This window comes from Salvelinus fontinalis, unplaced genomic scaffold, assembly GCF_029448725.1.
Source record: "Salvelinus fontinalis isolate EN_2023a unplaced genomic scaffold, ASM2944872v1 scaffold_0109, whole genome shotgun sequence".
Lineage (NCBI taxonomy): Eukaryota > Metazoa > Chordata > Actinopteri > Salmoniformes > Salmonidae > Salvelinus > Salvelinus fontinalis.
In genome coordinates, this window is record NW_026600318.1 from 368728 (window position 1) to 430124 (window position 61397).

At 44.2% G+C, this 61397-nt stretch overlaps 1 protein-coding gene across 1 annotated transcript; it reads left to right on the forward strand.

Moving 5' to 3' along the window:
* Positions 1-27142: 27142 nt before the first annotated feature.
* Positions 27143-59851, forward strand: LOC129843308 (protein eyes shut homolog; the record flags this gene model as incomplete). Its single annotated transcript, XM_055911935.1, has 4 exons — positions 27143-28197; positions 29911-30027; positions 56958-57154; positions 59706-59851. Coding segments are annotated over exons 1-4 (1238 nt in total), but the record flags the coding sequence as incomplete, so codon positions are not given.
* Between the last annotated feature and the right edge of the window lie 1546 nt (positions 59852-61397).

A 61397-nucleotide genomic window follows, 5' to 3' on the forward strand; every position in this document is an offset into this window, starting at 1 on the left:
AGGAGGAGTACCTTTTCAACTACTTACATCTCTTGTTGGACATTAGTGAAATTATCATATTACCTTATCCACTAGATATAAATCTATACATGTACATTTGAGGTGTTATACATTTAGGAATAACTATAAGGACCATAATCAACTGATTCAAATATATCAGAAAGACAAATATAGCTCTTAATGTCAAGCTCTATTTCATCATACCTCCACATTAATGTGTATCCACCATATTAACCTTGTATCCATATTCACCTTGTATCCACAATACAACTTGAATGTTCATGAAGCGTGGAGAATGCAGAATGTCTGTGGTGGAGCATTGTGTGAGCCTGAACTCATAAGTCAGAGAATGAGATTTCATACAACAATCTAATTGTATCAGTATCCAGGAGGGATTAGAGCATTCCTCCCAGGGCCCCATGCTAGTTGATTGTGTGTGCATAACTAGAGGTTCCATTAGCAAGATGTAGAGTCAGCAAACACTCCTGTCGTCCTCCACAGACTCTCCCATCCAAAACACAGCAGTCACAGTCAGAGAGAGAAAAAGAGCAATACAAATGTACTGATCTGATTCTCTAATGCCTAATGTTATTCTGTAAATATGTTTGCTATTGTTAACATAATCTATTATTCACTTATTTGGTCATATGAAAAATAATATATCATTTTTGTTACTTTTTTTCAATGTTTATTTATGGTGAAATTTGAAATCAAGTCCTCTGTTAATGAGATCTGCAAGAATGTAGAAGTGTATGTGGGTTTAAACTAACCAGAATGGCAGAAACACACTATATTTGTTCTTAATTTACATGACACTTTTAACAATAGTCTCCTATAACATTCTGTTTTACATGTCTTTCCTTTAGGAATTCCCTGGGTTCTGTTGTAAGACTCCAAGTCACAGGCACTTCAGAAGGGAGGCAATCCAACGGTTTGAATTCAAATAAAGGGAATTGCAATGAATATCAATCAGACTATGAATAAGTTCACAGTACACCAAGATATTAAGGTTAAAGAACAGGGGAGGAAAAAAAAGGTGAGGATAATTTGCAAACTGATCCATTTTCTGCAGTCTAGATAAACAGGACCAGGAAAGGCCTATTACAGATTACATTGAGAAGATGAACCTTTCTTCCAGGAGCACCCTTGTAAAATAATCGTGTTTTCCAATACATGAAATTATTCTAGGAGCATCATTGCAGCAACCATACTCATTCCTGGTTCAGTGGGTTATATTTTTGTCTGGATGGGGCTTCCAGGGACTTCCTGGGGCCTAGGATGTACTTTACCCAGGTCTGGATAATGGTACGTACCACCCTGACAACAATAACACATAATTAGCAGTTAATATATATTTAAAATGTGATATTAAGTGCTATGATGAGGTTCATCAATGTAAGGATAAGCAACATTTAACTACCATCGTACATATTGCCCATTCACGTTATACTAAACATCTCTACATGGGCAAATCCCAATATGTTGGATGATGAAATTACCTCGTAAAATAATCTTATTAGCAATAATATAATGACTAAAGCTTTTCCCCTGCATGCCATCATGATTATACAGTATTTACCCTCTGGCTAATTGCAAATGAAGTGCTCTGACAACATTACAGTGAACTTTGCATTTTACTCAATGATGACTTAGAAATAAAATGGTCGACCTTGTGCTTGGGGAAAAACACACATTCGCCGCCTGGAGAGTAAAAACTTAAGATAAGAGTTTAGTTTATAATTGTTGTAGTACGTTGTCATAAAAGTCAGGGAAAACGGCAGATTTTAGAGTCCTTTGGCAGATTTAGCTTGCTTTTAAGAGATATTCATGTTTCTTTTATTCAATAACAAGACGGAAGAAATTGTGCAGCAACTGTACATGGGAAATATTGTATTACCAGTAGTTTCATTTGATTTGACCATTGATATTGTAGTAATATACTAGTTGGTGTCATATCATGGTGACTTTATACCTCATTCATTCAAGCTCAATGAGTCCCTCCTATGTCTGTTAAAAGCCAGGACCAAAACCAAGTCCTGCAGATTGAAAATGTCATATTTACTAAATCCCCCAGCATTACTGTCAATCCGGTAATTGATTTGAGATTGGTCTCCATTTCCTTTGTTATTGTCCTTGACACTGGGTATATGGTAGTGGGCATTAATTGTGATGCTTACTGGCTCCCAATTCTGTGCATCTGTCTGTTATGATAAGACGTCAACAAATCTTTCAACTGTTGTTACACATTGAGATTGAAGTGATTCATTATAATATTGTTGCTATCACTCTGGTCCCTTCAGTGATTCATTATAATATTGTTGCTATTCATGTGGGCCCTTCATTGATTCATTATAAAACATTGTTGCTATTCACTCTGGGCCCTTCATTGATTCATTATATCACATTGTTGCTATTCACTCTGGGCCCTTCATTGATTAATTATAATATTGTTGATTTTCACTCTGGGCCCTTCAGTGATTCATTATAATATTGTTGCTATTCACTCTGGACCCTTCAGGGATTCATTATAATATTGTTACTATCACTCTGGGCCCTTCAGTGATTCATTATATAATATTGTTGCTATTCCTCTCTGGGCCCTTCAGTGATTCATTATATAATATTGTTGCTATTCACTCTGGACCCTTCAGTGATTCATTATAATATTGTTGATTTTCACTCTGGGCCCTTCATTGATTCATTATAATATTGTTGCTATTCACTCTGGGCCCTTCATTGATTCATTATAATATTGTTGCTATTCACTCTGGGCCCTTCATTGATTCATTATAATATTGTTGCTATTCACTCTGGACCCTTCATTGATTTATTATAATATTGTTGATTTTCACTCTGGGCCCTTCAGTGATTCATTATAATATTGTTGATTTTCACTCTGGGCCCTTCAGTGATTCATTATAATATTGTTGCTATTCATCTGGGCCCTTCAGTGATTCATTATAATATTGTTGCTATTCACTCTGGGCCCTTCATTAACCTGGTACTTTGTCTGAAATGGCTCCATAATGGCTCCATAATAAAGGGTTACCTAACAAATCCCTTTGCCACGTGTAGAGGACATTTGATCCATCTTCTTGTATTACTCTATTGGAAACACATCTAACATTTGTATGAACTGCTGGACTGCAACAGAGCTATTGTACAAGGCATACACTATGATGGAACATGTTTTATGATATGGAAGGATGATGATAGTGGGAGGCATGTGGATAAATGTTTGTTTTACTCTGTTATATATTCTCATGAAGACACATGAAGGTCAATATCTCTCTTTCTAATGAAGATCCCCAATGCTATGGGAATTAGAAAGATGGCCTGTGTTAGAAGCAAAAGGGCAACTCGTTAATCTAGGACCTTACCGGGAGGGAAAACAGCGTTCAAAATGGCACCCTATTCCCTACATTGTATGAAAAGGCACCCTATTCCCTATGGGCCCTGGTCAAAAGTAGACCTCTATATAGGGAATAGGGTGCTATTTGGGACGGAGATAACTATATTGGAAAAATATAATGTCTTTCACAATGCCTCAAAATAGAATCCTATTTCCTGGCCTCTGGCAGGGCAGGGAAAGGAGGGGCAGGTGTGCTGCATATCATGTTTTTACAGTATTTATAGGTCATTTAAGAGGGAGACTTTTATCTCTTGTAATATTGTAGTGAAAACTATTTTATTGAAACATATGACATTACTCTTTCTGTGTGATAGCTCAAAAATATTGTGTCGTGTTGTGTTCAACTGTTTAGTGTAGCATCCATGGATTTGAACATCGATTGCATTTTCTGTTTAGTTTGCATGTTGTTGTCAGAATTTACTAGGTGACGAATGGAGGAAGACTGCCCTGGAGGGAACTGGAGGGGGACTGGATGGGGACTGGAGGGGGGACTGGATGGGGACTGGAGGGGTGGTGGAGGGGAACTGGATGGGGACTGGAGGGGTGGTGGAGGGGAACTGGATGGGGACTGGAGGGGTGGTGGAGGGGGACTGGATGGGGACTGGAGGGGTGGTGGAGGGGAACTGGATGGGGACTGGAGGGGAGGTGGAGGGGGACTGGATGGGGACTGGATGGGGACTGGATGGGGACTGGAGGGGTGGTGGAGGGGGACTGGATGGGGACTGGAGGGGTGGTGGAGGGGAACTGGATGGGGACTGGAGGGGTGGTGGGGGGGAACTGGATGGGGACTGGAGGGGTGGTGGAGGGGAACTGGATGGGGACTGGAGGGGTGGTGGAGGGGAACTGGATGGGGACTGGAGGGGAGGTGGAGGGGAACTGGATGGGGACTGGAGTGGGACTGGAAGGGTGGTGGAGGGGGACTGAATGGGGACTGAATGGGGACTGGAGGGGAGGTGGAGGTGAACTGGATGAGGACTGGAGTGGGACTGGAGTGGACTGTACAGCACACAAAAAAAGTCCTAAATGGCACCCTATTCCCTTTAAGGGCCCTACTGCCTATAGGGCTATGGTCAAAAGTAGTGCACTATGTAAGGAATAAGGTGCCATTTGGGATGCATCCCTTGAGACTAATAAACATGAACAAGGCCTAACCTTGAAACCCCCTTCACACACTGGCCCGGGCCCTCTTCTGCTGGATCTGGGGGTCATGGATCGGCCTCCAGCCATCGGACAACCCACAAACAGGATGTCATTACAACCACTTCTGGTTGTTAGCTGGTTGGATTGACGTCATATTAACCAGCTTTGCCAGCTGCTAACAATCATACTTAACCCTTGAGTGAACACGGATGATTCAGTTGATACATTTTCTTGGAACGGTACGTTGTTGGATTTCTCATTAAATATGAAAATGATTTTGCTTTGAAGAGACACACATAATGTCATGGCATTTTACTTCCGGAGAACTTTGTAGTACACTATTGTTAATTGCAAACCACAGAAATTGTGAACTTGGTCTTGCCCTTTTATAAGGCTACAGACAGACTATTAATTATCTATAATTTTATGATGTAATAATCATCCAGGATTTAAATACCATGAAGGTTAGATTCAAATGTGTAATTTTCTTGCCAAAGCGTGAAACCATGACTGCGTCTGAAATGGCACCCTATTCCCTTTAAAGTGCATTCACCAGAGCACTATGGGCCCTGGTCAAGTAAGTGCTCTACAGGGAAAGGGGTGTATCAGGGCGGTGGTGCCTCTATTAAGTGAAATACGGTAATCATGTGATTTGGAGCTGTGAGTTTATTGGTACCATTTGAATTAATTGTTTGTGTGCTCTGATAGCTGCATGTATGACTGGAGAATGCACCTCCGCCTGTTTCCTACAAAATGGTGGTGCATTTTCTCTTCTGATGAGAGAATGGAAAGATGGGGAGAATCTCAAATGGTTTTACTCAACGCCTCGTGTCCTCTCATCTCCTCCTTTTGAAAAAGGTCACAGGTAATCAATGATAGGAGTCTAGGAGTGTGCTTGAATGAAATGAGACTTTCCTTCTCAACTAGCTCGTCATCGGGCATATGACGTTTACAGAGAAGGAATCCCATAATACATGTGTAAAGTGGTCACAATAAATGTAGCTAGTTGTGCTAGACATGTCATAGACAACAGGATAAGTAGTGTATCATTTTTAAATGTGTGCATGCTTTTTTCCTCTGATTAAACAACAGCTGATTCAAAGAGGGTGTGGCAAATTTCCAAACCCTTCTGTGGAGGATATGAGGACAGTGCACTTCAGTATCCTTCACAGATGGAGGTAATGGAGGAGGGGAGCAAACTCCCCTGTTCGCCTACTAACGAATTTACACTCTTCTTGAACACTTGGCTACTTATCGGTTTCCAGGTCACGGAGGAGAGGAGGACAGACTTTTCCCCAATTGAGAATCTACCCTTGAATCCTCGCATCCTCACTCCTCGCCTCCTCCTCAAATCCCATTGGATGAAAAGGTCAGGGTTCCCTTCCCTATGACCTTCTCATCCAATGAGTTTTGAGAAGGAGGTGAGGAGACAGGATGTGAGGAAACCAAGAATTGAAATCGAGATTCTCCCAGAGACAGATGCTGTTTATTCAAATCAGCTGTTTCAGATGCTGTTTATTCAAATTAGGAGACAGCTTGCTTGGTGGCTGTGTGGACTAGGGTACGGCTTGTTTGGTGGCTGTGTGAACTAAGATAAGGCTTGTTTGGTGGCTGTGTGTACTAGGATATGGCTTGTTTGTTGGCTGTGTGGACTAGGAGACGGCTTGTTTGGTGGACTAGGAGATGGTTTGTTTGAAGGCTGTGTGGACTAGGAGATGGCTTGTTTGGTGGCTGTGTGAACTAAGATAAGGCTTGTTTGGTGGCTGTGTGAACTAAGATAAGGCTTGTTTGGTGGCTGTGTGAACTAAGATAAGGCTTGTTTGGTGGCTGTGTGGACTAGGATATGGCTTGTTTGGTGGCTGTGTGAACTAAGATAAGGCTTGTTTGGTGGCTGTGTGAACTAGGGTACGGCTTGTTTGGTGGCTGTATGAACTAAGATAAGGCTTGTTTGGTGGCTGTATGAACTAAGATAAGGCTTGTTTGGTGGCTGTGTGGACTAGGATATGGCTTGTTTGTTGGCTGTGTGGACTAGGAGACGGCTTGTTTGGTGGCTGTGTGGACTAGGAGACGGCTTGTTTGGTGGCTGTGTGGACTAGGATATGGCTTGTTTGTTGGCTGTGTGGACTAGGAGACGGCTTGTTTGGTGGCTGTGTGGACTAGGAGACGGCTTGCTTGGTGGACTAGGAGACGGCTTGTTTGAAGGCTGTGTGGACTAGGATATGGCTTGTTTGGTGGCTGTGTGAACTAAGATAAGGCTTGTTTGGTGGCTGTATGAACTAAGATAAGGCTTGTTTGGTGGCTGTGTGGACTAGGATATGGCTTGTTTGTTGGCTGTGTGGACTAGGAGACGGCTTGTTTGGTGGCTGTGTGGACTAGGATATGGCTTGTTTGGTGGCTGTGTGGACTAGGAGACGGCTTGTTTGGTGGCTGTGTGGACTAGGAGACGGCTTGTTTGGTGGCTGTGTGGACTAGGATATGGCTTGTTTGGTGTCTGTGTGGACTAGGAGACGGCTTGTTTGGTGGCTGTGTGGACTAGGATATGGCTTGTTTGGTGGCTGTGTGGACTAGGATATGGCTTGTTTGGTGGCTGTGTGGACTAGGAGACGGCTTGTTTGTTGGCTGTGTGAACTAGGAGACGGCTTGTTTGGTGGCTGTGTGGACTAGGAGACGGCTTGTTTGGTGGCTGTGTGGACTAGGATACGGCTTGTTTGGTGGCTGTGTGGACTAGGAGACGGCTTGTTTGGTGGCTGTGTGGACTAGGATATGGCTTGTTTGGTGGCTGTGTGGACTAGGAGACGGCTTGTTTGGTGGCTGTGTGGACTAGGATATGGCTTGTTTGGTGGCTGGGTGGACTAGGGTATGGTTTGCTTGGTGGCTGTGTGGACAAGGAGACGGCTGGTTTGGCGGCTGTGTGGAGCGGACTAGGAGACGGCTGGTTTGGCGGCTGTGTGGAGCGGACTAGGAGACGGCTGGTTTGGTGGCTGTGTGGAGCGGACTAGGAGACGGCTGGTTAGGTGGCTGTGTGGAGCGGACTAGGAGACGGCTGGTTTGGTGGCTGTGTGGCGCGGACTAGGAGACGGCTGGTTTGGTGGCTGTGTGGAGCGGACTAGGAGACGGCTGGTTTGGTGGCTGTGTGGAGCGGACTAGGAGACGGCTGCTTTGATGGCTGTGTGGAGCGGACTAGGAGACGGCTGGTTAGGTGGCTGTGTGGAGCGGACTAGGAGACGGCTGGTTTGGTGGCTGTGTGGAGCGGACTAGGAGACGGCTGGTTAGGTGGCTGTGTGGAGCGGACTAGGAGACGGCTGGTTTGATGGCTGTGTGGAGCGGACTAGGAGACGGCTGGTTAGGTGGCTGTGTGGAGCGGACTAGGAGACGGCTGGTTTGGTGGCTGTGTGGAGCGGACTAGGAGACGGCTGGTTTGGTGGCTGTGTTTAACGGACTGGGAGACGGCTGGTTTGGTGGCTGTGTGGAGCGGACTAGGAGACGGCTGGTTTGATGGCTGTGTGGAGCGGACTAGGAGACAGCCAGTAAATGTAATCCTTGTGTTTTTATTGTGGCCTGGTTATTTATTACTAGCCCATTCATACATACTAACTACCTTTTAGCGTCTATTCATGAGGGATTCTTTTGTTAAGAGCCCTGATGCTCGTTCTGAACACCGCTTGCCGTACAGTTTTGGAATCACAAGAAACGTATCTTTCATATCAGAGAGAAATAATAATCATAAAAAAATGCTGAATTACTGCACATCTTTATAGCGTTAGGGTTAGTGTTCCCACACGGCCATATCTCCATGTTACAGCACTTGTTTACGGAAGACAAACGGAAGATAGAGGCGGCCACCTGTGCTAATTAGCTATCTAGTGTGCTCAAACACCTGGGTGTAAGTGTAACTAGGGAGGAAGTGTAGTTTGTTGGCTGGAGACACAGCCGTATGGATCTGTGCAAACCTGCTACAGTAAGTGTACCTTGTTTATGTGAAAGCTTATTTCTCGCTCAAATGACATTTAAATTCCATATGTTTCGAAAGCAATGATTTGTTGATGTTTCTAAGCGTTTAAACAGAGTGTTGGGATTGTACTTCACATGGTTCCACCGGTAGACGATGCTTATAGCCGAGATCCCTTGGGATGAGGCAGAATGCCTTTTTTAATGCTGTCGGTTCTTGAGAGCAAATGTATTACGTGAAGAACCACACAGAGAATAGTGCCATTTTTGGACAAACACACGTGAGTTTCCATGTTTCAGGATTTATTACAGAATAAATATATGTATTGATCATAGACATAGTGTATTTATTTAATACATGATGCTTTATTCAAACCTAGATTAGCTGACATTTCAGCACGGTCCTTCAAGGTTACCATGGCAAAGAAATACAGTAGTCCCCATACTGCATCACAGAACTGTGTGTACCAAATGGCACCATGTTCCCTATGTAGTGCACTGCTTTACCATAGTGCATTACTTTCGACCAGAGCCCTGCATGTGTACGGCAAGGATAGGCAACCCTATTCCTGGAGGGCCGCTAGTTGTTCCAACTAGGCACCCCATCTGACCATCTGAGCTAATTGATCAGTTCAGTGATGGCCTAAATTCAAGACACTTGGTCTTCCAGGTCGGTTAAATAAAACATCTGAAGTGTAAACAGCACTCCAGGACCAGGGTTGCCTACCCCTGATGAAGGGAATAGGGTGCCATTAGCGAAGCATCCTGTGTAATAACAAAGTTGAAAACTAGTTTCCTGTCACAGATAGTTTTTAAAGATGTTCTGGGTCTGAGTTGATCTAAGGCATGACCTTCTCATCCACTGTGTTCAAACACCACTGGAAGGTAAAAGCATGACCTTCTCATCCACTGTGTTCAAACACCACTGGAAGGTAAAAGCATGACCTTCTCATCCACTGTGTTCAAACACCACTGGAAGGTAAAAGCATGACCTTCTCATCCACTGTGTTCAAACACCACTGGAAGGTAAAAGCATGACCTTCTCATCCACTGTGTTCAAACACCACTGGAAGGTAAAAGCATGACCTTCTCATCCACTGTGTTCAAACACCACTGGAAGGTAAAAACATGACCTTCTCATCCACTGTGTTCAAACACCACTGGAAGGTAAAAGCATGACCTTCTCATCCACTGTGTTCAAACACCACTGGAAGGTAAAAGCATGACCTTCTCATCCACTGTGTTCAAACACCACTGGAAGGTAAAAGCATGACCTTCTCATCCACTGTGTTCAAACGCCACTGGAAGGTAAAAGCATGACCTTCTCATCCACTGTGTTCAAACGCCACTGGAAGATAAAAGCATGACCTTCTCACCCACTGTGTTCAAACGCCACTGGAAGGTAAAAGCATGACCTTCTCACCCACTGTGTTCAAACGCCACTGGAAGATAAAAGCATGACCTTCTCACCCACTGTGTTCAAACGCCACTGGAAGGTAAAAGCATGACCTTCTCACCCACTGTGTTCAAACGCCACTGGAAGGTAAACGCATGACCTTCTCACCCACTGTGTTCAAACACCACTGGAAGGTAAAAGCATGACCTTCTCACCCACTGTGTTCAAACACCACTGGAAGGTAAAAGCATGACCTTCTCATCCACTGTGTTCAAACACCACTGGAAGGTAAAAGCATGACCTTCTCATCCACTGTGTTCAAACACCACTGGAAGGTAAAAGCATGACCTTCTCATCCACTGTGTTCAAACACCACTGGAAGGTAAAAGCATGACCTTCTCATCCACTGTGTTCAAACACCACTGGAAGGTAAAAGCATGACCTTCTCATCCACTGTGTTCAAACACCACTGGAAGGTAAAAGCATGACCTTCTCATCCACTGTGTTCAAACGCCACTGGAAGGTAAAAGCATGACCTTCTCATCCACTGTGTTCAAACGCCACTGGAAGGTAAAAGCATGACCTTCTCATCCACTGTGTTCAAACGCCACTGGAAGGTAAAAGCATGACCTTCTCATCCACTGTGTTCAAACGCCACTGGAAGGTAAAAGCATGACCTTCTCATCCACTGTGTTCAAACGCCACTGGAAGGTAAAAGCATGACCTTCTCATCCACTGTGTTCAAACGTCACTGGAAGATAAAAGCATGACCTTCTCATCCACTGTGTTCAAACGCCACTGGAAGGTAAAAGCATGACCTTCTCATCCACTGTGTTCAAACACCACTGGAAGGTAAAAGCATGACCTTCTCATCCACTGTGTTCAAACACCACTGGAAGGTAAAAGCATGACCTTCTCATCCACTGTGTTCAAACACCACTGGAAGGTAAAAGCATGACCTTCTCACCCACTGTGTTCAAACACCACTGGAAGGTAAAAGCATGACCTTCTCACCCACTGTGTTCAAACACCACTGGAAGGTAAAAGCATGACCTTCTCACCCACTGTGTTCAAACACCACTGGAAGGTAAAAGCATGACCTTCTCACCCACTGTGTTCAAACACCACTGGAAGGTAAAAGCATGCCCTTCTCATCCACTGTGTTCAAACACCACTGGAAGGTAAAAGCATGCCCTTCTCATCCACTGTGTTCAAACACCACTGGAAGATAAAAGCATGACCTTCTCATCCACTGTGTTCAAACACCACTGGAAGGTAAAAGCATGACCTTCTCATCCACTGTGTTCAAACACCACTGGAAGGTAAAAGCATGACCTTCTCATCCACTGTGTTCAAACACCACTGGAAGGTAAAAGCATGACCTTCTCATCCACTGTGTTCAAACACCACTGGAAGGTAAAAGCATGACCTTCTCATCCACTGTGTTCAAACACCACTGGAAGGTAAAAGCATGACCTTCTCATCCACTGTGTTCAAACACCACTGGAAGGTAAAAGCATGACCTTCTCACCCACTGTGTTCAAACACCACTGGAAGGTAAAAGCATGCCCTTCTCATCCACTGTGTTCAAACACCACTGGAAGGTAAAAGCATGACCTTCTCATCCACTGTGTTCAAACACCACTGGAAGGTAAAAGCATGACCTTCTCATCCACTGTGTTCAAACACCACTGGAAGGTAAAAGCATGACCTTCTCATCCACTGTGTTCAAACACCACTGGAAGGTAAAAGCATGACCTTCTCATCCACTGTGTTCAAACACCACTGGAAGGTAAAAACATGACTGTTTCTGACAGACCAACCAGTCTGACCTTTATAGGTCTTGACCCTGGCTGGATCGGGTTGTGTTGTTTTGTTTGTCATTCATCAGATCAGACATAGCCCAATGTTGATAGTTTCACTATTCATTTAATTGAATAGATATTGCTATATTAAATTTACCAATATTTTGGTTTTATCATAAATGCTTGGACATTTATGAGATCATATTTTTGCATGAATCGCCTTGCCTATATTGCTAAATATATATTATATATAATATATTATACTCCTGTGTCTTATTTGAATCAGTATAATTTCCTATCGCCAACTTTGCTTTTAGGCTCTCTCATATCCATGACTTTGTTATTCCGATATTCTCATCATGGGCTCAGAGAAACACCTGCTGCTCTAGCCCTGATAGCTCTCTAAGCGTCAGGTTTCCGTAGCAACAGGTCCTTCACCGAGGCTTCCGGTGTTGTCTCACATGTCCAAAGAAAACATTGTAGCTATCCTTTTTAAATTGGAAACATAAGACTCTGTGTACCTTTGCAACTAACCAACATTCGAAGTATGCTGCAACATGTTCAACTGAGGGTGAGCATACACGTATGTGATAATTCTATATTGAACGACGCGCGAAACTAAATTGGTGAGGCAGGGAGCTCGAAAATAGAGGCGCCGGCAGCAGATGGCCCTGTGTGTAGTCAGATTATATCCTAGTTAAACCCAGGGCCTTGAGCATTTCTAGAGCGGGGGCAGACGTGGTGGCTGTTGCTGAAATAGTCTACGGTTACTTTGTGTACATTATAATTGCGAATAAATTAATGCATGTAGCCAGGCCGTGCCGTAATTGCCTCTACTCGCCATAGGCTATAGTTGGTGATTGGAGAATAGCAATTATGTAATCCTTGTGCGAACGGAGACGACGTCGTAGCTGAATAAAAATAACGTGGCTACCAAATTCATTTTATGAGTGGTAAAATAGAATGTGTTATTAACTGTAGAAAACAAACGCATTCTTGACATTGTCTAGTCTACAGAATGGGAGCGCCTGTGACTCATAATAGTGTAACGACCCTGGGTTTTTAAGCGCGGAAATTCACTCTGCTGCACGAGCATGCTTTTGCGGCGCAGTCGATAGCGCGCCGGACCTCGGGCTAAGAGGTCGAGGGTTCGAGACCTGCCTCCCGCTGTTTCATTACAATATTCTCCACCGTCTATTCTAGATTCTAGAGACGATGGTATTATACACCGTTGGCACTTGACATTTATCACCAGAGAACACACCAGTATCATCATGTCGGCAATAATTCGATCATCAGGCCCATGTATGAATTGTGTGAATGACACATGCCATGGACAAGGTTGGTCTTTGAGTCCTACGTTTTCATAGAGGGATGCCACAAGCAAATCATGTCAAGTAGAGGTACAGGTTCCTGGATGTGGAACTTGCACTTCTTATTAATAGCCTACACACGTAGCATACAGTATGGTCTCATACACTGTAATTAAAGCAGTCAATTAGAGGTATAAACGATAGAATGAAAGCCTGTAATAAGTCAATGCTTTTGGGTGGTTTAAGAAATAATGATCAGGATTTATGGGCGTTCCAGATAATTGGATTGATCCGGGAGATCAATAGTGAAATGATATAAATGCATCCCAAATTCTATTCCCTATGTAGTGCACTATTAACCAGAGCCCTATGGGATACCCAATGCATGCTGGTCAAAAGTAGTGCACTATAAAGGGAATAGGGAACCATTTGGGATAGAAGCCAAATACATGTCTATTTAACAGCTTCTTCATCATATTCCTCAGTGCTCTGTATTAACCTGCAACCTTTCTGCTGGAAATGGAGGGAGGAGAGGGAGAGAACGTGCAGGGGGCCTTTGAGTGTACAGTGTGTGTGCCTGTGTGAATCCATAGGCCTATAACATACTTGAAAATCAAGGTCATTTATTTTGCTGATCCTTAGATGAGACTCTTCCTTGCTTTTCATACGTGAGAAATGCAACTGTCAGCAAACCGACAAGTCAATAAGTGTTTTGATGTCAGTGTTCAGAGAGACACTTCCTCCTCAACACGTGATATATGTGATCGGGAGCTTGCCAGTGGGAAATGCAAGGTTGTATTACTATTACTGACGGACCTTATATCTAACAAAACAAAACAGCTGGTTGATTTGTCAGACAGTTATTTGGTTTGGCTTCTTTGGCTGGCTGACTGACTGTCTGACTGACTGGATGGAGTGTGACCGCTGACTGACTATAGTCGGACTAAACCAGGCATCACGTCTCATTCCTGGAAAAAGGTTTGTTGTGACTCCTTTGCCCAGAGGGGGCAGCTCATCAGACCTGAGACATCTTGTCCCCAGGGCTGCAGCATTCCTCATCCTTTTTTCTACATGTTTTAATTGCTTCCTGGCTACACAAATACAGGATGAATTGTGATTGATCTACATTCCATTATTGATAAGCTTCAGGTTTACAACTCTCCCTGATTTTCACTCCCCCTACACAGCTCTTGACTACTAATCAGATGTGTGGGATTGTTGGTGATAATTAGTAGGCCTACATTATTTCATTGTTTAATTTTCTCTTAGGCTGGCGTGTGACCTCTATGACTGACTGTAGTCGGACTAAACCAGGCATCACGTCTCATTCCTGGAAAACGGTTTGTTGTGACTCCTTTGCCCAGAGGGGGCAGCTCATCAGACCTGAGCGAGATCTTGTCCCCAGGCAAGAAAGCTACAGACTTCTTTCTTTCTTTGATTCACTTTTTCCTCTATTTAGCGTGGAAAACAAAGTATCTTTGGAAAATAATTTTCAGGATGGTAAAACATTAGTGTTAACTTAAATGACTAAAACCAGATGGAGCAATATATTTTTAAATAAGATCATCTTTGACAACTAATCGAAATAAAAACTAGGCGGGGAGAATCTGAAATGTAAAACATGTCATGTCATAGGGTTCCTATTGATGTGTTATGTTTGAGTCACTCAGCATAAGAACAAGGCACAAGCCATGACAAAATGTGTAGAATTGCAGGAAATGTTCTTTCAAACTGAAAATTCTTTCAGCCCTGTGGCGCAATGTGTAGAATTACAGGACTTTAGCTTTGAAACTGACATTTTTCTCTCAGCCCCATGACAAATGTGTAGAATTGCATGAAAATGGCTTTCAAACGTAAACACAATCTCTCTGCCTCATAGCAAAATGTGTAGAATTGCAGGAAATTAGCTAACTTTTCCACCGTTGGGGAAACACTGGAATTGCTTATTTTTCCTGAATTTGTTTACCATTGACATGGCATTTATCCACAATATAGCCTAGCCTGCATTTTGACGACCAATCAAATGTTTGGGATTCATTTTTTGGCCTATTTCATTGGTTTATTTTTGTGGTACACCAGTGGAGGGATTCCAGGTGAGAAAAAAAACAGTCATAATATTGACCTACAGTATTAGCTTGCTACATGTTTTACATTCTCCCCCCATGTTTTAACTAATGTTAAGCCTCAATATTTTGTGGTGTACATTTTTTCTCACTTCCATTGGATCACAGCTTACATCATGTCTCGTCCTCAGCATCTGGAAGATATTCTCATGTCTAAACCCTTTGGAAGAACTGATACAGGCAATTCTATTTCCATGTGATAAATTAGCACAAGCAAGTGTCTCTTGCGAGCGAGGGATGGAGAAAGAGAAATGGAGAGCAAGGAAAGAAAATAAAGAATAGGAGAGAGGGAGAGATTTACCAATACTGTGTTATTGATCCGTTGGCCTCTGCACACGTGTGATTGTCATCCTATTATCCATGCTGAGCCAAGCTGACACCGAGCACGACAGGAGTGTGTCTGTGAGACCATTAGATGCCCCCCTCCCTCCCTCAGCCTCTCCTCATTACTCCTCTCTCCCATGAGTCAGCCAATGTCATCCTGATTAGAGCTGGGTGATATGGACACTAAATACATATTGTGAGAAATGTAACTATTTTGCTGGATAACAATAAATACAACAAGAAGAAGAACAATGTAATGGACAGTTACTTTACATTAGTGACGGGGCTCTAGACACGTTGTTTTCCAGTGCCAACTAAGACAACTGAGATGGAGATTTTAAAAATGAAGCTAACAAATCCAGGGAATATATGATTGATATGTTGATGTGCAAGATGTAAAAATAGGATCCAGGGGCCTCATGTACACTACATGAGTATGTGGACAGCTGCCCATCGAACATCTCATTTCAAAATCATGGGCATTAATATGGAGTTGGTCCCCCTTTTGCTGCTATAACAGCCTCCACTCTTCTGGGTAGGCTTTCCACTAGATGTTGGAACATTGCTGCGGTGACTTGCTTCCATTCAGCCACAAGCATTAGTGAGGTCGGGCACTGATGTTGTGCGATTAGGCCTGGCTTGCATTCGGCGTTCCAATTCATCCCAAAGGTGTTTGATGGGGTTGAGGTCAGGGCTCTGTGCAGACCAGTCAAGTTCTTCCACACTGATCTCGACAAACCATTTCTGTATGGACCTGGCTTTGTGCATGGGGGCGTTGCCATGCTGAAACAGGAAGAGCCTTCCCCAAACTGTTGCCACAAATTTAGAAGCACAGAATCGTCTAGAATGTAATTGTAGTATGCTGTATTGTTAAGATTTCCCTTCACAGGAACTAAGAGGACTAGCCCAAACCATGAAAAACAGGCCCGGACCATTATTCCTCCTCCACCAAACTTTACAGTGACAATATGTATCCGCCAAACCCCGATTCGTCTGTCGGACTGCCAGATGGTGAAGTGTGATTCATCACTCCAGATAACGAGTTTCCACTGCACCAGAATCCAATGGCTGCGAGCTTTACACCACTCCAGCCGACGTTTGGCATTGCGCATGGTGATCTTCGGCTTGTTTGTGGCTGCTCAGCCATGTAAACCCATTTCATGAAACTCCCGACGAACAGTTATTGTGCTGACGTTGCTTCCAGAGACAGTTTGGAACTCGGTAGTGAGTGTTGCAACCAAGGACAATGGTTTTTACATGCTACGCGCTTCAGCGGTCTCGTTCGGTGAGCTTGGTTGGCCTACCACTTTGCAGCTGAGCTGTTGTTGCTCCTAGACGTTTCCACTTCACAATAACAGCACTTCTAGTTGACCGGGTTGAGCTATAGCAGGGCTGACAATTTATGAGCTGACTTGTTTGAAAGCTCTTCAGTAAGGTCGTTCTACTGCCAGTTTTTGTCTATGGAGATTGCATGGCGGTGTGCTCGATTTTATACACCTGTCAGCAACGGTGTTGGCTGAAATAGCCAAATCCACTAATTTCAAGGGGTGTCCACATACTTTTGTGTGTGTGTGTATATATATATTATGTGTGTGTGTGTGTGTGTGTGTGTGTGTGTGTGTGTGTGTGTATGTATATGTGTGTGTATGTATATGTGTGTGTATGTATGTGTGTATATGTATGTATGTGTGTGTGTGTGTATGTATGTATGTGTGTATATGTGTATATGTATGTGTATATATGTGTGTGTATATATATGTATATGTATATGTGTATATGTATATCAATCATGCGTAGGTACACATCTGTGTGTAAACCATGCGTGGGATAATTTCCATGCAATATGAACATTTGCTTGAGAGTGTGTAAATTTACGCATAGCCATGACTATGCCAGTGTTTCCACACGTGCCAAGTGGTTGAATGAGGGAACTGCTCGTCAAGTGTAGAACAGGGTAAATATGTTGACGTGTGATTGAGAGGCCTAACAAATGTTTTGATGTGATTGTATTTCCGTTGTGAATTCATGCAACATATTTTGACAGGCTTTATATAATTTGACCACATCAGTGAATTTGTTATGATAATAATCCATATAAAGTACAGTCATTTGTTAAGTTAAAGGTACGTGTGAAAGTGAAACCATTGTTTAAATACTATACAAGTCTGACATAATGGGCAATCGAAAAAGATGGCTGATCTTGCTCTGTTGGAAGATTTGGCAAACGCTGCATTTTGCAGAGAGCGCATTTTTAGAGACGGTTGGGACTTTTTTTTGCAGAAGGTACAGATTGGTTCATCAGATAACATTTCCCAAAACCAATCTTAAGAATCTTTGCGAGGATTTAAGACCTACTTTAGAAAGGCTAACACATGCCATTTCGGTGCACATCAAAGTGCTATCCACCCTCTGGTTTTTGGCAAGGGGCGCTTTTCAGCTGGAGCTTGCTGATCGGCATCTCACATCCCTCGATGTGCCAATGTTTTATGTTTTGGATGCATTCATCAGCAAAACGAACTGAGACAACATTTCCATACACCATCAGGGAAAGCCTAGTCGGTTGTACAACTGAATGCATTCAAATGTAATGTGTCTTCCCTCCGCATTTAACCCAACCCCTCTGAATCAGAGATGTGCGCGGGGGGGGGGGGGGGGGGCTGCCTTAATTGACATTCATGGCCGTTTGTGACACAGCCAGGAATTGAACCAGGGTCTGTAGTGACACCTCTAGCACTGAGATGCAATGCCTTAGACCGCTGTGCCACTCGGGAGCCCTTTACATGTTGCGTTTTATATTTTTGCTCTGTATATATTTTCCATTGATAAGGCAACTTGAATTGTCCTAATGGTCCTCTGTAGCTATGTTTTCATTTTTATTGGTCAAAGCACAACTGAGCGAGCCAAATAAAACCTTTTGGTTGTACTCAATCTCTGACACTAGCACCTATATTTCACTCGTTGTTGTTGTTGGCTATTTCATGGTACGGCGTTGTATATATTCCCCATGGCCTTTTAAAGGGATGTTTTTGACCATATATGGTTAATTGGGGGCGTTTCGAAATGCAAATAGCCAAGGTCACGCGTGTGCACTGAGGCTGAGAACGATTGGTATTTATCAACAGTTATCTTTTACCGGTGTGCATATGATTGTTTGATAAATCACACTTTTTCTATGTGTACGAACATTCAAAATGATGTTTGTTAGTAGTATTTTAGAATAGTTTCTATGCAATATGAGGCCCCAGAATTATCAACAAAAAATGTGTCTCTTCAGGGAATTTGCCGACATCCTTGTGCATATTGACCTATAGGCTTTATTATACACCACCTGAGGAAGTGGGAACGCAAAACACTTTGCTAACTCTAAATATTATATTGTTGCTATATATCCATTAGCCATGTAGGCTAGTTGATGAATCTATCAGTAAATGTAGGTAATGTTATAAAAACCTTTCCAGAGCTAGGCCTAGGCTACTTGATGTAGGTCTATTCACTGCAAATGGTGCTCTCCACTCATCAAAGCCATACTACAGCCTACTTTACGGTTGTAAAGTGGTGCCATGAACTCTATTAAGAGGTGATAAATACATTATATACTCGCAGAAAGCTGTGACTGTCCTCTCTGTAACTAGAGCGACAGTAGTTGCTATGAAAACTGTATTTGTTCCCAATAGCATTTTGAGTAATGGTCATATGCTTGTGCTTCTCAGAATGCAGCTCTCCCTCCTCCGTGTCACAGTGGGAAGAGGGGTGAGAGTGGCTCGCCCACACAACAGCCGACAGCCAAACAGAGCCAGGCAGACACTTTCATAGCAGGAATCAACATAATGTATAAGCTATTACTGTTGACTAGATAATGGTTCTAGAACAATCTACTGGAATGTTGTGTAGCATTGCTTCAGTAAGAGGAAGGCAATGTCGGTCATTTTCGGTTTATCCCCCCCCCCCGGGCCACTCTTCTACAGACTACCATGCCCTCTTCAATTCATCCCCCTACCCCTCTCGCCTTGTTATTTGGGTTACCTCTCCTCCTCTCCCCATGCATCGCCCAATTTCATCCTTGTGTGAACGGAAGTTGAACTCAGAGACTGCCTCTTCATCTGGGTTCTATCATGTCTAGAAAGTAGTGGTCTGTATTCCAAATGGCACCCTACAGTATTTCTTACACAGTGCACTACTTTTGACCAGAGCCCTATGGACCCTGGTCAAAGGAAGGGCACTATTTAGGAAACAGAGTGCTTTTTGGGATGCAACCATGGTTCTTTAGACCAGGCCTGTTGCATGGATACGCTCTCTCAGCCCTTTTCATACCAATATGCGTGCCCCTGTGTGTGCCCCTGTGTGCCCCTGTGCTTGAATTTGAATATCAATCATAGAGTGCCCTTCAAGCTTGTTGCTCCTTCTCACTGGTGAAATGATGTTTTACATTACATCTCATAATGGTAAATAAGGACTTGTTGCTCCTTCTCACTGGTGAAATGATGTTTTACATTACATCTCATAATGGTAAAGAAGGACTTGTTGCTCCTTCTCACTGGTGAAATGATGTTTTACATTACATCTCATAATGGTAAATAAGGACTCGTGTGAATGCGTTACCTACGCAGGCTGAGACATTAAGGATAGAGTTGTTGTTTAATTCAAATATGCTTATTGGATACAGATTTTACAGCAAAGGTTGGATGGTAGAAATGTTTTAGGGCTTAATGTCTTCTGCATTAGCTTAATTTATCCATGAAATTCATCCAAGATGAAAGTGTATTGCCTTGCCTCCTATTTTTGAAACTGATATTCATGGTGGTTTTCATGGTAACGGACCTGTCTCTTGACTACATTTAGCATCTGGGGAGTTTAATGAAAGATAATACCTGTCAGATCTGGGTTCAGATAATATTTGGTTTTTAAAAAGTATTTCAGCTGTGCTTCATGGATCTTGCCTGACACAATGGATTAGTCCCAAAAGTGCACATGCGACCCATTAGGCTCTCCAGACAGGCTCTCCAGACAGGCTCTCCAGACAGGCTTAATCAAACACACAAAGTATTCGAAAGGAAAACAAGTACTATTTGTACCCAGGTCTGGAATAATACCCATCATGTATTTGATTCTAGTCCTGGGTGTTACTCTGACATTTACTTCAAAGAAAACCTCCCAGGCTGATAATTAGGCTAGGATCTGATACCTCAGTATGTCAGACAGTTCCTGTTGACAACATGGATACTCCCCAAATAGAGCCCCACAGTGGAGGTGTCATAATGCCCATAAAACCTAGTGGTCAAACAAGGAAAGCTTTCCAATCGTTTTTTCCATAGGGGAGTTTAGAAACACGTAAAATAAGGGCTGTGTTTTGTGTAGGCTTACCTTGGTGTGACGTTTTGATAACCATGGACAAGGCTCTCTTGGACAAGGTGACTTTTATCATTATAGTCGCCTGTATTTAGTCTCATATTCAAAAATGCTAATTAGCGTCAAAGTAGACATCATGCAAGACTACAAATCCCAGTACAGTGATATCTAACAATACACACAAATCTAAAAAGTTAAATAAGAAATATTAGGATGAGCAATGTCGAAGTCCGGAGTATAAATGTGATGGGATGTATAGACAATATAGGACAGTGTATGGATAGAATATGTAGTATATTTGAAGAATAGTACATGTACAGCAATAGTTAAATAGGATCTGCACAAAACTTGCACAAGACAGTCGGCAGAATTGTCAAGTTAAAGAAATGTAGCCAATTTATTAATTACTACATTTAGCTAACATTAGATAGTTAATCCAGAGATTCTTACCTTTGCCTCAATTCGGTAGTCTCATATTTGTAGTTATTTATGATAGCCACATTAGCAGCAAATTAGTATTTCATTTTTTGGTGGATAAATACAGGCGACAATATTGATTAAAGTCACCTTGTAAGCCTAGACGAAACACAGGCCTTATTTGAAGTGTTTCTGAAATGCCTTATGGGAAAAATGAGTGGTGGAAAAAACGATTGGAACCATTTTCCTGTTTGACTGCTAGGTATTATGGGTATTATGACTCATGCTGTGGTACTCTATGGCACCCTTTTTCCTTCTACTACTGTACTACTGTTGACCAGGGCCCATGGGGGTAGGTCCCTATATAGGGAAAAGGGTGCCATTTGGGAGACAACCTGTCTCCAGTTGTGGTTTCCTTTTTGTTTGTTCAGTAATCATGAACCTCTGATTACATAGTAATTAACCTCCACACGTATAGAGATTATTCTTCCTACTATAGAAACACAGTGAAACAATTATACTGTCCAGTCTGGTTATTATTGCTCTATTACCCAATAGAATAAATATTATTATTTTAATTCTAGCAACATAGTTAGCAGTAATTATTGTATTATAGAAGTTGATTTCTTTATGAATAAAAATAAATGTACAGTATTTATACAATCTTTGCATAGTAAAGGACAGCTGGATTTGTCTTTATCCACAGTAAAGCTGGGTTATCAGTACAGACTTTGCATGCTCTCTTCTCTACCTCCCTCCCAAACTACTGTACTGTGAGAGAGATGGTGAGCTGAGGAACACAACGGCATCGTTCCTTCCTGTCTCCGACGGCGTCCCAAACGGTACCCTATTCCAGAACCCGCTTTTCACATTAGAAAAATGCCCCCTCTTTCCCTCCCCCCTTTATATTTTGGATAATTGTTTATTGAGAGAGCCTATATTAAATACACCTACAAGTTGATTATTTATTTTTTGTAATAATTTTTTTATAAGGGGGACCTAGGAAAATGTTGTTTTGAAGCCCATTTCCTGCAATTCTACATAGTTTATAATAACAATAATAATAATAATAATAATAGACCCGATTTCCCAAAATGTTATTTCGCTTCCAAATATATTCTCAATGTAATTATACAAATCCTCTTTTACAGAAAGTGAATAGATGACTTGATAGCGACAGAGTCACACCTTGTATAAGATTACTTCCTAAGCAAAGTCACATTTCTCTGACTCCTCGACGTTAGGTCATAGCTCAGCTTCTGAATATCATAGGGCCAAACCAATTATATTCCCATGTGCATCAGTCTCCAGGATTAGTATACACCAGGGCTCTCCAACCCTGTTCCTGGAGAGATACCCTCCTGTAGGTTTTAACTCCAACCCTGTTCCTGGAGAGATACCCTCCTGTAGGTTTTAACTCCAACCCTGTTCCTGGAGAGATACCCTCCTGTAGGTTTTAACTCCAACCCTGTTCCTGGAGAGATACCCTCCTGTAGGTTTTCGCTCCAACCCCAGTTGTAATTTATCTAATTCAGTTTATCAACCAGTTAATTATTAGAATCAGGTGCGCTAGATTAGGGTTGGAGTGAATCCCTACAGGACAGTAGCTCTCCAGGAACAGGTTTGGAGAGGCCCACTATAAACAATTGCAAATTGTTAATCAAGGAAGGTTGTTGATGGTACTGCCCTGCCCCAAGCCTGGTTGCTGATGATGGTACTGCCCCAGACCTGGTTGTTGATGATGGTACTGCCCCAGACCTGGTTGTTGATGATGGTACTGCCCTGCTCCAGGCCTGGTTGTTGATGATGGTATTGCTACAGGGCTGGTTGTTGATGACGGTACTGCCCTGCTCCTGGCCTGGTTGTTGATGATGGTACTGCCCTGCTCCGGTCCTGGTTGTTGATGATGGTACAGCTCCAGGCCAGGAGGTTGATTATGGTTCTGCCCTGTCCTGCTCCAGGCCTGGTTGTTGATAATCGTACTGTCCTCCCTAGGTTGGGTACCCCTACCCTATTCCCTATATAATGCACTACTTTTGACCAGGGTCTATAGCGCTCTGGTCTAAAGTAGTTCACTATATAGGGAATAGGGTGTCTACGCACTTCTTTAGGGTGTTTTTTGAACTGCATCCCAGCATCTTTTTCTCAGACAGGCAGGCAGACAAACAGCTAGCTTTCTCCTGGCCCTTTACCATCCATCTGTTCGCTAACTGATCTGTTGTTTATGATGGTACTGCCCTGCTCTAGTCTTGATTGTTGATGATGGTACTGCCCTGCCCTGCTCCAGTCCTGGTTGTTGTTGATGGTACTGCTCCAGTCCTGGTTGTTGATGATGATACTGCTCCAGTCCTGGTTGTTGATGATGATACTGCTCCAGTCCTGGTTGTTGATGATGGTACAGCTCAAGTCCTGGTTGTTGATGATGGTACTGCCCTGCTCCAGGCCTGGTTGTTGATGATGATACTGCTCCAGTCCTGGTTGTTGATGATGATACTGCTCCAGTCCTGGTTGTTGATGATGGTACAGCTCAAGTCCTGGTTGTTGATGATGGTACTGCCCTGCTCCAGGCCTGGTTGTTGATGATGGTACTGCCCTGCTCCAAGCCTGGTTGTTGATGATGGTACTGCCCTGCTCCAAGCCTGGTTGTTGATGATGGTACTGCCCTGCTCCATGCCTGGTTGTTGATGATGGTACTGCCCTGCTCCAAGCCTGGTTGTTGATGATGGTACTGCCCTGCTCCTGGCCTGGTTGTTGATGATGGTACTGCCCTGCTCCTGGCCTGGTTGTTGATGATGGTACTGCCCTGCTCCTGGCCTGGTTGTTGATGATGGTACTGCCCTGCTCCTGGCCTGGTTGTTGATGATGGTACTGCCCTGCTCCTGGCCTGGTTGTTGATGATGGTACTGCCCTGCTCCTGGCCTGGTTGTTGATGATGGTACTGCCCTGCTCCAGGCCTGGTTGTTGATGATGGTACTGCCCTGCTCCAGTCCTGGTTGTTGATGATGGTACTGCTCCAGTCCTGGTTGTTGATTATGGTACTGCTCCAGTCCTGGTTGTTGATGATGATGGTACTGCTCACGCCCTGGTTGTTGATGATGGTACTGCCCAGCTCCAGGCCTGGTTGTTGATGAGGGTACTGCCCTGCTCCAGGTCTGGTTGTTGATGATGGTACTGCCCTGCTCCAGGCCTGGTTGTTGATGATGGTACTGCCCTGCTCCAGGCCTGGTTGTTGATGATGGTACTGCCCTGCTCCAGTCCTGGTTGTTGATGATGGTACTAGCCTGCTCCAGGCCCGGTTGTTGATGATGGTACTGCCCTGCTCCAGGCCTGGTTGTTGATGATGGTACTGGCCTGCTCCAGTCCTGGTTGTTGATGATGGTACTGCTCCAGCCCTGGTTGTTGATGATGGTACTGGCCTGCTCCAGTCCTGGTTGTTGATGATGGTACTGGCCTGCTCCAGTCCTGGTTGTTGATGATGGTACTGCCCTGCTCCAGGCCTGGTTGTTGATGATGGTACTGGCCTGCTCCAGTCCTGGTTGTTGATGATGGTACTGCTCCAGTCCTGGTTGTTGATGATGGTACTGCTCCAGGCCTGGTTGTTGATGATGGTACTGGCCTGCTCCAGTCCTGGTTGTTGATGATGGTACTGCTCCAGGCCTGGTTGTTGATGATGGTACTGCCCTGCCCCAGTCCTGGTTGTCGATGATGGTACTGCTCCAGTCCTGGTTGTCGATGATGGTACTGCTCTAGTCCTGGTTGTTGATGATGGTACAGCTCCAGGCCTGGTTGTTGTTGATGGTACTGCTCACATCCTGGTTGTTAATGATGGTACTGCCCTGCTCCAGTCCTGGTTGTTGTTGATGGCACAGCTACAGGCCTGGTTGTTGATGGTACTGCTCCAGTCCTGGTTGTTGATGATGGTACTGCCCTGCTCCAGGCCTGGTTGTTGATGATGGTACTGCCCTGCTCCAGGCCTGGTTGTTGATGATGGTACAGCTCCAGGCCTGGTTGTTGATGATGGTTCTGCTACAGGGCTGCTGCACTGAAATGTTCTCTCTTTCTTCTGTCTTCCTTCTTCTTTCACTGTCATTCTCCTTTCTCTCACTCTCTTGCTCTTCCATCTTCTTATTTTCTCCTCTCTCTCTCTCTCTCTCTCTCTCTCGTTCTACCTCCCATATTTCTTCTTCGTCTTCTTCTTCGGCTGTCACTCCTCAAGTCTTCGACCCCAGCAATCTTGGGCTAGATCCCAAATGGCATCATTCCCTATATAGTGCATTACTTTTGACCTGGGCCCGTAGGGCTCTGTATAACAGTAGTGCACTATGTAAGGAATAGGGTGCCATTTGAGACAGAAACAAGATAGAGGTGATCTAGGTTATGTTGTGGATGACGTGAATAAACTTCCTGCTCCCTTTCTATCATTTGGCCCTTTGAACTGACGGTCTGTGTGTCTGTGTGGGAAGAGATGAGGCTGCTATCCATACTACAGTGTAACATTTCCTGAGTGTTCAGAAAGGATAACACTTCAATGGGATGGCCATAGATGGGAAGGGATTGTGATATGGTTTCCTATACAAGGACACCATGTTTAAACTGGAAACATGGTTTATTATTGATAGAGGTAACTACAGTATGTCCAGCATTGTCACCATGTCATATTAATTGACTAGACTACGCTCGCATGATTGTTCCTCATTGGTTTTCAATCATACGTTGTGGAAAAAACAACCGTTGATAGAAATACAATGTATTCAGGTCAAAGGGATCTTTGCCAATGCAAAGCAGGAACAATCCCTCTCCAGACAGCTTGCTGTAGGCCGCTACCGAATTCCCTACAAGGCATTCAGTCACAATACCCTCCCCAATCTCATTGACTGTATCACTCCCCCTTGTATTGATACTACTGCTCTGTGTATTCACACTTCTCTATGTATTACTTTATCACCAGGCAGTTATTCATATCAGTCATTGTGAGTCAGACAGATCTGACAGTGGGAATGTGCAGTTACAGTAACACTGGAGGAGGGGTGCCTCAAATGGCACCCTATTCCCTACTTAGTGCACTACTTCTGACCAGGGCCCATAGGGTGTCATTTGGGACGTAGACAGGGCTTTTTATCTCTCTACTCCCTAGTTCTTTTATCTGGAGTACACGGGTTAGAGAAGGTCCTAAGGGAGAGAGACAACTGCTTCTGGTTTAACTCATCTCACAGGCTTGACACTGAGGTGTGTGTGTGTGTGTGTGTGTGTCTGTGTGTGTATGTGTATGTGTATGTGTGTGTGTGTGTGTGTGTGTGTGTGTGTGTGTGTGTGTGTGTGAGAGGATAGGAGAGAGGACATATTTTATCTGACGCTGTCACTGGTTGTATTAACCTCAGGGAAATGAGAGGCTATGTGACATTCTCGGTGGTCAGCAGCAGTACAACCCAGACCTGGGTTCAAATACTATTTGAAATTATTTCTAATACTTTATCTGTGCTTAATTGAGCTTTCCCTGCTAATAGAATAGTCCCAAAACGGTCAACCCGCCTTTCCCATCTCTTGCTCCAGGCAGACTAGGGCTTATATAATAGTATTTGATCCTAGGTCAGATCCTGCTTAAACAACTGATGGTAAAGTCACTGCAGTGTTAACTATACATGTAGCCTTCAATGTAAGAACTGAGTTACTTAAACTTGATTGTATTTTTTGAGGATTAGGACTGTCATTCAAAATGTTGACACAAAATGGTTTAGAATAAAACCTAACTAGTTTAGTTGATGTTCACATTGTTGGAAGTCCAGGCAGTATAAACAGAACTTTTAAATTTACATTTTTCATCAGCAGCATCATTCAAGGTTGTCATATTGATAGAAAATATTATTTTTTTGATTGATTTTAGCTAATCAAACTCTTACTTCTTTTGTCTTTAGGTTGGTGTGTTGCCATGACGTTCATCAAGCCTCCTCCATTGGACCTCTGACTTTATCAGACAGGAATTTAATTACATATCTTTTACCCTGAACATTCCTCAAATTAAATGACTTCAGGAATGCTCTGAAGACCTGTACGAAAGCTCTGAAGACCTGTACGAAAGCTCTGAAGACCTGTACGAAAGCTCTGAAGACCTGTACGAAAGCTCTGAAGACCCGTACGAAAGCTCTGAAGACCAGTACGAAAGCGAATAGGGAAGCAGCGAAAGGGAGAAACTTAAAAATGCAGAGGCTATCATTTCACATCATCGCTGTCATAATCAGCTATTTTCTCAATGGCTGCGTAGTTGTTCACAGCCAGACAGTCTGCAACCGACCAGCCAATCTGGAATGGCAGCTACAACCACAAACTTCTCAGGTGAAATGGACACTCATGGAAAACATCTGTAATAGTATGGTCCAATGTTGGGGTGATCAAGAAAGGACAGAGACACAAAAGTCAGATGTTACACCAACTTGGAAATTACCTCAGATTTGTCCTCTAGAGGTGCAGTTTGGCGTCAAGCTGTTTGTTTCTATTGATGCCACTCTGGATTTATACGGTATCAGGATCCTCAATGTGTCAAAGGAGGACTTTGAAAGTTGTTCCACTGCACCACAGTCACAAGACCAGTTTCTCTGTTCCGATGACGTTATGAATGCGTCTAGGCAGGTCGAACCTAAGTGGCTTCTCCCGGGCCTTCATTATTTCATAGCTTCGCATGAGGAGGATTCACAGCTCTGCAGGCTGGGTCTTCGTCTCAACGTCTCTGTGAAGGAACAACAGTGTCAAAGCAGCCCACTAGTGCGACTCTGCTCCGGGAACGGTGTTTGTAGGACAAGCTTTTGGGAAGACGGAGCGTACCGCTGTCAGTGCCGCCAGCATTACTATGGAAAGTTCTGTGAGAAGTTTGATGCGTGTTTGGAAAACCCATGTGAGAACGAAGGAGTCTGTGTAAGCAATGGTACGACAGATCACATCCACGCGACGTATAAGTGTTTGTGCCCTCCACATTTTACAGGTGAGGAATACAACTGAGAATTATGCCTCTGATATTACTAATGTTATGTTTTTAAAGGGGAATTCTGCAGTTCAAACAACAACAAAGGGAGCCCCCCCCCCCGCCACTGATACGCTATATATAGTCCAAAAATGGATGTATCAATCACAGATTGCTCTTTTTTTAAGCTACTTTGTGAAAATGCTAAAGAAAGTTGCACACTCATCTCTCCTTGCAGTGGATATATTTAACCAATGTTTTGGCCAAATAGCCTTCATCAGGGTTTGATGCTTTACTTTACACCCTGTACTCATCCACCAAATGCTAAACTCAATGGATTGTTGTACCTTCAATTACTATAAATGGGAAAATAAATTGCTCACGTTAATTAAATCTGCCGTGACAGAATCCACCTACCTACCTGGAGGCTAAGGCTGTGTCCCAAATGGCACCCTATTCCCTACATTGTGGGCTCTGGTCAAAAGTAGTGCACTATATCGAGAATAGGGTGCAATTTGGAACACAACCCTAATGTTACAACCCTATTGCTTGGAGATACTTCCATATTATTTATCTATCATAATTACTAGTTCTCATCTAGCTTAATGCATTTATTTCAAGAATATCCAGAGTCCGTTCCAAACGGAACCCTTTTCCCTTCATAGTACACATAGGGCTCTGGTCAAAAGTTGTGCACTTCATTGGGAAAAGGGTGCTATTTGGTATGTAGACTCAGATACCCCTATGGGCTATTTATGTGAACAATATTTTCTTCCAGGACTTTATTTTGCGTTAATCACCATAATTATTTCTGGAATGGGTTTCTGTACCACCTGAATGCATTCTTAATTACTTTACCTCCTCTCTTCCATTTTCATTTAGATTTGATTCCTTCTCTCACCATGTCTTTGGCAATAAACGATGGCTCTCAAACGTTGTTTAAACATTGTCTCTGAAGACTTAGGAGCCAACGTGTCATGTTTTTTGCATCACAAGTCATCTGAATCATGCAATGAACACGGTTATCATTAGAAATGCATGATGCACTAACTAACTAACTTTGTGCAATGGGGCCACCATAAGTGAGAGTTTCCATGTAGACTTTCAAGCTGCAATGATGTCTTTCAGTTTAATTTAATTTCCAGAATCTGCATAGTTAATTACTGTTGATAATTGTTGACCCTACGTTACTTCAAATCAAATAAAAAACAATAGATTGAATCTGTAATGGCTGTCGTCTTCCTCGTCTGAGGAGGAGAACGATCAGAGGACCAATGCGCAGCGTGGTAATTGTTCATCTTATTTAATGAAGTGAACAACTCAAAAATACAAAAACAACAAAGTGAAAACCGAAACAGTTCTATCTGGTGCAGACACACAAAGACTGAAGACAACCACCCACAAAACCCAACAGAAAACAGGGTACCTAAATATGGTTCCCAATCAGGGACAACGATTGACAGCTGCCTCTGAGAACCATATCAGGCCAAACACAGAAATAGAAAACATAGATTACCCACCCAACTCACGCCCTGACCAACTAAAACAAAAGACAAAACAAAAGAACTAAGGTCAGAACGTGACAGAATCTATACGAATAAAATATTATAGAACCGATCTATACAAATAAAATACTATAGAACCAATCTATACGAATGTAGAATCTAGATACTTATCTAAAACATTTTGTTCATTTTAAATTATTCATATTTCATGCTTTATCTTTTCCCTCAGGGGCTAACTGCTCTGATGTGATTGGACGAGAGAATTGCGATAGACTTTGTCGTAATGGAACGTGTCTCCATGTTTCACCTTTCTCCTTCAAATGTGTGTGTTACACAGGACACCCAGGTAAGGAACCACAGTATTATTCTGTTCTGCATGGGTTACAATCCCTGCTATAGTGTTGGATTTAGAATCAATCACGAACGTACAGTACATGGGGTAGCCTGCCTTAGGGAAGGGCAACAATGACATATATTCTTGTTTAGAACAGCCTGCATCTGGTAAGAGCAACAATAACTTGTAGTCTTGTTTATAACAGCCTGCATCTGGTAAGAGCAACAATGACTTGTATTCTTGTTTAGAACAGCCTGCATCTGGTAAGAGCAACAAAGACTTGTCGTCTTGTTTAGAACAGCCTGCATCTGGTAAGAGCAACAATGACTTGTAGTCTTGTTTAGAACAGCCTGCATCTGGTAAGAGCAACAATAACTTGTAGTCTTGTCTATAACAGCCTGCTTCTACATCTGTATTGCTTGCTGTTTGGGGTTTTAGGCTGGGTTTCTGTAAAGCGCTTTGTGACATCGGCTGATGTAAAAAGGCTTTATAAATAATTGTGATTGGTTGATCTGGAAAGGGAAACAATGACATGAACTCTTGTTTATGACACACTGAGTGCGTCTTTGGGCCATGGGTCCTGGACAAAGTAGTGCACTACATGGGGAATAGGGTGCCATTTGTTCACGACACACGGCTGCTACCGCACCCTTTAGGTAGATCGTGAGCCTCATAATGAGCCTCATTTTCTCCAGTAACAGTACAGTTATGTTAATGGGGGTCTCTCACAAATGGATTACAAAAAGTTGTACCAACCAGCGCTTCCTAGTTCTTGGCCTGGATAATGGTCTCTAGGTATGCGTCCCAAATGGCACCCTATTCCCTTTATAGTGCACTACTTTTGACAAGTGGGTCCCTTGAATAGGGAATAGGGTGCCATTTGTGACGCAGCCTAGCTAAAGCAGGGGCCTTATGATGGACCTTCTGCTGTAACAAACTCCAGGTGGCCTTCTAACTTGATTCATTGTTTTGTTTTCGCGTGCAATTTGTCCAGGCAACACTCGGGAAATCTCCTACCTGTATACCTTCCCTCTGAGTCTGAGCTGTGCTGAGCTGCAGTCCTCGCTGCAGAGGCTTTAAGGCTGATTATTTGGGTGCTTGTATTCTCAAGGTTACACTTTTATTATTTATATAGCTATCTCACTAAGCCAGTTATAGAAACATACTGTGGTTTTGATTTGTTGAAATAACAGCTCAGAGAAATACAGTAGTGGATAACTATTCTGAATGTCATAGGGGAGAACGGTGAGGAACAGTACCAGACAGTGAGATTTCTTTCATTTCTGCAGAGTTGTACAATAATTGTGTCCCTGGTTGGAGCATTATGCAGAGATCTACAGTGTTCTAGAAGTCAGTCAACCCTGTAGTTTCAGACTGATCTATGGAAGTAAAACTGATGTTCAGATGCCATGGGATGGTGATGGTCTCCCTCTAATCATGAAGTTAGTCCGTAGTGGGCTCAAGCCCAGGTTTAGATTACTACTGGACTCTGGTCTGTAGACCACTTAGGACAGGTCTGCTATCTTCATTTGACTAGTGTCTCACAGCAAGAAAATAATCCTGCAGCAACAGAACATTAAGTATTATGTGTATTATAATGAATGCACATTTTTGTAGAGATTGATCCATAGTTTGTTAGGGCAAATCAAGTCTGACTTTTTAAAGTTGAAATTACACACTTTTGAAGCCTGGAATACACAACAAGTTAGCATTTCCTGCTGGACAGGAACATTATCTGTGACCACAGAGTGATCAAATTAAGATAGCACAACTAAATGAAGCAATGCATTGATACTACTTGGAATGCCCCTTACAGTGCGTAGACTATCAATATGCAGTACATCCGTTGTCTTCACTATTCAATTACATTCAGTGATGTAGTGGAGCGTAAAACACAGTTGAAAATACAGTACCACTCAAAAGTTTGGACACACCTACTCATTCTAGGGTTTTTCTTTATTTTTACTATTTTCTACATTGTAGAATAATAGTGAAGACATCAAAACTATGAAGTAACACATATGGAATCATGTAGTACCCCCAAAAAGTGTTAAACAAATCAAAATACACTACCATTCAAAAGTTTGGGGTCCATTAGAAATGTCCATGTTTTTGAAAGAAAAGCTGTTTTTTTGTCTATTAAAATAACATCAAATTGATCAGAAATAAAGTGTTGACATTGTTAATGTTGTAAATGACTATTGTAGCTGGAAACGGCTGACTTTTTATTTTTTTAAATTCACCCCAATTTTGTGGTATCCAATTGGTAGTAGTTACAGTCTTGTCTCATCGCTGCAACTCCCGTACAGACTCGGGAGAGGCGAAGGTCAAGAGCTATGCGTCCTCCGAAACACAACTCAACCAAGATGCACTGCTTCTTGACACAATGCACATCCAACCTGGAAGCCAGCCGCACCAATGTGTCGGAGGAAACACCTGGTCAAGCGTGCACTGCGGCCGACCCGCCACAGTGCGCTAGTGCGCGGCAAGACAAGGATGTCCCTACCGGCCAAGCCCTCCCTAACCCGGACAACGCTGGGCCAATTGTGCGCCGCCCCATGGACCTCCTGGTCGCGGCCGGCTGCAAAAGAGCCTGGGCTCGAACCAAGAGTCTGTAGTGGCACAGCTAGCACTGTGTTGCAGTGCCTTAGACCACTGTGCCACGCAGCGCCGCCCAGCTGATTTCTAATGGAATATCTGCATAGACGTACAGAGGCCCATAATCAGCAACCATCACTCCTGTGTTCCAATGGCACATCGTGTTAGCTAATCCAAGTTTATCATTTTAAAAGGCTAATTGATCATTAGAAAACCTTTTTGCAATTATCTTAACACAGCTGAAAACTGTGTGCTGATTAAAGAAGCAATAAAACTGGCCTTTAGACTAGTTGAGTATCTGGAGCTTCAGCATTTGTGAGTTCGATTACAAGCTCAAAATGGGCAGAAACAAAGAACTTTCTTCTGAAACTCGTCAGTCTATTCTTGTTCTGAGAAATGAAGGATATTCCATGTGAGAAATTGCAAAGAAACTGAAGATCTCTTACATCGCTGTGTACTACACTTCACAGAACAACACAAACTAGCTGTAACCAGAATGGAAAGAGGAATGGGAGGCCCCGGTGCACAACTGAGCAAGAGGACAAGTACATTAGAGTATGTAGTTTGAGAAACAGGCACCTCACAAGTCCTCAACTGGCAGCTTCATTAAATAGTACCCACAAAACACCAGTCTCAATGTCAACAGTGAAGAGGCAACTCCAAGATGCTGGCCTTGTAGGCAGAGTTGCGAAGACAAAGCCATATCTCAGACTAGCCAATAAAAATAAAATATTAAGATGGGCTAAAGAACACGAACACTGGACAGAGGAAGATTGGGAAAAAAAGGGTTATGGATAGACGAATCTAAGTTTGAGGTGTTCGGATCACAAAGAGGAACATTCGTGAGACAGAAAAATAAAATATCCTGGAGGAGTGCTTGACGCCATCTGTCAAGCATGGTGGAGGCAATGTGATGGTCTGGGGGTGCTTTGGTGGTAAAGTGGGAGGTTTGTACAGGGTAAAAGGGATCTTGAAGAAGGAAGGCTATTACTCCATTTTGCAACGCCATGCCATACCCTGTAGACGGCACTTAATTGTAGCCAGTTTCCTCCTACAACAGGACAATGACCCAAAGCACAGCTCCAAACTATGCAATAACTATTTAGGGAAGAAGCAGTCAGCTGGTTTTCTGTCTATAACGGAGTGGCCAGCACAGTCACCGAATCTGAACCCTATTGAGCTGTTGTGGGAGCAGCTTGACCGTATGGTATGTAAGAAGTGCCCATCAAGCCAATCCAACTTGTGGGAGGTGCTGGAGGGAGCATGGGGTGAAATCTCTTCAGATTACCTCAACAAATTGACAACTTGAATGCCAAAGGTCTGCAAATCTGTAATTGCTTCAAAAGGGAGATTCTTTGACGAAAGCAAAGTTTGAAGGACACAATTATTATTTCAATTAAAAATCATTATTTATAACCTTGTCAACGTCTTGACTATATTTCCTATTCATTTTGCAACTCATTTCATGAATGTTTTCATGGAAAACAAGGACATTTCTAAGTGACCCCAAACTTTTGAACGGTAGTGTATATTTGAGATTTGAGATTCTTCAAAGTAGCCACCCTTTGCTTTGTTGGCAGCTTTGCACACTCTTGGTATTCTCTCAACCAGCTTCAAGAGGAAGTCACCTGGAATGCATTTCAATTAACAAGTGTGCCTTGTTAAAAGTTAATTTGTGGAATTTCTTTCCTTATTGCGTTTGAGCCAACCAGTTGTATTGTGACAAGGAAAGGGTGGTATACAGAAGACAGTCCTATTTGGTAATAGACCAAGTCCATATTATGGCATGAACAGCTCAAATAAGCAAAGAGAAACAACAGTCCATCTTTACTTTAAGACATGAAGGTCAGTCAATCAGGAACATTTCAATAACTTTTAAAGTTTCTTCAAGTGCAAACCATCAAGCGCTATGATGAAACTGGCTCTCATGAGGACCGCCACAGGAAAGGAAGACCCAGAGTTACCTCTGCTGAAGAAGAGAAGTTCATAAGAGTTACCAGCCTCAGAAATTGCAGCCCAAATAAATGCTTCACGGAGTTCAAGTAACAGACACATCTCAACATCAACTGTTCAGAGGAGACTGCGTAAATCAGGCCTTCGTGATGGAATTGCTGCAAAGAAACCACTACTAAAGGACACCAATAATAAGAAGAGACTTGTTTGGGCCAAGAAACATGAGCAATGGATATTAGACCGTTGGAAATCTGTCCTTTGGTCTGATGAGTCTAAATGTAAGATTTTTGGTTCCAACCGCTGTGTCTTTGTGAGACACTGCCTGTGATTTATTTAGAATTCATGGCACACTTAACCAGCATGGCTACCACAGCATTCTGCAGCGATACGCCATCCCATCTGGTTTGGGCTTAGTGGGAGTATCATATGTTTTTCAACAGGACAATAATCCAACACACCTCCAGGCTGTGTATGCTCTATTTGACCAAGAAGGAGAGTTATGGAGTGCCGCATCAGATGACCTGGCCTCCACAATCACCCGACCTCAACCCAATTGAGATGGTTTGAGATGAGTTGGACCACAGAGTGAAGGAAAAGCAGCCAACAAGTGCTCAGCATATGTGGGAACTCCTTCAAGATTGTTGGAAAAGCATTCCTCATGAAGCTGGTTGAGAGAATGCCAAGAGTGTGCAAAGCTGTCATCAAGGCAAATGGTGGCTACTTTGAAGAATCTCAAATATAAAATCAATTTTGATTTGTTTAACACTTTTTTTTTGGTTACTACATGATTCCACATGTTATTTCATAGTTTTGATGTCTTCACTATTATTTTAAATGTAGAATATACTAAAAATAAAGAAAAACCCTTGAATGAATAGGTGTGTCAACTTTTGACTGGTACTGTATAGGAAGTGTTACTTTTTCCACAGGGAACGACGATCAGAGTTTACCCACCTATTTTCTTTTACCACTACATCACTGGTTACATTGTAGTGACCGCTTCTAACAGAGCCTAGGACTCCAAGTCTGGGCTTTAGGAGCTTATTCTCCCCTCAACTAACTGTGGAGATACTGGTTCCAAATTTTTGATGTGATGGGCTTAATTCTGGTTAAATGTCTTTATTCAACCAGAATGAACACCACTAAGCAGGAAATAGCATGTGGCCAACATAACCAAAGCCAAAAAAAGAGAAGGTCTCCCAGGGGCCAACCTCACAGGTGCTAGTAGGGGAGGATGAGGAGGAAGTGGCAGACCTCGTCCATAATGAGCAGCCCGATTCTAGTGGGGCCGGGGTAGATCTGGATCCGGAGGACGACTATCTAGAACCAACAGACCTGTCAGGTTCCCTGACTAATTTCGGGACGGCCCAAAACCAGGATCCAACCCTGCAGCAAGCCAGAGCAGATGTGCAGGTCGTAGATGGTACTCCCATAAATGATGGGACAATGCCTAATATTTTTCCCCACTTCATCATGAAAAAGGGTTTGGTGTACAGTCTCTCAAAAATAGGGGTTGATGTGGTGGAACAGTTGTTGGTCCCCACCCGGTACCGGAGGACAGTACTGGACCTAGCTCATGGGCACATTCTGGGTGGACACCTTGGTATCGATAAAACCCAAGACCGGATTGTAAGGAGGTTTTACTGGCCAGGAATTCAGGCTGAAGTGGCCCGGCATTGTGGAGAGTGCCCGGAGTGCCAGTTAACAGCTCCCCGACCAGCTGTTAGAAGCCCGTTAGTGCCGCTCCCCATAATCGAAATGCCATTTGAGAGGATAGATATAGTGCCCCTTCGGACAATGGCTTCCAAAAATATCGGCAAGAATTAGTGCTCCTGTTCACCAGGGTAGGGATTCCAAAGGCGATTCTTACTGACCAGGGGACCCCTTTATGTCCCACTTTATGGCAGACCTTTGTAAATTGTGGCAGGTGAAACAGTTGAGGACATCAGTTTACCATCCTCAGACAGACAGGCTGGTTGAGAGATTCAACCGCACCCTGAAGTCAATGCTCAGGAAGGTAATCGATAAGGATGGGAAAAACTGGGATTGCATGTTGCCGTATCTGATGTTTGCCATTAGAGAGATTCCCCAAGCCTCGCTGGAGTTTTTCCCCTTTAGAGCAGAGACGGAGCAGAGCAGAGACGGATAAAATGTTGGCAGCTGGAGTGGTCTAAGGGTCACATAGTGAGTGCTATAGCCCAATTGTGATGGTCTCCAAGCCTGATGGGTCTTTGAGGTTTTGTGACGACTTTCGGAGGGTAAATGAAATCTCCAAGTTTGATGCCTACCCCATGCCCCGAGTAGATGAACTGCTGGAGAAAATTGGTAATGCTCGGTACATTACGAACCTGGACCTAACCAAAGGTTACTGGCAAATTCCTCTGACCCCCAGAGCCAAAGAAAATACAGCCTTTGCAACCACTGACGGTTTGTTTCAATACACCGTCATGCCATTTGGGCTTACACGGGGCCACGGCTAATGTAACAGGTCCTAAAACCGCACCGAGTTTATGCCGCAGCCTATTTAGATGACGTGGGGATCTACAGCACAGATTGGGAATCCCACTTACCACGGGTACAGGCGGTTTTAGACACCCTTAGAAAGGCAGGGCTCACGGGGAACCCTGCCAAGTGTTACGTGGGGTTAGAGGAAACCGAGTATCTGGGATACCTTTTCTCAATAGGGGGTGCTGTTGGGACTTTGTAATATTTACGTTCCCAAATTAAACTGCCTCGTACTCAATACCTGCTCGTACAATATGCATTTTATTATTACTATTGGATAGAAAACACTCTCTAGTTTCTAAAACCGTTTGAATTATTTCTCTGAGTGAAACAGAACTCATTCTGCAGCACATTTCCTGTCAGGGAGTGAGATTTCAGAAATCGAGGTCCCTGTTCTGAGGCCAGTTTAAGTCCCCATGTAAGCCATCGGGCTACATGCACTGCATACACCTTCCTCTAGATGTCAGTAAGCGGGGAGAATTTGAATGGAGTGGATTGCGCAATCTGGGCCACTATAAATGATCATGGAACGGAAGTACCATTCTTTTCAACTCGGCATCTGGCGCAAGGGGGCATCACAATGGCGTCCTGCAAACGCTTTCGTTTTAGCAGTTCTATATCTCCGGTCATGTTTTTATTCGTTATAGGTGTTAAAGACATCATAAGGTAGTTAATTTAAACCGACATATAGCAGTTTATATCAGTTTATTGCGATTTTCCTGGATTTCTTTGTGACGCGCTTTCACTAGTTGGGCACCTCTCCAGTGGGTGGCTATCGTTAGCTGCTATTTCTCAATGAGAAGAGGACATCTCTCAACCAAAATACCATTGTTCTGGAGAAAGTACACCTTGCCCAAGATTCTGATGGAAGCTCGGCAAATAGTAAGCAATCTTTATGTTGTTAATTCGTATTTATGTTGACAAATGTCAAATAATAATTCCGCCATGAATTTCGGTGCGGTCTCGCTTTAGCGCACGCTGTATGCTGAAGTAACGTTAATTTTAAAAATGTAACACAGCGATTGCATTAAGAACTAATTTGCCTTTCATTTGCTGTCCAACTTGTATTTTTTAGTCAAGTTTATGAATAGTTTTCAATTAGAATAGGTGCCTCTCCAAGATGGCGCCGGACAGATTGCTTGAAGTTTTGGCCACTAATCACATTGTATAACCACGAATTGTGCCGCTAAATATGCACATTTTCGAACAAACTCTTTATGCATTGTGTAATATGATGTTATAGTACTGTCATCTGAAGAATTCTGAGAAGGTTAGTGAAAAAATTAATACGTTTTGGTGGTTTATACGTTATCGCTATTTTTTACTTGAATCACTGCTGTTGTGATGTTTGCTATTGTGGTAAGCTAATATAACGCTATATTGTGTTTTCGCTGTAAAATCAGAAATATTGTCTGGATTCACAAGATCTGTGTCTTTCATTTGCTGTACGCTGTGTATTTTTAAGAAATGTTTTATGATGAGTAATTAGATAATACACGATGGTCTCTGTAGTTATTCTAGTTGCTTTGGTGAGAGTTGTGATGGTGGCTGCAATGGTAAACTATGATTTATACCTGAAATATGTACATTTTTATAACAAAACATATGCTATACAATAAATATGTTATCAGACTGTCATCTGAGGAAGTTGTTTCTTGGTTAGTGGCTATTTATATCTTTATTTGGTCGAAATTGTGATAGCTACCTATGCAGGGAAAAAATGGTGGACAAAAAAAGTTGTGTCTTTTGCTATCGTGGTTAGCTAATAGATTTACATATTGTGTCTTCCCTCTAAAACATTTTAAAAATCAGAAATGATGGCTGGATTCACAAGATGTGTATCTTTCATCTGGTGTCTTGGACTTGTGATTTAATGATATTTAGATGCTACTATTTACTTGTGACGCTATGCTAGGCTATGCTAGTCAGCTTTTTTACTGTTGGGGGTTCTCCCGGACCCGGGATTGGGAGGAAGTAGAAGTTAATCAAACCCCAACGTAAGAAGGTAGAGGCAATTAGAGGATGGCCAAAACCAGCAAATAAGAAGCAAGTTCGAGCCTTCCTAGGGTTGACCGGTTGCTACCGGAAGTTCATCCCAGGTTATTCTACAGTGGCCGCCCCACTCACCAACATGACGAGAGCCAGAGGGCCACACATTGTAAAATGGGATGAAAGGGCCACCAAAGCATTTAGATCATTACAGTAGGGTCTTTGCTGTAACCAGTGCTGGTGGTACCAGACTTTGAGTAAAAGTTTTGTGGTTCAGACGGATGCCTCATAGGTCGGCTTGGGAGCCGTGCTATCCCAAGAGCTAGAAGGTGTGGTACACACCATCCTGTTGTTAAGCAGGAAGCTGGAACCACGGGAGGCCAACTACTCAGTCGTTGAGGAAGAGGCTCTGGCAGTAAAGTGGGCTCTAGAAAGCCTGAAATACTACCTGCTAGGGCGCCACTTCACCCTCATCAGTGACCATGCCCCACTCACCTCGATGCATAGGGCTAAAGAGAAGAACGCTTGGTTGATCCGGTGGTTTTTGAGTCTCCAACCATTTCACTTTGACTTAAAACACAGAGCAGGGAAGGAAATGGGAAAGGTGGATGGGTTATCCCGCATGCACGGATATTTTGCTATCCTTGACCTCGCCTGCGGCCTGGGAGGACCAGGACGGAGCAACAGAAACACAGCTACTGTCCTATTCGAAAGAACTCTCATTCTGGGGTGATTTTGGTGACGGTTTCCCGCTTCATTTGTGACAACCTTGAAGAGGTTTGTCACAGGATGTAGTACAATGTCTATACTAGCACACAACTTAGGTGTGGATACTGGAAAACAGTCTAGTACTGTCTTTATCCACCTGGACAACAGTCTAATACTGTCTTTATCCACCTGGACAACAGTCTAGTACTGTCTTTATCCACCTGGACAACAGTCTAGTACTGTCTTTATCCACCTGGACAACAGTCTAGTACTGTCTTTATCCACCTGGACAACAGTCTAGTACTGTCTTTATCCACCTGGACAACAGTCTAGTACTGTCTTTATCCACCTGGACAACAGTCTAGTACTGTCTTTATCCACCTGGACAACAGTCTAGTACTGTCTTTATCCACCTGGACAACAGTCTAATACTGTCTTTATCCACCTGGACAACAGTCTAGTACTGTCTTTATCCACCTGGACAACAGTCTAATACTGTCTTTATCCACCTGGACAACAGTCTAGTACTGTCTTTATCCACCTGGACAACAGTCTAGTACTGTCTTTATCCACCTGGACAACAGTCTAGTACTGTCTTTATCCACCTGGACAACAGTCTAGTACTGTCTTTATCCACCTGGACAACAGTCTAGTACTGTCTTTATCCAACTGGACAACAGTCTAATACTGTCTTTATCCACCTGGACAACAGTCTAGTACTGTCTTTATCCACCTGGACAACAGTCTAATACTGTCTTTATCCACCTGGACAACAGTCTAGTACTGTCTTTATCCACCTGGACAACAGTCTAGTACTGTCTTTATCCACCTGGACAACAGTCTAATACTGTCTTTATCCACCTGGACAACAGTTTAATACTGTCTTTATCCACCTGGACAACAGTCTAATACTGTCTTTATCCACCTGGACAACAGTCTAGTACTGTCTTTATCCACCTGGACAACAGTTTAGTACTGTCTTTATCCACCTGGACAACAGTCTAATACTGTCTTTATCCACCTGGACAACAGTTTAATACTGTCTTTATCCACCTGGACAACAGTCTAATACTGTCTTTATCCACCTGGACAACAGTCTAGTACTGTCTTTATCCACCTGGACAACAGTTTAGTACTGTCTTTATCCACCTGGACAACAGTCTAATACTGTCTTTATCCACCTGGACAACAGTCTAATACTGTCTTTATCCACCTGGACAACAGTCTAATACTGTCTTTATCCACCTGGACAACAGTCTAATACTGTCTTTATCCACCTGGACAACAGTTTAATACTGACTTTATCCACCTGGACAACAGTTTAATACTGTCTTTATCCACCTGGACAACAGTTTAATACTGTCTTTATCCACCTGGACAACAGTCTAGTACTGTCTTTATCCACCTGGACAACAGTCTAATACTGTCTTTATCCACCTGGACAACAGTCTAGTACTGTCTTTATCCACCTGGACAACAGTTTAATACTGTCTTTATCCACCTGGACAACAGTTTAATACTGTCTTTATCCACCTGGACAACAGTCTAATACTGTCTTTATCCACCTGGACAACAGTCTAGTACTGTCTTTATCCACCTGGACAACAGTCTAGTACTGTCTTTATCCACCTGGACAACAGTCTAATACTGTCTTTATCCACCTGGACAACAGTTTAATACTGTCTTTATCCACCTGGACAACAGTCTAATACTGTCTTTATCCACCTGGACAACAGTCTAATACTGTCTTTATCCACCTGGACAACAGTCTAATACTGTCTTTATCCACCTGGACAACAGTCTAATACTGTCTTTATCCACCTGGACAACAGTCTAATACTGTCTTTATCCACCTGGACAACAGTCTAGTACTGTCTTTATCCACCTGGACAACAGTTTAGTACTGTCTTTATCCACCTGGACAACAGTCTAGTACTGTCTTTATCCACCTGGACAACAGTCTAATACTGTCTTTATCCACCTGGACAACAGTCTAGTACTGTCTTTATCCACCTGGACAACAGTCTAGTACTGTCTTTATCCACCTGGACAACAGTCTAGTACTGTCTTTATCCACCTGGACAACAGTCTAATACTGTCTTTATCCACCTGGACAACAGTCTAGTACTGTCTTTATCCACCTGGACAACAGTCTAATACTGTCTTTATCCACCTGGACAACAGTCTAGTACTGTCTTTATCCACCTGGACAACAGTCTAGTACTGTCTTTATCCACCTGGACAACAGTCTAGTACTGTCTTTATCCACCTGGACAACAGTTTAATACTGTCTTTATCCACCTGGACAACAGTTTAATACTGTCTTTATCCACCTGGACAACAGTCTAGTACTGTCTTTATCCACCTGGACAACAGTCTAATACTGTCTTTATCCACCTGGACAACAGTCTAATACTGTCTTTATCCACCTGGACAACAGTTTAGTACTGTCTTTATCCACCTGGACAACAGTTTAGTACTGTCTTTATCCACCTGGACAACAGTCTAGTACTGTCTTTATCCACCTGGACAACAGTCTAATACTGTCTTTATCCACCTGGACAACAGTCTAGTACTGTCTTTATCCACCTGGACAACAGTCTAATACTGACTTTATCCACCTGGACAACAGTTTAGTACTGACTTTATCCACCTGGAACAAAGTGTAATACTATCTCCATCTTATCCACCTGGAACAAAGTCTAATACTGTCTCCATCTACCTGGAACACTGTATAATACCACCTCCATCTTATCTACCTGGAACATTATCTAATACTATATCCATCTTATCTCCTTGGAACACAGTCTAATACTGTCTGCATCTTACCTGCCTGGAACACGGTCTAATACTGCCTCTATCTCATCTACCTGGAACACAGTCTAACACTGTCTCTATCTACCTGGAACACGTTCTAACACTGTCTCTATCTCATCTACCTGGAACACAGTCTAATACTGTCTCTATCTCATCTACCTGGAACACAGTCTAACACTGTCTCTATCTCATCTACTTAGAGACAGTGTTAGACTGTGTTCCATCTCATCTACTTGGAACACGGTTTAATACTGTCGCTATCTCATCTACTTGGAACACAGTCTAACACTGTCTCTATCTCATCTACTTGGAACACAGTCCAATACTGTATGTCATCTACCTGGAACACTGTCTAATACTGTCTCATTTACGAAGTAACAAAGTAATCCACTATATAGGGAATGGGGTGCCACTTGGGACGCACCCCATGGCTGTTCCCTCATTAATCACCTGGAATCACCTGCCTCCCCTACTGCAGAACAGAGCCGGTCTGCCCTCGCAGGCCAGAGCCTATACTCACAGAATAATCAGGCCCAAACTCACGGGACGTTTCAAATGAGATTTCTCTTTTGATTCTCCGGCTCTCCTGCAGAGTTCCTCTATGGTATTTATCACCAGGTATTACCGCCTTATAGGGCAACATCCCATCTGGGATCATACAGCTTGTTTTCGCAATTCACATAACCCATTGTTTTAGTGGGTAGATTCAACTATGAGGAAGTGATTTGGTTGGGGACTGCGTTGTTAGGTTGTGGGTATATCTGAGTCCTGTTAGATAAATGTAAGACTGTACTGTACATAGTCTACATTTACAAGAGATTGAGTTAGCATTCCTCAGCACATTATTCAATATTCATTATTATCCTCTTACATAATATATTGTCTTTCATGTATTCTATGGATTGTATTATTTATTATTATTATTCCTTGACATAGACTGACCAGGTGAATCCAGGTGAAAGCTATGATCTCTTATTGATGTCACCTGTTAATTCCACTTCAATCAGTGTAGATGAAGGGAAGGGGACAGATTAAAGAAGGATTTTTAAGCCTTGAGACAATTGAGACATGGATTGTGTATGTGTGCCATTCAGAGGGTGAATGGGCAAGACAAAATATTTAAGTTCCCTTTGAACGGGGTATGATAGCAGGTGCCATGCTCACCGGTTTGTGTCAAGAACTGCAACTCTGCTGGGTTTTTCACGTTCAGAAGTTTCTGTGTACATCAAGAATGGTCCACCACCCAAAAGAAACCCAGCCAACATGACACAACTTTTGGAAGCATTGGAGTCAACATGGCCCAGCATCCCTGTGGAACGCTTTCGACACCTTGTAGAGTCCATGCTCCAACGAATTGAGGCCGTTCTGAGGGCAAAAGGGGGGGGGGGGGGGTACAACTAAATATTAGGAAACTGTTCTTAATGTTTTATACACTCAGTGTACAACAATGTCTATCCTTTTTACATGGAATGTAAGGTTCACAGGCAATGATCCCTCTAAGCTGTGCCGCTCAGAAGTAATATCAGCCCATGGAGGGAAACGAGATTGAACTTCACTCAACTTTCTAGAGCAGTGGTCACCAGCTGGTCAAACACGATCCACTGGCCAATCTCAACGGCATTCCTAGTCGATCACCAAGCATTTATGCAAAAAAACGCCACAATAAAGCCTTGTGTTACTTTATTTTATTTTATTTGTCTTGGGCAAAGAGCTGCTGTTTTTCTGAGTGAGTTCATGTTTAAGTTCTTACTCAGCACTGTCAACACTTTGTATTCAACACTTTTATAAGCCATAAAATGCGCATTCTTCTTATTTCCACTCAGCGCTACAACAAGCACTGCAGCAGTAATGAATGATTACAACAAGCACTGCAGCAGTAATGAATGACTACAACAAGCACTGCAGCAGTAATGAATGACTACAACAAGCACTGCAGCAGTAATGAATGACTACAACAAGCACTGCAGCAGTAATGAATGACTACAACAAGCACTGCAGCAGTAATGAATGACTACAACAAGCACTGCAGCAGTAATGAATGACTACAACAAGCACTGCAGCAGTAATGAATGACTACAACAAGCACTGCACCAGTAATGAATGACTACAACAAGCACTGCAGCAGTAATGAATGACTACAACAAGCACTGCAGCAGTAATGAATGACTACAACAAGCACTGCACCAGTAATGAATGACTACAACAAGCACTGCAGCGGTAATGAATGACTACAACAAGCACTGCAGCAGTAATGAATGATTACAACAAGCACTGCACCAGTAATGAATGACTACAACAAGCACTGCAGCAGTAATGAATGACTACAACAAGCACTGCAGCAGTAATGAATGACTACAACAAGCACTGCAGCAGTAATGAATGAGTAGGAACGTGTATCTATAGGCTTGTGTTATTATAAGCAGCTTGGGTCTTTTTTAATATTTAAGGAATATTGATATGTTCATAGGAGTAACAACACAAATTTGTGCATGAGGCAGAAATAATGTGGTGCGACTCGAGTTTTGCCGTCAGCTGGAAACTGTGTTTTTGGTCAGTGTCAGTGGAGGAAACGGAGAGCGGAGGGATGTTGAGGCGGACTCTTAGCCTGCTGCTCTCTCCCTCAGCTGAGACTGACCATCAGATGAAGGAACCATCAGCCCAATAAAATAAAAAGCGAATTATTTAAATGTATGCTCACTCAGCTGTGCCTCACAAGTAATACAACAACGGATCTATTACTGGAATGATCATATAGCCTACCTCAAATGTTTTAATATCATTTAAAAAGATGGCCTGAACAGCAATGCATTGGCAGGGCAATTCAAGCAAAGCCATTATGTCATTATAATGTTTTGGGCCTGTAGCCTACTGCACAAACCTCATTGCTACAGTACTGTTTGTAATTGGTGCAAAGGCGTAAGTTCTTTTTAAAGCCATTTTAATACAAAATATCTGAGCTGTAGATCTCGGTGTGCATTTTGACTCAGAAAGGGATCTTGACTCAGAAAAGGTTGGTGACCACTGTTCTAGAGTTCTCCATGTTAACACGATCAACCTTTCCTTTGACTGTGGGAAGTGTAATAAAATCAACGCAATATTAGCCACTTTCAATGCAACATACCAAAACAACACTAACTATGCAAGACATTTTCTTGTAGGCAGAACACATCAGAGTAGGATTCTATTGCATTGACATGCAGGACTCAGTCCGTACTCTACACAGACCGGTGAGTTGACATGCAGGACTCAGTCCGTACTCTACACAGACAGGTGTGTTGACATGCAGGACTCAGTCCGTACTCTACATAGACCGGTGCGTTGACATGCAGGACTCAGCCCGTACTCTACACAGACCGGTGAGTTGACATGCAGGACTCAGTCCGTACTCTACACAGCCCGGTGAGTTGACATGCAGGACTCAGCCCGTACTCTATACAGACCGGTGAGTTGACATGCAGGACTCAGCCCGTACTCTACACAGACCGGTGAGTTGACATGCAGGACTCAGCCCGTACTCTACACAGACCGGTGAGTTGACATGCAGGACTCAGCCCGTACTCTACACAGACCGGTGTGTTGACATGCAGGACTCAGCCCGTACTCTACACAGACCGGTGCGTTGACATGCAGGACTCAGTCCGTACTCTACACAGACCGGTGTGTTGACATGCAGGACTCAGCCCGTACTCTACACAGACCGTTGAGTTGACATGCAGGACTCAGCACAGACCGGTGCGTTGACATGCAGGACTCAGCCCGTACTCTATACAGACCGGTGAGTTGACATGCAGGACTCAGCCCGTACTCTACACAGACCGGTGTGTTGACATGCAGGACTCAGCCCGTACTCTACACAGACCGTTGAGTTGACATGCAGGACTCAGCACAGACCGGTGCGTTGACATGCAGGACTCAGCCCGTACTCTATACAGACCGGTGAGTTGACATGCAGGACTCAGCCGTACTCTACACAGAGCGGTGCGTTGACATGCAGGACTCAGCCCGTACTCTATACAGACCGGTGAGTTGACATGCAGGACTCAGCCCGTACTCTACACAGACCGGTGAGTTGACATGCAGGACTCAGCCGTACTCTACACAGACCGGTGAGTTGACATGCAGGACTCAGCCCGTACTCTACACAGACCGGTGAGTTGACATGCAGGACTCAGCCCGTACTCTACACAGACCGGTGAGTTGACATGCAGGACTCAGCCCGTACTCTACACAGACCGGTGAGTTGACATGCAGGACTCAGCACAGACCGGTGCGTTGACATGCAGGACTCAGCCCGTACTCTACACAGACCGGTGAGTTGACATGCAGGACTCAGCCCGTACTCTACACAGACCGGTGAGTTGACATGCAGGACTCAGCCCGTACTCTACACAGACCGGTGCGTTGACATGCAGGACTCAGCACAGACCGGTGAGTTGACATGCAGGACTCAGCCCGTACTCTACACAGACCGGTGCGTTGACATGCAGGACTCAGCCCGTACTCTACACAGACCGGTGAGTTGACAGGCAGGACTCAGCCCGTACTCTACACAGACCGGTGCGCTGACATGCAGGACTCAGCCCGTACTCTACACAGACCGGTGAGTTGACATGCAGGACTCAGCACAGACCGGTGCGTTGACATGCAGGACTCAGCCCGTACTCTATACAGACCGGTGAGTTGACATGCAGGACTCAGCCCGTACTCTACATAGACCGGTGCGTTGACATGCAGGACTCAGCCCGTACTCTACACAGACCGGTGAGTTGACAGGCAGGACTCAGCCCGTACTCTACACAGACCGGTGCGCTGACATGCAGGACTCAGCCCGTACTCTACACAGACCGGTGAGCCATAGCATGTCAGATCTGCAGGAGGTCTATATGCAAATAGACCATTGCCATATATGGAACTTTTTCAAAAGTCATGGAATGTAGACCTACATTGAACACCACATATTGGCTGCTACTGTAGGCTGAATGATAGAACATCTATGTCCATGTTAAAATGTTATGGGATGCATTTTCCTCCATTGTTTTTATGGTAGGCCACTCTCTGGTAGGCCTACATTATGATGAACTAGCCACAGTATCCTACTTGGCCTCTGTTTAAACTGTCATTTAAAGTGGGTACACCCTTAGTGTTTATAGTAAACACACATTGGAAATTGCACAGGACTTACTCAAAACCTGAGGTGAAAATGTACGTGATGATGATCAACGATTCCCAACAGCATTTTCCATTAGTAACCTTAAGCTGTTTCCAGAATATGCCCCAAATATCAAGTATTGAATCTATTGGGATAGGTATAAAACCCATTTTTTTTAAGGGACACATTTAAATAAGTTTAATTGAGTACAGGCTTAACTGAATAACAACATAGATTAAATGCAATATTGAATTTGATTGAATAGTTTGGGGTAGGCCTCATCTCTGAGGAATGCTCCTCGGAGCCAAATGCTGATTCCCGGTTGCTCTATGCTGGGCAGCTGGCATCAAAACCCCCCAGCTGGGAGTTTGGGCTTCCGATGACTGGTGGTGGTGGAGAGGTGGAAGGTTGATGACTGGTGGTGGTGGAGAGGTGGAAGGTTGATGACTGGTGGTGGTGGTGGAGAGGTGGAAGGTCGTTAGATGACTGGTGGTGGTGGAGAGGTGGAAGGTCGATGACTGGTGGTGGTGGAGAGGTGGAAGGTCGTTAGATGACTGGTGGTGGTGGAGAGGTGGAAGGTCGATGACTGGTGGTGGTGGAGAGGTGGAAGGTCGTTAGATGACTGGTGGTGGTGGAGAGGTGGAAGGTCGTTAGATGACTGGTGGTGGTGGAGAGGTGGAAGGTCGTTAGAAGACTGGTGGTGGTGGAGAGGTGGAAGGTCGTTAGATGACTGGTGGTGGTGGAGAGGTGGAAGGTCGTTAGAAGACTGGTGGTGGTGGAGAGGTGGAAGGTCGTTAGATGACTGGTGGTGGTGGAGAGGTGGAAGGTCGTTAGATGACTGGTGGTGGTGGAGAGGTGGAAGGTCGTTAGATGACTGGTGGTGGTGGAGAGGTGGAAGGTCGTTAGATGACTGGTGGTGGTGGAGAGGTGGAAGGTCGTTAGATGACTGGTGGTGGTGGTGGAGAGGTGGAAGGTCGTTAGATGACTGGTGGTGGTGGAGAGGTGGAAGGTCGTTAGAAGACTGGTGGTGGTGGAGAGGTGGAAGGTCGTTAGATGACTGGTGGTGGTGGAGAGGTGGAAGGTCGTTAGATGACTGGTGGTGGTGGAGAGGTGGAAGGTCGTTAGATGACTGGTGGTGGTGGAGAGGTGGAAGGTCGTTAGATGACTGGTGGTGGTGGAGAGGTGGAAGGTCGTTAGATGACTGGTGGTGGTGGAGAGGTGGAAGGTCGATGGAAGACACAAGGGTTGAGTTGACAAACTCTCCTAGATGAATTCCCATTGGTTGGAAGAACGGAAAGTGATTATTGCACGAGTGCGCCCATTCAGCAAGCGTGGTGGAATTGCTCTAGTGTGCCATGCTCATAGGCTGAAGTTAATAGGTGAATGACATTCCTCACGCTTGCTAATAGAAAAGTAACAGCAGAGACGTGATGCTATGTTGATGAGGTAATATTACGATACTACCCTATAGATACCTACGATGTTGATGAGGTATCATTATAAATACTACCCTATATATACATGCTATGCCTGTGAAAGGAAGCGATGTGAATTATATTGTGCTTACTAGATAAATGTGAAAGTGACCAGCCCTACTGATTTTGAACTTGCGTAAACTACATTATTCCCAAAGACTCTTGTTTCAGCCTTTGGTAGGCAACCCGCTATGCAAACTCAATTTCCAATGGCTAGTGTAGCAAGCCTAAACAAGCCCAGAAGCTGTATGTATCTACTGTAAGATTGATGTCCACTGATACCTGCACACAGGCTATGGCTGATTCCCAAATGGTACCCTATTCCCTATGCAGTGCACTACTTTTGACCAGGGCCCATAGGTAGTGCACTATAAATTGAATAGGGTGCCATTTGGGATCCATCCTATGGGAAGCCTCTGGGAACAAGAGCACTAGAATACGCAGGGGAATTAGCATAGAGGAATATGCTACAAGAAGAATCACAGAGAAAGATAAATGAGTTAGCGCCTACTGAAGAACACAAAAATGAAAAGCCTACGCCAGGGAATACATTCAAATTATATTCACCTTGAACCAGCGGTGTATTCAGTCTAATTTTATCCCACGTGGAGAAGCCAATGTCACCACCGCGGCATTTGACATTAGAGGTGGATTACAGTATGTAATGTATGTGTCTCCAAGCCAAGATGCTCTTGTCCTAAACTTGTAGCTCTGATCTGAGCTACTGTTGTCAGCTCCCTAAAGTCCCTTTATTCTCCTTTATTCAATTAAGTTTGTTGTTTTGCATAATTTAAATATGATTTACAGAGGGGGGGAAAAGGATAATTCAAAACTAATCATAGGCATTCAATGTAATTATGATTCTTTATAAGGGTTAAATATGGCACGTCATTATAATTTATCTGAAATACAGTAGGTAATATGTCACCCTAAGTGACATACAACTACACTGAACAAAAATATAAAAACAACATGTAAAGTGTTGGTCCCATGTTTCATGAGTTGAAATAAAAAGTCCCCGAAATGTTCCATGCGCACAAAAAGCTTATTTCTCTCAAATGTTGTGCAGAAATTTGTTTACATCCCTGTTAGTGAGCATTTCTCCTTTGCCACAATAATCCATCTGCCTGAAAGGTATGGCATATTAAAAAGCTGATTTAAACAGCATGATCATTGCACAGGTGCACCTTGTGCTGGGGACAATAAAAGTCCACTCTAAAATGTGCAGTTTTGTCACACAGCACAATGCCACAGCTCCGTCGTTTTAGAGAATTTGGGAGTACGCCCAACCAGCCTCACAACTGCAGACCACGTGTCACCACGCCACCTCAGGACCTCCACACACGGCTTTTTCATTTGCGGGATCGAATGTCTGAGACAAGCCACCCGGACAGCTGAGGAATCTGTTGGTTTGCACAACCAAATTTTTTTTGCACAAACTGTCAGAAATCGTCTCAGGGAAGCTCATCTGCTTGCTCGTCGTCCTCACCAGGGTCTTGACCTGACTGCAGTTCGGCATCGTAACCGACTTCAGTGTGCAAATGCTCACCTTCGATGTCTACTGGCATGCTGGAACTGTTTCAACTTTACCGGGCAGATGGCGTTGTGTGGGCGAGCGGTTTGCTGATGTCAACGTTGTGAACAGAGTGCCCCATGGTGGCAGTGGGGTTATGGTATGAGCAGAAATAAGCTACGGACAATGAACGCAATTGCATTTTATCGATAGCAATTTGAAGGCACAGCGATGCCGTGAAGAGATCCTGAGGCCTATTGTCGTGCCATTCTTTCTCCGCCACCATTTCATGTTTCAGCATGATAATGCACGACTCCATATCGCAAGCATCTGTACACCTCAACTGGAAGCTGAAAAAGTCCCTTCCATGGCCTGCATACTCACCAGACATGCCACACACTGAGCGTGTTTGGGATGCTTTAAATTAGCCATGTTACAAATGGACAATTTTGCTTAACGTTTAAACTGACATTTAAAAAAAATAGTTTTCCATCATTTTACGTATGTATGAACGCCAGGGACGGGTAAGGAATTTACATATACTGTAAAACTTTACAGACATACAACACAGCTATGGTAACATGTTGATAGCAAAAATTAATAACTTTTCAGAAAATTAAAAAAAAGTGCTTCATCAGGTCTTTACATGTTCGGTATGGTTTCCCTGACGACAGTTACCTGATTGATGAGCTGCTGTGTTGTTGTTTATGCTATGGTAACTAATTGTGCTTTCTTTCTACTAAATGTCTTGGTAAGTCACGCTATTTAAAAAGAGAGGAGAGAGTGGTCTGTGTGTTGTTGGCAGGCAAACAGGCTGCGAGCAGCAGCTCGAGATTATTTGATTGACAGTTCTGGTCTCCTAGAGATGGACTTCAGAAGCGGCATTCCTTTACAGACAAGTAAAATGTCTGTTCATATCACCAGAGAAGGTTTTGTGTCGGCATTTTTAAAAAACAGTGTAGCCTACCCTAACAGACAGAATAACATGCCGTAGCCAAGGCGCTTTCAAGGGGCCATGTTCCATTATGTCTGAAAAGCGTAATGGATACAGGCTTCCAGTAGCCTACTGTCATTTCATGAGACAAAAATGCTCACAAAACTGTCTTGAAGACATTAGTGCCATGAATAGGCTAGGATATTCTACAGGCAACAGACCGAAGACTGAACACACACTGGCATCATTAGGAAGAGACGGAGCAGACAGGCCAGTGTGAGGGAGAGAGAGGCTGAGCAGCCAGGCCAGTGTGAGGGAGAGAGAGGCGAAGCAGCCAGGCCAGTGTAAGGGAGAGAGAGGCTGAGCAGCCAGGCCAGTGTGAGGGAGAGAGAAGCAGAGCAGCCAGGCCAGTGTGATGGAGAGAGAGGCTGAGCAGCCAGGCCAGTGTGAGGGAGAGAGAGGCTGAGCAGCCAGGCCAGTGTGAGGGAGAGCGAGGCTGAGCAGCCAGGCCAGTGTGAGGGAGGGAGAGGCTGAGCAGCCAGGCCAGTGTGAGGGAGAGAGAGGCTGAGCAGCCAGACCAGTGTGAGGGAGAGAGAGGCTGAGCAGCCAGGCCAGTGTGAGGGAGCGAGAGGCTGAGCAGCCAGGCCAGTGTGAGGGAGCGAGAGGCTGAGCAGCCAGGCCAGTGTGAGGGAGCGAGAGGCTGAGCAGCCAGGCCAGTGTGATGGAGAGAGAGGCTGAGCAGCCAGGCCAGTGTGAGGGAGAGAGAGGCTGAGCAGCCAGGCCAGTGTGAGGGAGAGAGAGGCTGAGCAGCCAGGCCAGTGTGAGGGAGAGAGAGGCTGAGCAGCCAGGCCAGTGTGAGGGAGAGAGAGGCAGAGCAGCCAGGCCAGTGTGATGGAGAGAGAGGCTGAGCAGCCAGGCCAGTGTGAGGGAGAGAGAGGCTGAGCAGCCAGGCCAGTGTGATGGAGAGAGAGGCTGAGCAGCCAGGCCAGTGTGAGGGAGAGAGAGGCTGAGCAGCCAGGCCAGTGTGATGGAGCGAGAGGCTGAGCAGCCAGGCCAGTGTGATGGAGAGAGAGGCTGAGCAGCCAGGCCAGTGTGAGGGAGAGAGAGGCTGAGCAGCCAGGCCAGTGTGAGGGAGAGAGAGGCTGAGCAGCCAGGACAGTGTGAGGGAGAGAGGGGTGGAGCAGCCAGGCCAGTGTGAGGGAGAGAGAGGCGGAGCAGCCAGGCCAGTGTGAGGGAGAGAGAGGCTGAGCAGCCAGGCCAGTGTGAGGGAGAGAGAGGCTGAGCAGCCAGGCCAGTGTGAGGGAGAGAGAGGCTGAGCAGCCAGGCCAGTGTGAGGGAGAGAGAGGCTGAGCAGCCAGGCCAGTGTGAGGGAGAGAGAGGCTGAGCAGCCAGGCCAGTGTGAGGGAGAGAGGGGTGGAGCAGCCAGGCCAGTGTGAGGGAGAGAGAGGCGGAGCAGCCAGGCCAGTGTGAGGGAGAGAGAGGCTGAGCAGCCAGGGCAGTGTGAGGGAGAGAGAGGCTGAGCAGCCAGGGCAGTGTGAGGGAGAGAGAGGCTGAGCAGCCAGGCCAGTGTGAGGGAGAGAGAGGCTGAGCAGCCAGGGCAGTGTGAGGGAGAGAGAGGCTGAGCAGCCAGGACAGTGTGAGGGGGAGAGAGGTGGAGCAGCCAGGCCAGTGTGAGGGAGAAAGAGGCTGAGCAGCCAGGCCAGTGTGAGGCAGAGCAGCCAGGCCAGTGTGAGGGAGAGAGAGGCGGAGCAGCCAGGCCAGTGTGAGGGAGAGAGAGGCTGAGCAGCCAGGACAGTGTGAGGGGGAGAGAGGCTGAGCAGCCAGGACAGTGTGAGGGGGAGAGAGGCTGAGCAGCCAGGCCAGTGTGAGGGAGAAAGAGGCTGAGCAGCCAGGCCAGTGTGAGGCAGAGCAGCCAGGCCAGTGTGAGGGGGAGAGAGACGGAATTACACAACTTCCCCAGGCCTTTATAGCCTATCGGCTAGAACACAGAAAATAATGTTTTGTGATCACTGAACTGTGATTTTAATTAATACATTTTTTATTTAACCTTTATTTAACTAGGCAAGTTAATTAAGAACAAATTCTTATTTACACTTGACGGCCTACTTAAGGATCCCAACTTCATTAAAATGTTTAAACGTTCACACCCCTACTCTGGATCGACATGTACATCAGCGTGTTCCAGTTCCCGCCAATATCCAGCAACTTGCCCCAGCCATTGAAGAGGAGTGGGACAACATTCCACAATCCACAGTCAGCAGCCTGATCAACTCAATGTGAAGGAGATGTGTGGCACTGCATGAGGCAAATGGAGGTCACACCAGATACTGACTGGTTCTGATCCACACTCCTACCTTTTTATTAAAGGTATCTATGACCAACAGATGTATATCTGTATTCCCAGTCATGTGAAATCCATAAATTAGGACCTAATGAATTTATTTCAGTTACAGTAAAATCAGTTATCTCAGTAAAACCTTTGAATTTGTTGCGTGTTGCGTTGATATTTTTGTTCAGGGTAAGAGGTTAGCTCAGCTGACATATTGTTTTATTCATAAGGATCCCCATTACCCGACGCCAATGGTGACAGCTAGTCTTACTTGGGTCCGACATATAACAAAGAATACATTACAGTCAAAAGACTACAATTAACATATACATTTAAAAATGTGTGTGTGTGTGCATCTATTAGTTCCACATACATTTCAGTACATACACACAACAAGTAGGTCACAATGATTAAATGTCACCGTTTTGGCATATTGAAAGGAGACCATGTTGAAATGACACCACTCTTACAGGCAGACTGCTGATGTTCCAGTCAATCCTGAACCTTTCTTATATCTTCCTGTAGACAGTTTGACCAGTCATGCTTCCTCTTCCTCCCCCAGTTAAACGTCCATTGTGATATTAAAGATGGTGGTGGCAGTCTGCCAACTCATTTCCTTTTTCTCGACTGTAATAATGTATTAAGCAGCTTGGGGTGTTTGTTCTGCGTCCTCCCCTGGTAGTATGGGGATGATGATATGTGGACCACGGAAATGAACAGAAACAGTGTGATACCTGTTGTATCTTCAGTCTCAGGACAGGAAACAACATCAACAGAGATATCAAGAGCTGTACAATGGCCAACAGTGTTTGACAGAATCCTAATGCCAATAAGCAGTTTCATTAATTTATGCCCTGAGGGGATGTATCTTTTCATTTCTGTCTTATTCATGTTGTTATGTCGATCATGCAATAGGAGGACATCAATGGTACAGGTACTTGGAGAAGACTGTGATTTACTTAAAAAGGTCTATTTGCTCATTAGAACAGAACACAATAACAATAAAAGCATTGAAAAGGAGGGAAAGAAAGAGATTAAGGAGAAAAGGAGCATACCAACCACGCAGTTTGTGTTTCCAGCTCTTCTTCTCTGACTCTATGTGCCAGAGACAGTTGCATCATTAGGAGGGCCAATTTGACACAACGAATATAGCCTAGTTTTATTATGAGTAAACAGAGGAGGTATTGCATGAGGTTTAGTGGTTTGGTTGCATGCTTGAAAAAAAAGAGAATAAATTTTTCTTTTATACTGAGATGAAATACCAACTTCCTGGGTCTTCTCTTGGGTTGTGGGAATTGGTGTGGAGTTCAGATTCACTTGTGCATTCCAAAATAGATGGAAGAAGCGCATAAGAGAGATCATACAGCATAGGGAGGGTGCATCGCAAATAGCACCCTATTCCCTATATAGTGTCACATAGGGCCCTGATCAAAAGTAGTGCACTATATAGGGAATAGGGTGCCATTTGCGACGATCACACAGTGTAGTGTACGGAGACTTTGCTCAAGGAACAAGTGAGTGAGTCTAGGAAAAGCTGTTGATTATTAATTAGAGTCATGGAGAGAGAGAGAGCCCTGGAGCCTTGTATTCACATGAAGACAAACATATACATGGGATACTTCAGGATGGCTCATGTGTTTGAAAACACCATCATCAAACCCAATAAAACACTGAGTTCAGGAAGACACTCTTTCTCTAAAGAGCGTGTGATTCACATGTAGGACTAGTAGGGGAAAATGTTTTTAACTTGAACTGAATGACCAGGAACTGAGGTACTGTTCACATCCCTGACCAGGTACTGAGGTACTGTTTCCATTCCTGACCAGGTACTGAGGAACTGTTTCCATCCCTGACCAGGTACTGAGGTACTGTTCACATCCCTGACCAGGTACTGAGGTACTGTTCACATCCCTGACCAGGTACTGAGGTACTGTTCACATCCCTGACCAGGTACTGAGGTACTGTTTCCATCCCTGACCAGGTACTGAGGTACTGTTTCCATCCCTGACCAGGTACTGAGGTACTGTTCACATCCCTGACCAGGTACGGAGGTACTGTTCCCATCCCTGACCAGGTACTGAGGTACTGTTTCCATCCCTGACCAGGTTCTGAGGTACTGTTCACATCCCTGACCAGGTACTGAGGTAATGTTCACATCCCTGACCAGGAACTGAGGTAATGTTCACATCCCTGACCAGGAACTGAGGTAATGTTCACATCCCTGACCAGGAACTGAGGTACTGTTCACATCCCTGACCAGGTACTGAGGTACTGTTCACATCCCTGACCATGTACTGAGGTCTGTTTCCATCCCTGACCTGGTACTGAGGTACTGTTTCCATCCCTGACCAGGTACTGAGGTACTGTTCCCATCCCTGACCAGGTACTGAGGTAATGTTCACAGCCCTGACCAGGTACTGAGGTACTGTTCACATCCCTGACCAGGTACTGAGGTACTGTTCACATCCCTGACCAGGTAATGAGGTACTGTTCACATCCCTGACCAGGTACTGAGGTACTGTTCACATCCTCATCCTGGTGGTTTTGCTGTATTTCCTGCCTCTGTGGTTTAAACCATAGAAATATAATTAATTATATTTATTTGGTTTAAACTGTATGTTGCTGTGGGATGAAATGTTGAAATCAGAGTTGTTAAAGTGAGGAACAGATCAAGTTTTTCCTCAACAAATTATCACAATAATTTGCTCTATTTGGGGCCATGCTCTCAATCAGACTGACTTGAACCAACAGTGTCCGTGAAGTTTGTATGGCTGTAACAAAGACTATCGAGCTCAGCTATGGAGACCTCTCCGATTGTTTTCAGCTGTCCTGAGTTATCATGGGTTGTTGGACCGACACTTCTGCTCTGTCTCTGACATCCAGCCCGAGAGCTGTCACCTGTCAAATATTCATTGAAGTTCAAAGCCTCTGGGAATCTTATCCAATAACCCACTGTTCATTCTCATCCATAGGTCCACCTTGTGGGACATCTTGTGATCCCAACCCATGTAGGAATGGCGGAGAGTGTGAGAAGAGCTCCGAGAGCACCGCTGGATATGCTTGTGCTTGTCTGGAGGGATTCACGGGCCTCCGCTGTGACACCCCCGTTAACATCAATTGCCTTTCATACGAATGTCAGCGGGAAAAGGCGTGCTCCTTGGGGGAACATGTGAGAACTCTATTTCTACGTCCCAAATGTCACTCTAAATAGTGCACTACTTTCAACCAGAGCCCATACAATCTGGCCCAAAGAGGCCTTGTCGAAGGTATTGCACTATAGAGGGAATAAGATGTCATTATGGACGCATCCCAATTCTCCTTCTTCATTCTTCTCAGCCCTCCTCCTCCTCCTCCTCTCAGAGCCTGATTTAATAGGAAATGTCACATGAAAATTAATATCTTAGTCTTTGAAGCAGATCGAGTGTACTTTTGAAGGTTGGAAACAACAATGAATACTTCTGCCTTCAATGGGGGGTTAGTATGGCTTGGGGAAGGAAAGCATGATGGTGGTGGCTCTGGTTATTTGTGGTGGCCATTTTGATTAGACTGGAATTAACTATTGCATATTTTAAGAGGCAGATTGAAATTGCATTTATGAAAGGGGGTCTTTTGTTCTAGATGCAGGCGTCTGTTGGCCACAGTCCGTTTTCAATTTCAGGCCTTTTATCTATGAAATGTTACGGTGATACAGGACAGGGGTTTTAATCATCAACTGCTGAGTGCCAATAGTTTCTCTATTATGCAAGAGGCGATGCATAGAGAGAAAAAATATTAAAATGGGCTAATTGTCTTTTTGTGACCTTCACTTGTGACTTCATTATGGAATTTGCCACAGATTTTACAATAACCGATTTGTAATGGGTTTCTCAACCCACTCGAGAATAATCCGTAAGGCATTCTTAACCAGTCATAACACCTTAATGAGTGATGCAGGATTATGCATAACAACCTCCATAACACAGTCACATTAATGGGAGCCCAGTGTTGATGGCATAGCAGCACTCGTATGTCAACCTGATCTGTAAGACATTGATTCTGCCTCAGTCTCATCTCTATAAGGGACTTCATCTGAATGAAGATCAACTCATCTTTCAACCTGAGAGCCTTGGCGACTCGAAGCAACTGTTAATATTAGTATCTTCTCTGATTAAGGATCTTGGTTTTATCATCTCTGACTCTTGAGTCAGATATATTATTATTGTCAAGATCATTCCTGATGAGATGTGATGTGAGCTGGAGTACGCTAGTCGAGCTAATGGCCTAGCTGTCTCCATCTATTCTTAGTTTCTCTATGATGGATTGATTTATTTATTTGTCTCGAACACCAATTGTTGCCCAATGGGCTTATAAGACACTATTTCTTTACGTACGTGCGCACAAAATACAAAACCTAATGACATTTAACAAATTAAATGCATAGTTAAAGTGGCGCAGTAGTCGAAGGCCCCGCATCGCAGTGGCGTCACTACAGACAAGGGTTCGATCCCAGGTTGTTTCAAAACTGGTCTTGACCGGGAGTCCCACAGGGTGGCGCACAATTGGCTCAGCGTCGTCCCGGTTAGGGAAGGTTTGGCCGGGGGGGCTTTACTTGGCTCATCACTCTCTAGCGACTCCTTGTGGCGAGCTGGGTGCCTGCAGGCTGACGACGGTCGTCAGTTGAACAGTATTTCCTCCGACACATTGGTGCAGCTGGCTTCCGGGTTAAGCGGGCGTTAAGAATTGCGGTTTGGTGGGTCATGTTTCCCCCCCCGTGGCTCGACCTTCGCCTCCGAGCCCGTTGGGGAGTTGCAGCGATTAGACAAGATCAAAATTGAGGAGGAAAAGGGAGTAAAAAAAGAAATACAAAAAATGCATAGTTAGTAATCATCAGAAAGTACAGCTTTCACCTTGTCACATTAAACAAAGTTCTTCTTCTCTCTCTGTCACTGCAGCTATCCTGTTTCACTCCCTAACATTGTGCTGTTACAGTTCTTTACTCACTTGTTCTGCTGGGGAGAGGGATCTGTCTCCATTAACGCTGTCTTGTTCTGCTAGGGAGAGGGATCTGTCTCCATTAACACTGTCTTGTTCTACTAGGGAGAGTGATCTGTCTCCACTAACACTGTCTTGTTCTGCTGGGGAGAGGGATCTGTCTCCATTAACACTGTCTTGTTCTGCTAGGGAGAGTGATCTGTCTCCATTAACACTGTCTTGTTCTGCTAGGGAGAGGGATCTGTCTCCATTAACACTGTCTTGTTCTGCTAGGGAGAGGGATCTGTCTCCATTAACACTGTCTTGTTCTGCTAGGGAGAGTGATCTGTCTCCACTAACACTGTCTTGTTCTGCTAGGGAGAGTGATCTGTCTCCATTAACACTGTCTTGTTCTGCTAGGGAGAGGGATCTGTCTCCATTAACACTGTCTTGTTCTGCTAGGGAGAGTGATCTGTCTCCATTAACACTGTCTTGTTCTGCTAGGGAGAGTGATCTGTCTCCACTAACACTGTCTTGTTCTGCTAGGGAGAGGGATCTGTCTCCATTAACACTGTCTTGTTCTGCTAGGGAGTGTGATCTGTCTCCACTAACCCTGTCTTTACCTTTAATCTAAGTGTGTTTTCTCAAGCTGACTTGAGGCCTGGTTTGTTTTCGTCCTTTGTGTGTTTTTGCGCTTGTGCGTGCAAACGTGTGTGTTTGTTTTACATGTGTTTGTGTATATGCTGAAGTGTGTTTGTATGTGTCTGCAGACCTCTCCTGAGTGTGCAGCCTCAGTCTGGCAGTGTTCAGATGGCACCACAGGCCGACAGTGCAGGAGGCAACGTGGCCCGTGCAGCCCTTCGCCCTGCCACAACAATGCCAGCTGTTTAGTCCAGGGAGAGGACTACGTCTGCAGGTGAGACATGGAAGTATATTCAGGATGTAGGTGAGACACATGGCAGTATATTCAGGATGTAGGTGAGACACATGGCAGTATATTCAGGATGTAGGTGAGACACGTGGCAGTATATTCAGGATGTAGGTGAGACATGGCAGTATATTCAGGATGTAGTTGAGACACGTGGCAGTATATTCAGGATGTAGGTGAGACACATGGCAGTATATTCAGGATGTAGGTGAGACACATGGCAGTATATTCAGGATGTAGGTGAGAGACATGGCAGTATATTCAGGATGTAGTTGAGACACATGGCAGTATATTCAGGATGTAGGGGAGACATGGCAGTATATTCAGGATGTAGGTTAGACACATGGCAGTATATTCAGGATGTAGGTGAGAGACATGGCAGTATATTCAGGATGTAGGTGAGACACGTGGCAGTATATTCAGGATGTAGGTGAGACACATGACAGTATATTCAGGATGTAGGTGAGACACGTGGCAGTATATTCAGTATGTAGGTGAGACACATGGCAGTATATTCAGGATGTAGGTGAGACACATGGCAGTATATTCAGGATGTAGGTGAGACACGTGGCAGTATATTCAGGATGTAGGTGAGACATGGCAGTATATTCAGGATGTAGTTGAGACACGTGGCAGTATATTCAGGATGTAGGTGAGACACATGGCAGTATATTCAGGATGTAGGTGAGACACATGGCAGTATATTCAGGATGTAGGTGAGAGACATGGCAGTATATTCAGGATGTAGTTGAGACACATGGCAGTATATTCAGGATGTAGGGGAGACATGGCAGTATATTCAGGATGTAGGTTAGACACATGGCAGTATATTCAGGATGTAGGTGAGAGACATGGCAGTATATTCAGGATGTAGGTGAGACATGTGGCAGTATATTCAGGATGTAGGTGAGACACATGGCAGTATATTCAGGATGTAGGTGAGACACATGGCAGTATATTCAGGATGTAGGTGAGAGACATGGCAGTATATTCAGGATGTAGGTGAGACACATGGCAGTATATTCAGGATGTAGGTGAGACACATGGCAGTATATTCAGGATGCAGGTGAGACACATGGCAGTATATTCAGGATGCAGGTGAGACACATGGCAGTATATTCAGGATGTAGGTGAGACACATGGCAGTATATTCAGGATGTAGGTGAGACACATGGCAGTATATTCAGGATGTAGGTGAGACACATGGCAGTATATTCAGGATGTAGGTGAGACACATGGCAGTATATTCAGGATGTAGGTGTTAGTTAGAGCTTAGCTAGCAACACCAGGGTTAGAGCATGGGGCTTAGCTAGCAACACCAGGGTTAGATCATGGGGCTTAGCTAGCAACACCAAGGTTAGAGCATGGGGCTTAGCTAGCAACACCAGGGTTAGATCATGGGGCTTAGCTAGCAACGCCAGGGTTAGATCATGGGGTTTAGCTAGCAACACCAGGATTAGAGCATGGGGCTTAGCTAGCAACACCAGGGTTAGAGCATGGTGCTTAGCTAGCAACACCAGGGTTAGAGCATGGG